The sequence below is a fragment of the Lucilia cuprina genome, chromosome 5 (genome assembly GCF_022045245.1).
Source record: "Lucilia cuprina isolate Lc7/37 chromosome 5, ASM2204524v1, whole genome shotgun sequence".
In the NCBI taxonomy this organism is placed as follows: Eukaryota; Metazoa; Arthropoda; class Insecta; order Diptera; family Calliphoridae; genus Lucilia; species Lucilia cuprina.
Genome location: NC_060953.1, coordinates 55,491,157 through 55,556,532, shown reverse-complemented (window position 1 = coordinate 55,556,532; position 65,376 = coordinate 55,491,157). Strand labels below are relative to the sequence as shown.

The window sequence follows — 65,376 nt, the reverse complement described above, 5'->3', positions numbered from 1 at the left end:
ATATTTGTAAACAAAAATAACTCACCACACCAAAAAAATGTTTATTTTGATAAAACAGCTGTTACGGTTTGTTTTATTTTTCGTCGGGTTGTTTTCTTTATGTGCGTCGAAAAGTCGACTTTTCATAAAATGCAAAAAGTCGACTTTTCGTTTTAACTATAGAGCCCTAGACACCAAGATTAGTGGCACTTTTGGTTGCTACAAGTTTTGTACTTAAAAAAGTACAATTGTAACTACTAGTTCATTCCTGTTGTTTTATTTACATTTTTCAATAAATAAATGTTAGTACAGTAAAATGGATTGCGCACCTTTAAATTTGGTAATTATTTAATTTAAAACAAAAAAAAAAAAAATGATTTTTTATTTATAACAAAATACACAGGCTCATTTTCACGAAAGAAGAGCTGATAAGCTAATCAAAAGACATCGTTACGAGGAGGCTTTTAAGGCAATTGAAACATCATTGCTATATGTAGACGACGCCTATAAAAACGTAAAGATACCCAAATCCTTGGAAGTATTAAATACACAAAAATGGGACTATGAACGTAAATTGAAACAAATACAAATGCGTAAAATACAATATGAAAGAATGAAATCAAAAGAAATTGTTCCATCAGTCCAAATTGAAGTGGCCCCCATTAACAGCAACAATTTGAAAACCGATATTGTGAATGCACAATCGATTGCCAGGTCAATAGATAAAACAATTAAAGAGTTCAATGATAAATATGGCAGTACGTTAATGGAAAATGTACAGCGTATGGAAATGCAAACACTAAAGGATAACAATCATGGCAACATAATGACACAAGAGCAAATAGCAAAAGTTTCCACTGATAATGGCAAAGAAATGTTAGCGGAAAACTTGGAAACAAACTTAAGACGTTTGAGCTTAATGGACAATCATTTGCTAAGCACAGATGATGATTTGCCCTCTCTAGCTCCTCTAGAATTGCCATCTTTTGATTATAGTGCTTTTGATGTAACCTCAACGAGTGGTTTAGTGGAGAATTTTCAAAAGTAATAAGCAATATTTAAATTTCAATTGCATTTTTTTGTTATGATCTCTCTGTTTATTATGTGTTATATGTAAGTAAAAATTTAAAATAAAATCAAAATTAGTTTTAAAAACTATTTTTTAAATAAATCCTGTAATAATTCTTCCATATCAGTTTCAGTTTCCACCTCCTTTAAAAGCAATAAAACTTGCGCCTCCATTTCGCATAATAGTTCAGGTTTTTTATAAGTTATTATTAAAGTATTGTACTGATGATGTACAGATATATTTGCCTGAGTTGGCACTAAGCCACAACGATCTAAATCCTGTAAAGGTATTACTTTGTAATATTTTTTATTAGTGGTTTTCACGATTATGGCTCTTTTTTCCGGGTCTGCTTGGACTTGATAAACCTCTATACTATAGGGCAGATTTCTAATACGCCATTCGATATTTTTCTTTGTTATACGTTTCGTTAATATTGGTTCCGTGTTACTGATTTTAACAGTAAAGCTACCATCTTCGTTGCGTAAATCACTAGTGTCGTTAACTGCGGCCAATTGTCGAGGATCTTCGCCCAATTCAACTTCCCATTCAGGCTCACCCATTAGTTGTTTACTTTTGCGCCAGGCTCTCTTTTGCACAACGCCCGTATCTAAACTGTATTCCTCAGCCATTTGTTGACCATCGGGGAATTTGTAAAAGATCTTACGGCAACGACCGCTTATCATGGAATTCTTTTCGGCACTTTTTAAATAATTCAACCAATTTTCGTAGGACATTGTAGAATATCGATATTTAACTGAGAATGAAATTTGATGTATAAAAAATTATATTTTCCGACTTTGTTTATAAATAAAAAACAAGCATGTTACATTGTTGTTGTTCTGGTAACAGTACGGTCAGTGTTGCCAATTTATTTTTGATTTATCTGCAAAAGATTTTTAAAAATCGACACTCGAACAATCGACTTTTTGTCGAAAAAAGTTGAAGTCGACTATTTTGTTCCAAAAGAGTCGATAACTCGACTATCGTCTATGAAAAAAGTCGACTTTGTAAATAAAAGTCGGAAAAAGTCGATAATGTACGAAAAGTCGGAAAAAGGCTTTTATATTACTTTGTTTCAATAAATAAATAAAAGTGGTATATAGTCGAAAAGTCGAGAAAAATCGGAAAAAGTCGAAAAAAGTAAAATACTAAAAGTTGACTTTTAATTAAAGTCGAAAAATTGACTTTTCATATAATGCAAAAAGTCAACTTTTAACTAAATGCAAAATGTCGACTTTTTGTTTCAACTGTAGGACCCTATGTTGTGGTATAAAGTTAGGTTGGCAACCAATCCAAAACGTTGAAAAGATACCATGTTCGGTATTTAAACATATTACGGTAACGTTATGTTAAAAAGTTTTTATGGCACACTTCAGTTTCTTTATTTTTGATATTTTTCATAAAATAACGGTAGTATATAGGTATTGAATTTCGGCATATTTGGATATGGGTATTTTTGACTTATTTCGGTATTGGTATTTTTGGGAAATGCTAACGATAACTTAACGATACCAGTTACAAACCTTGGTAACTGATGTTTAGTTTTAAAGAAAGTTTACTAATTTTTGGAAATTATCTAATCGTTTACCTATGCACTACCACATAATGTTAGATAATTTGTTGTATTTAAAAACAACAACAACAAAAAAGCTTTAAACAAAATAATGATAACAAACGACTCTATAATTTACCGTTTCAACAAAACACAATACAAAGGTTAAATAATTTAGTTTGTGCGCTTAGCTTAGTACGATTAAATACTTCAACAAGTAAATAATAAATTCAGTGAAAACCTTTTTACCCTAAAAAAAAACATGAGTTTTGTTTGGACTTTAATTGATGCTTTCCTATTTACGGAAATCGTTATTGTCTTGTTATTGGTACTACCTGTAGCTAGTGCAACAAGATGGAATCGTTTCTTCAAATCCAAATTCTTAGCCATGTTGGCACAACAGGCTCAACTATACATTTTCATTTTAATCGGTGTTTTAGTCCTATTCCTATTGGAGGCCATACGTGAAATAACCAAATTCTCCAAACAGGAATTGGGCGAGGAGGCTCAATTGGATATGAAAATGCAACACAGTATGCGTTTGTTTAGAGCACAACGTAATTTCTACATCTCCGGATTTGCTATTTTCCTAGTTTTAGTTATAAAACGTTTAGTAAGTTTGATTTCCCAACAAGCCCAACTGTTAGCACAAAGTGAAGCCTCTTTGAAACAAGCTCAATCAGCTTCGACAGCCGTGCGCAATATTATGAATGAAAATACGAAAGTCGAAAAAGCAAAGGAAGCTGTGGAAGATAAAAATGTGAAAGAGGTAAGTGCAAAATAAAAATCTGAAAATTAATTATTAACCATTTAAATGCCAAAAACAAATCTATATTAAAAATTAATTAGAAAAGAAATAATAACCTGAAATTTTATTTTGAAAACAACAACAAATCTCATGCTGCCAGTATTGCTAATTATTCACACAATTTGAAATCAGCTATTTTGTTGATAATAATTAACTCTTTTATCAGTCAAAAAAATCGCAATTAAACGTCTCCATGACTTTGTGTTGGTAGAGAAAATAAAGTAAATTCGTTTTGTTTTTCTAAATTTTATAATTAATATGTCTTTAAACAACTACATACAAAATTATATAAACCCTTATTAAATTTGACCAGTTTTACGTCAAATCGTTTTTAATAATAAACCGCCTAAATGCTGTTGGCATCACTTGAATGAGAAAGCTTTTTTTGTAATATAAACAATGCTAGAACGAGTCAAATATATGCAAATTTACCGGTTTTCTCTAAATTGTATATCTTTATTTCGTTCACACACGTAGTGACTATATAGAAGAACAAAGGTGAAGTAGCAACAAAAAGTAATTAATTTTTTTCCTAAAAAAAGCTTAAGTACGTGGATCTCAAAAATATTTCATCAGTTCGATGATGAGAAAATAAAAACGCAACGAAAATAAAATCAGCCAAGTTAAAAAGTTAATAACTATATAAAGTAAGAATTACTCATACATTTTTGTAATTTTTTATTAAAATATAAAATAACAAGACGTGTTAAAAATTGCTTAAATTGAAAATAATTTACTTTTAAATTAGTTTTTCTGTGCTTTCTTGGAGGCAGTCAAGTGGAAATAGCCAACGAAAAAAAAAAGAACTCTACACAAAAAAAATCTATTTTAAGATCATAAATACACAATAGAAGTACCATAAACGAACAAAAATGAGTCTTGTCTGGACTTTGATTGCTGGCTTTCTGTATGCCGAAATAGCTTTAGTTCTATTATTGGTTTTACCAATTGCCAGTCCCTATAAATGGAATCGTTTCTTTAAATCAAAATTTCTGGCCATGTTGGCCCAACAGGCTCATCTATACTTTTTCCTTATCATGGGCGTCTTAGTGTTATTCCTTTTGGATGCCATACGTGAAATGCGTAAATACTCTCATCACGATCATTCTTCCGATGTCCATCTAAATGTGGAAATGCAGCACAGTATGCGCCTGTTCCGTGCTCAGCGTAATTTCTATATTTCGGGCTTTGCTATTTTCTTGGTATTGGTTATTCGTCGTCTGGTAACTTTAATCTCGGCACAAGCCAATCTTTTGGCACAGAGTGAAGCCTCATTGAAACAAGCTCAATCGGCTTCGGCTGCCGTAAAATCATTGATGGCAGAAAAGACAACAGAGAAAGCCAAAGAAGCAACTGAAGATAGTACTTTGGGCGAGGTATGTTGTTTGAAAATTTTTAAATTCAGTAAATGCAACAATATGGTTGTGTATACATTTCTTTTTCTTTTACTTGATTGAAAGTTGAATGTGTGAATATATTTTTAAATGTGATTTTTGTTTTTGGCATTTAAATAGGTTAACTAGAATTTTTGAGCCTTCTTTTAATATTAGAAAATAAGAGGATAAATCAATTTTTTATACACACATATTACGTTTAAGATATATATATAGACCTGCAAAGCAGTTAAATGAAATATAGGTATTTCCGGATCACAAAATTAACTTAAAGTGACTAAGAACTTGAACGGACTTGAACAAGAAGTGAATAAAAGCTTCTATTTTGCTTTTGGACTAGAACTAAACACAATTAGCAATAAATTACAACAGAGCTGAACAAGTGCAAAACTAAGATCCATATTCAGAAAGTAGAATTTAAAACAAATTGAAAATTTTATATGAAAAACACTAACAAAAATTTTGTAGTTTTCATACAAAATTTTAAAAATTGTGTTCTTTTATTCTTTCTGAATTCGAGCATAAAATTAATTTTGAGTTTTATAGAAGTATTTTTAAACTTTTATTTCGCAAATACCTATATAGAGAAATATAATAGAACGAAGCTATTAATTAATTTTATTTGAATATTATTAGACAAACAAGTATTCTCTTGAATACTGAACATACATATATGTATTTGAGTAAGTGACCTTGCCTAAAAGAATCCAATAATGGAAAAAAATTAGAACATCAATTTCGAATTGTAAACTGAAAACATAGACAATATTTAACTATTTTTTAAGTTTTCACATTTACACCAACGTATGCGAGTATAGTGAGTATTTTAGAAGAAATTATTTACATACAGTATTGTTCAAAACCTAAGCAACTTTATTTGTCATTGTATACAATGTGGTATATTTTCTATACTACTTTGTTTAAGGCTGTAGCCAAGTTTTTTGAAGAGAAAACTTACTCCTGATGTTGAAACATATACAAAGTTGGATTGTTTTTCTTTTTGGAACGTTTTTCGCCAAGAAAATGAATCATATAATTGAGTACACCGAACAGAACAACTTACTTTATTGTTATTTTCAGCATGATAATGAACCAAAACCTTTGGCAAAGTTGATCTAAGAGTAGTCATCGGGTAATAGGAACCTAAATCTTTGATTGCTCATTAAAATCTCCTGACCTTTTGAAGCTCTGGGTCGGAGTTCGCCGTTTTAGAAAACATTTCAGGGGCGTATATCTCAAAATCCGTTAGGGATTCATTACGAACTACACGTGTAACTAACCTATTCCATTAAAGTTTTTGTTACTTAAAAGGACCAAAGAATTTCATAAGAAGATTAAAAGTTGCTTAAGTTTCGAACAGCTATTTATGGAGTTAATTCAGTTATTTACCTCGATTCTGTATTTCGATAACGTTTACGCATTCAGTTATGCAACAAAAAACTGAATCGTAAAAAAAGAAGAAGCAATTCCATATCGTTTCAATGCTTTACGAATGTATGTATTCTTCGTTACGATCGTACCTACGTTTTTGTAAATTGTTGTTTATGAGGCGGAGAGTCGAATTGAAATGCAGAATACCAACCCAGCAGTTCGACAAAGAGTCAATGCATACGAAAAATACAGTAATTTCCACTAATAGTTAACCACCTGGATGACTGTAATTCGTATGTTTTGGGTCATTCGTCACGAATGTACCCTTTGCAATCGAGAATAAAGACAGTCGTCACTTTAGTTTCCTCTTTGTAAGCGGGAGCGGAGACAGTCGGCTCTTTACTTTAGAAATGATTATTACTTTCTACTAATATGCCACCATCTAGTGGAGTCAAATTTATATCTTTCGGGCCAATCGTCACATTATTGTCCCATAGTATTCTAGAGAGTAGACACTTGAAATTTTTATATTTTAGTTGCATTAATATCTTACCACCTGGTTGACTCTAATTCGTATGTTTTTGGTCTTTCGTCACAAATAAACTCTTTGTAATCGAGAATGAAGACAGTCGTCACTTTAGTGCCCCCTTTGTAAGCGAGAGCGGAGGCAATCGTCTCTTTACTGTCTCTTTGTAGGGTGTAGAGTGACGATTGACTTCCTCGTAGACAGGCCCATGTTAAAATGGTCGGTCACCAGGGTAGTCAGGTGGCTTGGGGCCAACACAAGTGGTAGGTTAAGTGGTCAGTTTGGGACTGTCCCGTCGAACTGCTGGGAAAGTATCCGAACGGAGAATATTTCGATTCGAATTGAAATGCAGAATAGGGGCCATTATGTTCTTGTAACTCACAGCGAAATGGAATTAAACTTTAGTTGTTATTTTAATGTAGACACATAATATTATTATGATCAATTATATAATTTTGAATTAATCAATTAAAATAGAAAATATAGCATTTTGTATATAATGCCAAAAAAAGTTGCATAGGTTTCGAACAATACTGTAAATACACATTTATATATGTGCATATATTTATGTGTTTGACACCGTACTTCTCGCTTTGTGTCATTCACATGAACTAAATATATATATTCACACATTCCCCAACATTTTATAAACATATTTTAATATTCTTCTAATGTTTGTTTTTTTGCTGTTGCTGCCTAAAATAAAACGAGTTCTTGTACATAGTTCGATTTGAAAAGCTGCTATACAAAATACTTTTTTGTTTTTTTGAAGAAAAAAAAAAACTACTTTTATATTTGTTTATATATTGCATGGATGGTTGGTTTGTTGTTTTGAATGTTTATAACAAAAACATAAATAGTTTTCTTAAGTTATTTATCTATAATTTGAAAATTTTTTAATACTCATTTCAACAGCTTTCCAATTTAAGGAGACGTGTACAAGGACTCAATGCAAGTTTATCACAGCCAATGTTAAAACACAAATATACATAAATTTCGAAAAATTAAAAGAAGGAACACGTAAAAAACATTACAAAAGACCCTATCCCCACTACCCCTCAACCAAATTCTTAAAACTCATTTTTTTCCTTTTAAAAAGCATAACTATAAGTTAAAAACATTTTTTTCTTAAGTTTTACTGCAGTATTGTTTACATAAATACACGAAAAACGAATAAACGAACGAATTTGTAAATGAAATTATATAACTAAAACAATTTTTTACTATTATATTGTATACAATAGATTTCACAATTGAAAGAACGCATCCATGAACTAACCTCTGAGCTTAATCGTGAAAAGAAGGATAAAGAAGCCTTAAAATCTCAAGCCGAAAGTTTGAATAAGGAATATGATCGCCTAACTGAAGAGTTCAGCAAATTGCAAAAGAAAATTACCATTAGTGGTGCAACTGAGGGTGGTAAAGGCAATTCTAAGGATGATTAATTTGTTAAATTACATTGTTTACTAATAAAAATAAACAAATATATGTATGTATGTAGTATGTATACACATAGTGTATTTAAAGTATATATGTAATTAAAATCATTAATAAGACTCTTGTAAAATGTATAACTATTAAATGGCTTTAAATACAAATTATTGCCTTGAGGAAAAGCAAAAAAGAAATAAATTCTAAATTACTCTTCTCATTAATTTATATTTAAAAAAATGAAATTAATTTTGTTTATGCCTTTAAATGTTGGGTGCGTTATTGTTTTCATTATTTTTCTTTACTATTTATAAATACATTTAAGAATTACACTTTTTTTATAATTACGAAATTAAAATAAAGGAAATACCTATTCAAAAATATAAATCGTGTTTTTTTTCAAATTTCATTTGTACAATTCACAAACGATGTCGATCGTAATTACGTTTTTGTAAGTTGTTGCTTATGTGGCGGAGAGTCGAATCGAAATGCAGAGTTGCCAAGTGGGCATATCTGGACTGGTGCCACAAGGACAGACCTCTTAATCTTCTCCTCCACTTCAATTTCTCTTCTATGACTTAATCCTAAACTATCTTCAACTACCCCCTACTCTCTTTCTTTTATATTTTACTAACTTTACAGGTATCAGAAAGGGACCAACAGGACCCAAGTGTGCGTCTTTGCAGCCTGATTACCTAACCTAAGTTGCCAAACGGAGAAAAATTTCGATTCAAATCGAAATGCAGAATAGGGGCCAATACTCCTGTAGCAAATAGGCTCAGAATCGCAAGAAACATACAACTTAAATTGTAGATGACAAAATTACAAAAAAACGGTTTTCTGAAAATCTGCCAGGAAAATGTTTCTTATCCGGTAAGCAGGCAAGTCATATTGAAGCAATGTAGAATTATTTACATTTGGGGTGAATAACTAAATATTTTTTTCGACAAGGTTCAAAAAAGTAACTGCTGTGTGCTTAACCAACATTCTCGGGATTAAACCTGGCTCCATAGTTATTTTTTGTATTTATTAGTCTTTTCGCTTACGCAGTCCTCCGTTAACAAGTTATTTTATAGTACTTTTTGGAATAGTTTTTACAAAAAAAAGTATAAATCAACTATGATTCGAACTACAAACGTCGGATAGATGCTTTAGATAATTGGACTGATTCTATTGTTGTTGTTGCTGTGATTGGGAGCTCTTGGCCGAATAATTTGGGTCAATCCGGTACGTAGAACCGGATGCGGGTGAATGCAATGCCCGACCACTCCTTATCACGTAATATATTAAATAACTACATTATCAAGATTACTCATTAGCAAAATTTGAAAATTGTTTGTCGGAGCAACAACGAAGTGAAACATTTTCTTAACGTATTGTTAATGTTTTTTTTCTACAAAGAGTTCAATCATTTAATAATTACTCTTTTATGACATTAAAACCGCACATACGAGAGTTATTTCAAAATCATTTAAAATTTCTTTATTCTACTTAAAAGTCTTCGTTAATATACAATATTAATGTATTGACAACTTAATGTAGATTATTATCATCTTGGTGATGGGTTTGAAAAATAAAATATTATTTATTAAATATTAGCAATTAATATACATATTTTAGTTTGATGTGAACACCTAAGTATGTTTATTAATATCATAGTATTCTTTATATTTAAACACTTGTTACGTTATGTGTATGTATGTATATATGCAAACATCTATAGACATTGTACTTAAAAACTTATGTATAAATATTTCTGATGTGGCTTTTTTAAAATACCACTATAAAATGACGTCTTTATGTGTTAGGTGATGATTCATTAATATGATTAAAAAATACCCTGCAGTACAATGAACTAAGAATCCACACTAGTGAACTTTCAATCCACTAGCAATGTTATTCACTGTTGAATTTAACATGGGGAAATCATTGCGGGTGGACGATAGATACACCTGCATAACATGTTTCCATTATTATCACTAGTTCAAATTCTCCAACAAAAATTAAAAAAATAAAAAGAATAAATGAATTCTCAGGCACTTGGTGTCTTTCAATTTGTAGTTAGAAGCTCTTACCACTGAGCTACTGATCTCTAGTTCAAACAAAGCTCTAATTCTTGTCATGAATAGCATGTAATTTTTGTAACATTTTTTATATTCTCTGCTACTTAAATGCAAACGGACACTTTCAGCATAACATTTCGTCAGAAATGTGCCATGTGGTTATTTTAAGCATTACATGTGACTATCAAAGTGGCATTTTAAATTTATTTGCAATATATTTTTATAAATTTCATGCGAAACTTTATCAAATGTAAACTATTGACTACAATGGTGAAATGTAGTTTACATTTAGGCTAAATATCAACCACTTTATTTACCACAGGTAACTAGTTAGTTGAAAATGCGGTAATAGAACTAGTGCAAATTGGCACTTTTCTGAAGAGTACACAGTGTTTCTTTAAAAAGCTACAAATTATATGCAAAAAACATTCCATTTAACAAACTTAATTTACACTATATACTAACATGTAGACTAGACTGTATAATAGACTAGACGATAAAATAAACTTGTTACTAGATTGTTGACTATAATATAGAATAAACTATAGACTAGACTATAATATAGACTATAGATTAGACAATAGACTCGACTATAGACTAGACAATATATTTGACTATAGACTGTATTATAGACAAGACTATAAACTAGACTATAGACTGGACTATAAACTAGACAAAACGCTGGACTAGACTATCACTTTTACTATCACCCTATTCTGCATTTCAATTACGTTTACGCTTTCAGTTACGCAACGATCGAAAAAAAGGTATTCAGACAAAAAACTGAATCGTAAGAAAAAGAAGCAATTCCATTTCGTTTCAATGCTTTACGAACGTGTGTATTCTGAGTTACGATCGTACCTACGTTTTTGTAAGTTGTTGTTTATGTGGAGAAGAGTCGAATCGAAATGCTGAATACCAAAGTATATATTATACTATAAATTAGATTATAGCCTAGACTATGGACTAGAGTATTAATTAGATATAGACTGGGTTATAGACAAGACTTTGGACTTGACTAAATACTAGACTATTGATTGGACTATACAAAGATACTGGACTAAAGGCAAGACAAGTTTATACCGATTAGACTATGGACAAGACTGTAGACTAGACTACAGACTGGAGTCTAGTCACTATAGAAGAAACTATGTAGGAGAGGAGACTACAAACAGAACAAACGATTAGTTCGTCTTTTATATCAGAATTAACATATTTAAAATAGAATTTTCTATAAAAAATTGTATTGTTTAGAAAAATGTGATAAGAGACGTAATTCAGGTCTGAGTTGGGGACAACTCTCGCGTCATCGCGGTTATTTCTTAAACGCGTGCAGGCTTTTGTTTGTTGCCTGGCTTTCGACAGTTTTACTGGTGAAGTGTATTACTTCACATAACTGTTCAAAGTTATGTGTTGTCTACATTAGCCTCGTGCTTTCATTTTACCTCAAGTGAGGTTATGTTTAATTGCTTTAGACCACAGATTAATAGAATATTTGAAACATTATATTAAAATTATTGAAATTGTAAATCTCCCATCCCTTGATTTTTTAAGGGGGCACGGAGTAATATCAAATTTAACAAAAAAAAGTGATAACAAATTTGAAAACACTTTGAAAGCCGAAAAAATTGCAAAAGGATTAATATTTTTTTTACCATTTTAGTTTCAAATATGTATGATTTATTACCTGTCACACTGTTCAATTAATTACAATTGTAAAGTTAACTTATGAAACATATTAATAAAGGTACTCATCAGTATTAGGATAGTTTTTTCTTCTAATTATTAGTTACAATTAAGCAGTATGTGCGGTGACATTAATTACCAAAGCTCCAACATTATTTATCGAATAACATTACGACCAATACGTTTGTTAATGTTTATGATCGGAGCTCTACCATATGAGTTTAAACATGAGCAAAAATGTTCATGGTTTAAATTAATTTGGCGACTTATACACTTTACACTCCTCGCCATCTTCTTGGTATGGATTTCCGTTTTACGTTTTTTAAGTTTTCACGAAGTTTTGTACAAAGAAAATGATGTGTTTTCAATTAGTATGGATATGATTAGCTATTCCTCGTTAATCATTATACATGTGATAATATATTGGGAGAATACATGGAAAGCCTGGCGATATAAGGAAATTTTTGATAATTTTGAATTATTACGCAGAAAATTTAAATGTGAATTTCAAAGATCTATAGATTTGGGTCGTATACGTTTATATGCTGTTCTGTTGTATGCCCTACTGGCGGTATATATGATTATTGTATTGTTTATTATTTTTATACGTTATATAAAATCATTAAATGGTTTTCGTTTAATACTTCTACAATATGGTGACACCATACTTAAATTGAAATTAATCGAATTCTCTATATTTGGTGCAATAGTTGTGGTTTTTGAAATGGAATTGAATTGTTTTCTTGTACACTATATTAAGGAAATACGAAGATGTCAATTTGCCGATTGGCCTGTTAAGCGAAAACTCGTTGAAAAGCTATATATTTTACAAGATCTACATAATATTCTAATAGTGAATGTTCGTTATATTGAGGAATATTGCTGTTGGAGTTTACCCGGTTTATTTTTGAAAATGTTTTTCGAATTTATTATAACCGCATATTGGATCTATTTCAGTTACGATTTTAATATACCGGCAATATTTCAATCGTGTAAGTTTTTGTCTTTGAATAGTATTTTTCTAATTTTATTTAAATAATTTTAAAATTTTAGATGGTTGTAGTGTAAATACTTTAAATTTGATCATATTATTTGTCATTTGTAGCATTGGTTCTAAATGTGAAATGCTGGTAAGTTAGAATTTAAAAATAAAATCATTAAAATATCGTAATATCTTTTAAAATCGATTTACCCGTTAATGTTATTTTTCAAGGATAAACAGTTGGCTAATACGTTACATATGATAAAATACGATCGCCATGATCCCTTCTTGAATGCTTGTTTAAATGAAATCTCATTGCAAACATTGCATGAAAAACTCTACTTTACAGCTGGTGGTTTTGTTGATGTAAATTATTCATTTTTGGGAAAGGTAAGTGGCAAAATATAAATACATATTAGAGCGGGTTTTTAAGTTGCCAAATGACAATTAATGGCCCCTATTTTTTGGAATCTAAAAGTTTAAATGGCGCCGCATAAAGCAAGCATAGTGCCAGAGTAATAATCCAAGAAGCCTTGTAAAAGAAATACCGAAACGACCTATACCTTTGTATAGGAAACCAGATCGCTTAGACTTAGCAAAGCGATCTACCAAAATCCAATGAGTTTATGTTTCTCAAAGCAAAAGTTAGGTTATAAATCCGAATGCATATGGTTAATATGTAGAACACGAACAGTAACGCAGTACCGTTATCCGACACGAAGGTAGAGCAAAAAGGACGGTCTGATTACCCTTAAGAGATAATGCCAATGACGCACGACTATCTTCCTTCACCCAGAGCAGAATTATGAATGACGACGCCTATTTTACATTTCAATTTGAACCTCACACAATCGTGTGATCATTGCGTTACTGAATGCGTAATCGTAATCGAAATGCAGAATAGAAGTGAATGTTAATCTCTTTTGACCTGGTCGACACAAAGAAACTTTTGTTTCAGAAACTACGTATTAATTACATTGATATGTTGTTGTACGTATGAGAACAATAAGACCTGGTTCACACTAGGAAACTTTTTTTTTGGGAAACTTTTGTTTTTTGTATGTAAAAGAAAGAGAAAGAAATATCAACCATCACTTTCACACACAAAATCAAAAGTTTCTCAACAAAAGTTTCCCAGTGTGAACCAGGTCTAACAAAACAAATTTCCGAGTACGGGATACTCCGTACCTCGAGAGAGATAAATGATATTCGTTCTCAAAGTTTCCCAAAAAAAGTTTCTTAGTTTGAAACGGCAGTTTGATGCTTTTGAGTACAAGAAAAATTTACAGTGTTGTCATACAAAACAACAGAAAACTTCACTGTTTGACCACCTCCATTGGGCGCTTAAACTAGCAAACATGTGGAACAACTCTCGCGTCATCGTTTTTATTTCTTAAGGACGTTCAGGCCTGTGCTTGTTGCTGGGCTTTCGACAGAATTACTTCTCACCCCGCACTGATTTAATGCACTACTTCGTAGAACTGTTATAAGTTATGCGTTGTCTTCATTAAACGCGTGCTTTCGTTTTACCTCAGAGTAAGGTTATGTTTTTAATTGGTGGAGACCATAAAATACTCACGATATAACCTGGTGGAGACCATTAAAACTCTAAAACTTATTTCTGGTGAGACCAATAATACTTTTGATGAAATTAAGTCCGGATGCTCTAACTTCCTATATGAAGGTATAGGCCGTTTGGGGGATTTTCTCTGTGTGATAACCTGGCAATGTGAGTGCTTTAAAAAAATTAAACCATCTCAATTGGGCGCTTAAACTAGAAAACTGAGTTCTCAAACACAACTTTCTAGGGCTAATTTTAGGTTTAGGAAGAACCGATTCTCGTGGGAACGAGTTTAATCGATATCGTGTTTTTATGCACTTTACCCCGAACTCAAAACGTGTAAAAGTGTTGCAGATGTCCTTCGATATTCGTAGAACTAAGTTTTTTAAGATTCCACATATTGTACGGTCATTAAGTAGTATTGATTGATTTATCAGACGAACAACTCGTTCTTAATCATTTCACTAACATATGTTATTCCAATATCTTTTGTTTAACATTTCTTTTCAATTTAGTTAACACACAAAAATCGAAAAAAAAATATCAGAATTTCATTCCGATCAACATCATTAAAACTTAACTTTTCATATTTTTTTCAGTATATATTTTCAGCTATTTGTTATATAGTTATTTTAATACAATTTCACATGTCCGTATAGAGGAGAGAAAACACTTTTAGGTATGTATTTATATATTTTTTTATTACACATAGTACATAAATCATTTAAAATTAAAAGTTAATATTATAAAACTAAAAAGTACATATTCTGCTTTATGTTAATGAATTGGCAGTCATGTGTATGGTTGTATTGGATAATGAAAATTTACATTGAAAAGTTTATTTTTTCTTTTTTTTCAGGAGATGGTTGTTAGATGTTTAATATTAAACTGAAAAGACAGATAGCAAAGAAAGATAAAATATATAATTAATTACATTGTTTTAAGGAAAAAAATCAATAGAAATTTAATAGTTTTTTTTTTTAAAGGAAATCAGCTACGAAATTTATAATCAAAATATATTCATAGTCTAACATATTTTGTAGAACATCATTTTTATTTTTAAAACAATTTTTAATTTAAACATAACTAAACAAATATTTACCTTTTAAGGAATTGCTGCTGGAGTTGTTCAATTTGTTGAAGTAAAATATGTTTAATTTAGTTAACTCCTTTAAATAGAAAAATAATAATATAAAAATTATAAATTAAAATGTGTTTTTATGCTAAGTAAAGTTTCAAATGACTTAAACATTTTAAATATATTATTCAATCAGTTAATTTAATTTTACACAAATCATGGTTTAAAATCATAGGTGTCCCAAGGTAAAATCTCTAATCATCATTAAAACTATATATTTTGTTTAATATTTATAACAAACTTACCTTTTTCTAACAAAAATTCCAAAGTTTAAACAGCCTTCACCAAATCCTTTAAATAAACTGTAAAGAAAACAATAAAATGAAATATTTATTAATATTATAAACTAAGTAAAAACTAATAACATTAGTATTTATGAAAAGTACTAATCAGTTATAAGTTATAATCAAAGTAAATTCTTTAGTCTAACATATTTTATAAAAACATCATGTTAATACATAAAGGGTAAATTAACTCGTTATAACCCCTATTCTACATTTCGATTACGTTATACGCATTCATTTACGCAATGATCGAAAAAGGGTATTCCAAGAAAAAAAAAAACTGAATCGTAAGAAAAAGAAGAAGCAATTCAATCTCGTTTCAACACTTTACGATTTTTAAGCGGCGGAGAGCAGAGCTACAAGTTGAGGCGGCTTAAATCGCCGGCGGCTGGCCACCGGTAATATTTTGCAAGCCGCGCCTCCGCCAACTTTTTTCGGCTCAAAATCTAAGCCGTCTTAAGCGGCTACTATAAAGTTTGGAAGAGCTCATGTTAGACCTGGTTCACACTGGGAAACTTTTGTTGAAAAACGTTTGATTTTGTGTGTGAGAGAAAGTGATGGTTGATATTTCTTTCTCTTTCTCTCACACATAAAAATAAAAAGTTTCCCAAAAAGAGTTTCCTAATGTGAACCAGGTCTTAGGGTTCTATAAATCGACTTTCGAATAATCGACTTTTTGTCAAAAAAAGTCGAAGTCGACTATTTTGTTTCAAGAGTCGATAATTTGACTATCCTCTGTGAAAAAAAGTCGACTTTGTTAATAAAAGTCGATAAAGGTCGATAAGTCGAAGAAAGTCGAAAAAAAGTTGAAAAGTCGTAAAAAGTCGAAAAGTCGTAAAAAGTCGAAAACTCGAAAATTGTAGAAACAAGTCAAAAATAGTCGAAAATTTAAAGAAAGTGGAAAAAAGTCAAAAACTCTAAAATGATCGAAAAACTCGAAAAAAGTCGAAAAGTCGGCTTGTATCTGTGTCGGAGATTCGAATCGAAATGCAAAACCAAAGTTTCCATACGGAGAAAATTTCGATTCAAATTGAAATGCAGAATAGGGGTCCAATAATAAAAATAAAACTCTTAAACTTACCTTAAGCTAAAGTACGATCTATATTTGTTACTTTTCCATTCATTGATTTTAATGCAAGTCTTAGAAATAAGCTGAAAAATAGAAATAAATAAATGTTATTAATTTAAAATATTTAAACGCTAGTTAAAATAGTTTATTTATAAATTTATTATGTTCAGTTTTAATATAGATTTACACTAATCATAAAACAATTCATAGGTGTCCCAAGGTAAAAACTTTAATCATCATGTACATAACAAATTTTCTTTTAAAATATTTTCAATCACAAACATTTTGTTTAGACTAATACTTTAAAATAAAAGAAACTTCTTTTCTTTACTCACCTTATTAATAATAAATAAATTACACCAAATAACGTCAACCAACTTAGAAGGCATAACGCGTTCTAATATCTTCCAATTTTTTGCAAACTTGATTTGGCGTACGGAACATATCCGCCGCTATAGACTTTTGTTTAGCCGGATCTATTGATAAATACTGTTCGCATAGATCACCATCGATAACATTTTTAACTGGATAATAAGCACTACGATAACTGAGATGATCACGACCACACAATGGTGGATTCTCATTGCGCATATGCATTTCGAGATGTTGAAAGAAATCGAAATCTTCACGACTTGTAAAGGGTACAAATGCTCCAACTGTACCACTAAGAGTGGTATAAATCATGGCCTCTGAACCACCCGGTATAAGTGTTGATTTCTGCAGCGACATAAGAATCTCACCTACATGGAAGGTGGAAATGTTTTCAGCTTTTTGTGAAGCACCCGAAAGTAGACCACGATCCCATAAAGATTTTGTGCCTGTAGGATCTTCATCGACATCATCTGTTACGGAATGTGGTAAACGTTGTATGCTCATATTGCCAAATTTATCACCAATTGCTATGGTATCATAATCCAATAATGTAGTAGCTGTTACCCATCTGGGATGTGTGTCATCGGCAAAAATGATCAATTGATTTTCAGCTCTTTTATAGCGTATAAAGAATATAGATTCTTGAACATCTGAGGCATAAACACGATGACCCATGGCTTGTATATTGACTATTTGATAGGGTATATGTTTATTTTCACATTTACGCAAAAGTTTTTTCTTGCCCAAATCATAAATACGCAAAATACGACCACAACCGGCCAATAGACGACCCTGGAAACCGCAAAGAGCGCCCGGCACTTCCTCCAATTCAGTACGATGCAAGAAATCCAATTGAGAACATGTAGGATCAATTTTGTAAATATCTATAAAACCTCCATTTGTAATGCGAGGATTTAACAATAGTTCCTTAGCTATACCCACTGCTAGATAGTAACGTCCATCTTGAGCCACCGAAAACTTCAAAATAGCCATAGACATAATGGCCTCATTTTGTGTTAAGGGAATTTTGAATAGGGTTTGTCCATGTGTGGGATCTAATGCACGTATTTGTGAAGCCCACAGGCCAACACCAGCTTTTGGAGCAGAAAATATATCTTCGGGTAAGACTTCATTTATAAAAGCATTTGCCATTTCATTGGCCAATTCACGTTCCTCCTCACCAGCTGCCATGCGCATTTCTTCGGCCATTTGCTGTTTACGGGCATTCTTAGTCTCTTCCGTATAAGCATTATGATCTGTTTCGGCTATAATCATGCGTCCAGTATCGGGATGTATGACAAACGTTCGAGGGGTATATTCCAAACCAAAGGAAACTTGGTTAAAAACAGCTCCCAGCTTTTCTAAAGCCAAAATACGCAGTGTATTTGTTGAAATGGCCACAATACCTTCACTACATTGTTCACTTGAAAAACCTGAGGCATATTCCAAAGTCTCATAGGATAGAGGTGTTAAATGGAAACGATTTTGATAATAGTAAGATAACCAGGAACGACTAGACATGGCCAATACTGCTTCTGAGCCCTGCATGCGTATGCGGAAAAGTTTTACAGGTCTGGAACCCAAATAACGTGTACGTGTATCAGCCAAATCTCCCGAAACTGGATCCAAAACTGTACGCAATAAAACACCATTGCTAAGACCTATATTGAGATATATGGTGCCTCCCTTTGAAGGTACATTTGAACGTTCATTGGTTTCATCATTGGCACTGGATGAACTTTCAGTGTGTCCCATTTCTACTAAGCATAGAGATTCAGCTGGTGATGGTAAAGCTTGCATAGAGCAGGGAGTTAAACAATCATTAGGATCTAAAGATATAATGCGCACAGTATTGTCAGATAAACCAACAGCTAAGAACCAAGAACGTTGTTCACCTTCCGGTACAGTACCCAAAGCCATGCACATTATTTCGGCGGGCATTTCAGAGCGTTCAGTGTATTCATTTAGTTCACCCGTCTACAAAGAAACATAAAACAAATAAAACTTTAAGAAATTTGATAACAAAAAAGTTATACATTAAAAAAATTTGAAAAAAAGTAAATAAAACTCAGCACTGCAGGACACATAGTGTCTCAACACGATTGTTCTTAATGGTGTTTTTGTCATCAGAGTAACATTTTCTATATTTTATTTATAAACATTTTGAAAAATACTTACAGCATCCATTTCAAAATACACCAATTCACGACCCGACAGTGTTATCACCACCTGCCGTTGATTGACGGCACATTTGGTTATAGATTTTTTGCCGGGAGCACGCCATTCATTAACACGTTTATCCGAACGTATATGACGTATACCATCTGGATATACTTGCACAAGAGCATCTTCACCCAATGAAGCACAACATAAAGTGGGTGTAGTACCCAGAAAACCACTATCTGTTACTTCCTCTACTGTCTCACCAATACTCAATACCAATGTAGCATTTACAAAGGATACTATAATATAGGCATCAAATTCATCTAATTAGAGGGGGAAAAAAGACAAAAAAAAAGAAAATTTACCTTTTAATTAATTAATCTTTTAACTATTTTGTTATTTTAGTTTTAGCATTAAGGCAAAACAATATTGTTTTTGTTTGTAATCAGGTATCAAAGTTGAAATCAAATAAATTCAGCTGAAACACGGTGATAAATCACATCATTTAAAAACAAAAAACAATATGTTAAGCCTACCTTTTAAACAAATTTATTTTAAAGTACATATAGTTAAGTAGTAGTGTAGTATCTGTGCTTATGTAATTGTTCTTATGCACAGCTTTTTATCTGTTTTTTTAAATGTTAATTTATTAAAATTTTATGATAATGTTGCCTTACCTATATTTGAGTAACTGGTTTAAATATATTTTTTTGTTTAAATATTAAAGAAGTAGTAGTAGAGAGGGGTGGAAGTTTTGTGTGCAAATAAACTCTTTTTTTTCAAAAACACTAGACACACTCTTGTGTTGTCTAATGTCTGGTGGGTTGGGGTTTAATTTTGCATTTATTTGCTTTATTTTAATCTCAAAACCACACGGCTTTTTTCAGCACACAAGAGTTCAAGCGCCTGAAATAATAAAAAGAACTGGTGTTTGATTTTCTTTCTTTTTTTTGCACAAAAAAATATGATTCTATTGTTTAGTAGAGAAAAATTATGGATTTTTTATGATAAAATTCAAAATCACCAGCTTTTCTTTTTAAAAAAAATTTACACCAGCAAAGAGTGTGTTTATGATATAGAGTAGAGAGAGGAGAGAGTATTTAACAACACCAAACAAATATAGGCATAAAATGCAAACAAATTAGAAATTAGTTGAATTTACATTTCAAATTGCTTGCATTTTCTTAATATATTTTATGTATATTATATAGATTGCCAGTTCGATAAATGGAAAAAAGTTGAATAAAGAAAAACTTACCATCAACACGTTTTTTAACAGTCCATACGGCATTTGGATTACCAGGTAGTTCAGAAACAGCCATTTCAGATACTTCTAAGCCATGACGTAGCACACGCAAAGAAGATCTAGGACCACGACCACATAAAACATATAATTGTGGTGTATCTTCATTGGCCAAATCAGCAACTTGTGATGATATAATGGGTGAAAATGAGGGCATTTCATCAACCATAACTAAATTCTTTAAAGGTCGAGGAGCAAAGAAAAATGTTTCACCTTCCTCTAAAGGCATGGCTGAACTAAATTCTGGTTCATCGTCATCATCACCCAAATGGGCAATTTGATAAAGATAACTATGAAAAAACAAATAAAGAAACAAATTTTATATACAAAACAAAAACATTTTCTTTCAAAAATCTATACTTACTGGTTGCCAAATTCACATGCAACAAACAAGAAACCCGTCTTTAAAACACACATAGATACAGCTGGAGGTACGGTATCAAAATATTTTAATTTAATTTCTGATACCACATCATCATCAGTTTCTAGTGTTACTTTAAATATATCACCCTGTTCGGTTTGTACCAAAAAGAAATACATGCTTTTTGTACGATGTGTTGCGGAACATATGAAAATCATGCCACGTTCTGGATCATCTAAATCATTACGTCTGCGTGGTATGGGACAACGTATATCATGTTGATCACCTAAATTTTTGTATGTTAAATAGTTTTCAGAACAAATTAATACGCCAGAGGGACCATCATTGCCGCCTGGTACTGATATAAGAAAATTTGCATGTTCTTCTAATGGTTCTGAGTATTTACGTACAACATGATTTAGACCCAAATCCAATTCGTAGAATGTAAGAGTTTGCTGGGTACGTTCAGCAGCATCGCCTAAAATTAAAAGAAAGGGGGATAATAAAGTTAAAATCTGTTTACTTCTGCTCTCAAAAGAATCTATAAAACCTTATCTAAAACTGTCAGTTTGTTTTTATTAAATTTTACTTAAGCTACGTTCATACCTATCAAATATTTGGCGAAAATGACGTGACTTACATTCTAGAAAAGATCATTATTGTAAGCAACATATCAGTGAAGTATTTGCAAAGAAAGCAATACAAATACCAATGGTTCAGAAGCTTTGTTAAACGCATTTATCTAACACTTAGCCAAAGTCAATGATTAAGTAAAGAAATTCCCAAAAACTGACATGTCTAATAAGTGTAATAAAAGATTACCATAAAAATATATTGAAATTTAAACAAAAAATTTTTAATAAAGATGTAAGTGAAACACCCTTTGTAAAGAACTGATTTATAACGAAAAAAGTGGAACATTTTCAAAATCTAACTAATATTTATTTATTTTTTCAATTTCTTAAAACAGAACCTTCCCATTAAAACAAATAATATGTTTCAGCTTAAATTTGTCAAGTAAAAGTTTGTTAAGAAAATGTAAGCAACATATCAGTGAAGTATTTGCAAGGAAATTAATACAAATACCAATGGTTCAGAAGCTTAGTGTTTGCACACTTTTATCTAGCACTTAGCCAAAGTCAATTATCAGGTAGTTTATCCTAAAAACTGACATGTCTAATAAGTGCCACTTTGTACTTTATTAATTAAAGATAACAAAAACAAAAAAATCTCACCTGAAGGATCATTATCGGCCTCTTCATAATCAATTTCCAAACAAGCAAACATAGGATTATCAAAACCTACATCAACTCCCACCATATGATAGGTAAAAGTATTTGATTTATGAGCTTCTAATGGCGAAGAAATGGTTAAACGTGCTTGGGCATCACGATTGAGTATATAGGCTAGTTTTTGTTTTTCTACTGCACCAATCATAACAGCACGTCCTTTGGGATCTATGGCCAAATATTGGCCAGGAACAATGCGACGGCAACCGGATTTACCAAAGGTTTCCTGATGAACCTTATCCAAACAGTTTTTCGTTGGATTATATTCCAAAATAACAATGCGTCCAGAATCAGAGCCCACCACAATATAATCTAAAAGTTGCAAACAAACAAAACCATTAAATTAATCATAAATTACATCATTTGTAACAAATTGTTTGTGTATAGCAAATAATTTGTATCTCGAAGTTTCAGTTCAATATGATATTAAATGAATCACATCAAATGCGACGCCAAGATTTTATATTTTCTCTAGCACTTAGTCGTGTTTACAAAGACTTACTGAAATTCCAGACTTTTCTATGGAATCTCAATAGGGATTTGTGCCTGTACTTAGAAATTAACAGAAAATAATAATAATAATAATAATGGCTGCTTACCTTTAGTGCCACCAGTCAAACGGAATGACATCAAAGATCTAATGCAGCCAAATACCTCAGTGGAGAGTACAGTATGTACTTTGCCAGTATTCGAGTCAGGCCTAACAAGTTCTAGCGACTTGCCACGTGATAATAAAACTTCTTGCTGTTTGCTGCCGGAAAAATTACCATGTACAGCATGCGTAATGCCGGTGGCTTTTTGTAGGGTCAGATTATACAAATACATTTTCAATTCTATTCTGTAATAGACACAAGCCGAATGAAAAGTGAGGTTAGCATTTAAAGAAATTAACATTTATTTTTGAGGTTAGATAATTAGTGAAAATTTGTTCTGTCCTCGTAATTCCAGGGTGATAGTAGGGCAAATGAGCTTCAGTATCACCTAACGATGCTAATGAACAGTAAAATAATCTTGCACGTTAAAAAATTGCGACCAAAGCATAGAAATTTCTATGACCCTGGAGATACATCGTGCCTACTAAATTTTTTCCAAATACTAACAATAACTTCTTTATTATAATGTATATATTACCTTTATCCTATTTCAAGTAACATTAATCTTTCCTAAAACTAGGATGCTTGCGGATTAAAATTTCTCTTTTGTCAGGGGTATACTGTACAAAATTGCTTAGCGCTAGATTTTTTTATGACGCGCTACGCCATTTTGTTAACAATTTTCCCACAAATTCTCTAAAAAAAAATTAATACCAGATGCTCGCACCTCGCCGGTTGAAAGTAAAATGAAGGAAGCCGAAAAATTTTCGTTAAATACGATTAAATGAACTGCGGCCAGAGCCCTACGCCGACAAATATTAACGGCGACGGGGACTGACACTAAATATGTCGGCGGCGGCTTAAAATCGAATGTAAGCCGGCAAAGTTTTTAACTACGTTTAGTTTTTAAATTTTCAACGATCTTAAATGAAAACGGAATCCGACAGATCAGAATGTGGGATTTTAAAAGCAAATATATTGTTTATAATAGGGTTGTATAGTTAAAACGAAACGACATTTCGCTTTTTTGCAATTATTTAAAAGTCGATTTTTGTATTTAATGCGATTTTTTGACTTTCTAACTATTTCGACTTCTTTGGATTTTTTTCGACTATTTTATACTTTTTTCGAGTTTTTTCCGGCTACTTTAGAGTTTTTGACTTTTTTCTACTTTTTTATATTTTCACAATATTTTACTTTTTGATTTTTCCGTTTTTTCACTTTTTCAACTTTTTACATTTTTTTTACTTTTGGACTTTTTTTTTGACTTTTCGACTTTTATTTAACTATGGTCAAGTTTTTAACAAAATAGTCGACTTTGGCTTTTTTCGAGAGAAGTAGATTGTTCGATTATTCGAAAATCGTTTTATAGAACCCTACAAAGAAATGTCAAATTCTATTTAACCTGGCAATGCTATATCAATATGTTTACATATGTTTATGTTTTGTAAACATAACCTCACTTTTAAAATTGACACTGAAACCATTTAGAAAAAATGAGTGAACCACCGGCAAAAAAACAAAAATTTCAATACAAGAAAAAATTCTATCAACCAAATAGGAAGCAATACTTGGAAGTGGGTCACAAAGGTTTCCTAGCTACCTGCAATTTTAATGAAAAAGACTGCGTAAGGGAATGTTATAATATATTGAATCAATATGCCAACGAATTGTATGGACCAGAGGAAGATGAACACACAAAGGTAAGCAATGAACAAATTGCAGATAAAACTGAGGAAGCCAACGAAGAGCAAGCTACAGATGATATTGCCGATGTATTGCAAAAACAAATCGATGCCACACAATTGAAAAATAAAACTCCTGGCAAACGTCGCTTCCAAGCTGTTGATACGGGTGCTTCAAATTGTGTTTTCATTAAAACCACGCTAGATGATCCGGTAGCAATGGCAGGCCATATTGTTAAGGATATAGCAGCGACTAAACAACAAAAAACACGTCATCTCTTACGTTTAGTGCCCATAGATGCTGTGTGCAAAGCTAATGACAAGGATATTGTAAATACCGCCGGACAATTATGTGACAAGTATTTCCTTAAGGAGCCCACTACATTTTCTATAGTTTTTAATAAAAGATTTAATAACGATATAAATCGTGACCAAATGATACGTGAAATTGCCGATTTGATACACGCTAAAAATATAAAAAATAAAGTGGATTTGAAACACGCTAAGAGGTCACTGGTAGTGGAAGTTATTAAGGGTTTATGTTGCCTTTCGGTCGTAGATGATTATATGGCTATGAAAAAGTACAACTTGGTGGAATTAGCTAGAGCTAATCAGGAATACAATAAGGATGACAAGAAACAAGATAAAGATTCGGAGATTACAACTACGAGCGAAGAGAAGACTGACGTTGAAGAATCTTCTACTAAGCAGGAGGAGAAAGAAGAGCAAGCTAAAAATAATGAAACTAGTGCAAACGAAGAACATGTAAATAAAACTTAAGTTTTCTCCAAACTAAAATTAATTTTTATTTTTACCAATAAATAATGTTTTAATTGTTTAATGCTTTCAAATGCGTAATGCTTTAAAAATAGGCCAGCATTAATCGTTTAGTAAAACTATTGGAATGTACAACATTCCCAGCCGCAACCTTAAAAATATGACTAAATTTTATTGAACCAAATATTTTCCTTTTTATTTTTATTACATCACTTTGGCGGGGGTTTTCTTTAGGAGTAGACCAACTGTATTATTAATTTTTTCGTAAGCCATAAACATTAAGGCGGCCGTTAAGACAGTTTGCAGAATTTTCGCTTCCATGCCCCGGAATAGGCCTCTAAATCCTTGATGTTTTACTATATCCAATATCATTTGTATCATGCCAATTTCTTGTGCTTGTTTTGATGTGGAGGGTCCACTGTGGCTGCCAGGCTTTGTACGATGTCTCTGTTTGGTTTGCACCAATTGCAAAGGATAGGTTAAGACGGTGGCAAAGGCTTTAGCGGCAGCACCAATAAGAAAATAACCCAAACTAGAGATTTCTGTTTTACCAGAAATACGTATTAAATTACGCTTCAACAGTTCGTACATCATAAACTGCAATGAAGGATTCGATACTAGGATCAATGACGGTATGGTACCGGACCACAAACCCTTAACGCCTTCTGTTTTAGCTACATACTGTAGACCGGAGAAGAGACTTTTATAATACTTATTTACTTCATCCGAAGTGCCGGCTACATCACGCATACGGCATCTGGTATTAACAACCCAAAATGGTGTTGTTGTAAAGACATTTATTATTCCAGCTATGGCACCCAACATTAAATCCTTTAGAGCGCTCTGTTGTCGTTTATCGCCTCCACTAGCTAGAGCTTTTAAAGTGTGAAATGTATAGAAATAGACAAAGTTAGAAATACATAAACTCTGTAAAACTGGCCCGAGACCACGATATAGTGATTGGAATCCCTCGCCCAAAACAATTTCCTTGATGACTTTCATGGTACTCCGTGCCTCTCCGGTTTTATCAGGATCTTCCACTGAAAAGGGCATTTTGAGAATTAACAAAATTAAGAAATTTTCAATAACTTCGGAATTATTGTCTAGCCTACAGACCAGATTATATATACGCCAAGTCTTGTCTATTGCCTGGACTACAGTGTATTCTATAGTCTGTACTATTGTCTGTTTTGTAATTTTGATTATAGTCTATTCTATAGTTTAAACTATAGTCCAGTTTAGTCTATAGTTTGGACTAAAGACTGGACTATAGCCTAGTCTATAGTATGGACAATATTTAACACTATAGTATGGACTATACCCTATGGAATATAGCCTAGTCTATAATGTGCACTATAGCCTGTTCTATATTCTGGAGTCTAGTATGGACTATATGTATTCTAGGTTATAATCTGGACTATTCTAAAACATCTTGATTTGTTTATCACAAACTTACATTGTAATCTTGAACGTACGGTATCCAAGGGATAAAAAGTAGACATGGCTATGCAACCACCCTAAAAAATAAAATAATTTTTATTTATATGTATATCTTTCCACGTTAAGCTAAGTTCTAATGTAATTTTATCTTCAAATATATATTAGAGTATACATACACATAAAACAATATATACTTACAGCTGCTCCCGACATGGCATGCACCCATGATTCATATGTAAAAACTTGACTTAATTTGGAAGAAGCCACCATTGTTATTTAACGCACAAAATGTCTTGGAAATAATATGTTGTTTAATTCGATTCTATATTTATTATTTCTGTGCAAAGTTCACCTTTGAACTTTTTGTATTAATAATTTATGTGTATTCCCCAATCATTCGTCGCACTTGCTGTTCTATGAATATTTTCTACAAACAAAAGAAAGTTCTTGCAAACACCTTAACGTTAGTTAGACAAATGATTTTTATTTTAATATTAATTCATCAATAATCAAATAGTTTGTGGTATATTTTATGTTGATATAGAAGTTTTTTTTTGTAATCGTTGAGTAGTTTAGTTTGATTATATTTTCATTTTGGAGAGAATAGATTAGATTGATTGGCTAGCTCACTGCCGGTATAGATTATATATATTTTTTTTACTAAATTTAGTATATATTTTATTTAAAGCAGCTATTAATATTGTGCTCTGCAAGATGTTGGGTTTACATTAATGTTAATTAATTAACATTTTTTAAAACAAACTTTTGTATATACATTCAATAATTGTTAGTAAAAAGAAATGTAAATTAGTTTACAGACAGAGTTATTGCCAGAGTGGTAGGCAACATTACAACAATTACAAAAACAACTGTTATTTTGTGTCTTCAACTGTCAAAGTACACATGAACAAAGTAGACAGCTGTGTTTTGATTTTTTTTTATCAAAATACAGTGCGACCTCGATTTATGTTACTATAAATATATAATTTTGCAAAATGTAACTTCAAACAATAATAAATTATTCTGGAAGTTAAGTAACTAGATTGATCAATTCAATTTCTATTCGAGATTAGTTCTAGTTCAATTATAGAGTAGTTCTAGCTTAGTTTTAGTGCAAGAAAAAGCCACTTTTGTATAATTTACGATGTTTTTAATCGCTTTAATTTTTTTAGTTATAAACTCATACATATACATTCTTACAAATTAAACCTATAACTAACTAAGAAATCAAATAATTAAAATTTGATCAAGCACCCGCGATATTCTACAATTTCTAGTAATGCTTTACAATAATTGATCTATAAAACATTTATCGCGACGCGGTTCAATTCTTGGTTTCTTCATAAAGTTTTTACCATTTTCATTACTACTATTCAACAAATCATCGGCTTTACGTTTAAGATTTTCATGTTCCTCCTCTGTGAGAGTAGCAAAGACAAAATTTTTTGGCTTAATACTTTTAATGGAAACAGTTCCAGCTGTATCATCCATATCAGTGGCAACAACGGAAGATCCACCTTTTGTAAGGCCAGCTAATTTATTAAGGGTTTCTTTGTCGCGCACCAAAAATGATCCACGTACACTTTTCTTATTCATGGACGAAATACCTTTGGATATGAGGAAAGGTGAAGCTTTCTTAGAGTCTGAGGTGTGGGATACTGAAGTCTTTTTGGCGGTTATTATTTGTAACTTTTTCGTCGATATTATGCTCGTTGTTGTGCTGTTGTTTAGTGACGGTATAGTGGTATTGGGCAATACGGTCGACATATCTTGAGAGTCCGGTTTAAGGCCCTGTTCTTTAAGAAATTGTTCACGTTCATAGCGAATTTTACGCCACTGATGTTCACTGATCTCATCACCGCTATCACCATTTTGTCCATCAGCATTTTCGTCTAAGGGACGCCCATCATCTAGGCTAAAACCACTTTCGGCATTTTTCCATTTAAAGGTTCTTTGTCTTCCCACCCCATCTTTTTCTTCGTCTTCGAAAAGCATATCTTGGATTTTACGTACTTCGCGTAGGTCCTCGTCTAACATTTTACGCCTGAAAAAAAAATTACAAAAAATTATGTGGTTTTGAGGGTTTTAATCTTTAATTAACTTACGCATGAATTTGTCCCAATTCTGTTTGTAATTTTTCTTTGTCAAATTCATCTTCATCACCCAATTCAATGTCATATTTGTCTAAATTCTTTTCATCTTCATCGGCACTGCCCCATTCGGATTCGGAAAGTTCAGCTTCTTTTTCGAAAAAGTTTTGAGCCTGTTTTACTTTGTCCTTTTTAGTCATTTGTACTATAACTTCATTTTCTTCTGAATCATAGTCCACAAAGGTTTCTGGTTCTTCTGCATCAACTTCCTCGACTTCATCGTCTAATTCCTGTTCTTCCATATCTGCCTCTTCATCATCCTTTTCTTCCTCCTCTTCTTCCTCTTCATCATCAGAAAATCCTAGTTTTGCTTTCTTTTTGCTAAGTTTTTTAGTTAATTTCTTAACTCTTTGCTTATTTTCTTCACTCTTATCGAAGTTATCTTCATCGTTTTCTTCATCACTGGATAAAATTTTATTGCACATTGTCTTAGGATTCTCTGTGATCAAATTGTGTTGTGTTAGCTGCTGCGTCTGTGTAGGTTGATCGAATGTTCCCGAACACAATTCCATTAACTCTTCATCATTGACTGGCTTGCCACTATTTTGTGTTAGTGGTATTTGTGACATTAGGGCGTTGTTAATTGAAGTTTTTTGTGTGGCATCAAATGTGCCGGAACACAAAGCCATCAATTCATTTTCTTCATCTGCCAGTGAGGTTTTTGCAGAACCTTGGGTATCGAAGAGAGGCGGTTGTGTAGTTGTTGGTTGTGTTTTAAGAAAATCTATATCATCATTAGCACCTTCTTCATCAGAATCATCAAATGCTTTGATGATACGATTTTTGCGTTGTGATTTTTCTACCGGTTCAGTATTCAGGTCTTCATTGTCGTCTTCATCATCATCCACCTCGTCCTCCTCGTCGTCGTTTTTATTGTCATCTTCATTTTCTGCCTCTTCTTCATCGCTGTTAATCTCCACTACATTATCTTCTTCCTCGTCTTCGTTTTCATCATCCTCTACAACTAAAGCATTCTCCTCGTCATCAACCTTTATTTGTGTAATAAATTTTATTTAAATTTATTTAATTTATTAAAAATCTGTTATACTTACCATAACAACTTTAGTTTTTGGCTTATTCTCCGGTTCATATTCTTCCACTTCCATATCATCATTTTCATTATTTTCCTCGTCTTCATCATGATCATCATCTGCCAAACACTTACTATATTCCAATTCATCCTCTTGCTTTTTATTCAATTCTTCTAAACGTTTCTTTTTGATTATCTCCTTTAGATTCTTTTTCAACTCGAAATATGCAGCTCCTGGTTTGGGTTCCTTTTGTACATCTTTTGTTTCCGTTAGACTTATATTAACTTTTGATATTTCCAGTTTGCCATTTTCCACCGATAGTATATTACAAGCCTCGGTGGTTTTTGATTTACGTGCTTTAACTGTGGACATTAAACGTTTCATAAGATTTTCAATGCCTGTAGATTTCTTTTCGATTAAATTTCCCGTTTCTAAATCGATTAATTTATTAGGATCACCACTAAGTGAGGGACTGCCGGATAGATTTTTTTCAGCCAACAATTGTTTTATGTTCAAAGAGGGTCGGGGTGTATGTTTCTTAACGGGACTTATGCGTATCGTATTCATATCCAGTTTTGGCAATTCAATTACTTCAGTTATTAGAACTTTCGAACTGGTAGGTCTTTCGGGTTCTTGTTCAGCTTGTTCTTGTTCCTGTTCCGCCAAAAGTTCTGCCAATTCCTCTTCCGTTAGCTGTACACCATCTAGATTGTCTTTAAACTCTTCTGTTTCAACATTCTGTTGCATTTCAAATTCATTTGTCACAGTTAATGTTTCTTTAGTGACGTGATCGTGATTCTGTTGTATGATTTCTGCTGGTGCTGCTTTGTCTAGCACACCGTCGTTGTCTTTAAAAACTTCTTCCTCTTCACTTTCAGATTCGGATTTAAAAAATTCAGTCGCTTCCTTGGCGCGTTCTTCCATTAGTTTACTAAATATCAAGTTTATGTTGTTAAAAGATATAAATACTTTAAAATAACCGATTTTTTTCTTAAAGTCCATATAGATCGAGAAAACTTTATAATATTCCTTCATACTTTAAAATGTGTGATAAAAACTTACGCATATTCCTCTAATTCCTCGGTTGTCATCTTAAGTCTTCTCGATTGTACAGCGTTTGCAACAGGACTAGATGTTTGCGGTTGTATAATAGTACGTCTTTTAAGAAATTCATCTAAGGTATGCTTTTTGGGTTTGTGGTAAGGAATACTATAAAAAATAACAAATTATAATAGATTTTTTTTTTACATATTATTAATTTTCTTATAAATTTCTATACCTTATATTAGCCTCTCGATGTAATCTTTGCTGTTCACTTTGTATGGCTTGCATTTCATCCAAAGCTTTCTTGGCAGAGGCCTGAAATATCATATAAACCATTAACATAACAAAAACTACTACACACTTGTTTACTTACTCTCATAACTTTGGGTTTTTTCTCTTTTCCCTTTGAATTTTCTTCATTATTATTGTTTTCCTCAAAATTTGCTCCTTTAGCTGAAGCTTCCAAATCGGATTCATTAACATCTGTTTGAGATTCAGCATCGGAGGATTCGCTATCTACCAGAGAGGAAATTTTTTTGGATTCCTTTTTTGTTTCTTCTTCCGTTTCAGAATTACTATGCACTTTCGTCTTTTTGCTGTTTTTCTTTAATTTCTTGGATTTAGCTTGTGCATCAGAGTTCTCTGTATCTGTATGGTCTTCCTCAGCAGAATGTTTAGTTTTTTGTTTCGATTTTTTACCCTCTTTGGATTTTTTCTTTTGATCCTGTTTTATTTTCTTACTGTTTAATTTAGCACTGGCATCAGTTTCCTCCCCAGAGTCTATTATGCTAGACACTTTATTGGTTTCTTTGTTTTCCTTAGATTCTTCCCCTTCATGTTCGCTATCAGAATCAATTAAGGTAGATATCTTCTTTTTGTTAGTTACTGATTTTTCTGTCTGTTCACCATTAGGCTCTGTTGCTTTGTTGTTCACACTATCTTCATCATCACTGTCTAAGATGCGTTTTGTCTTCTTGACCAACACTTTCTTTTGTGGACTTTTATTTTTTTTGTTAATACTATCCTCTTTATCTTCCTCTTCTGATTCGGACATTAACAAACTCTGTGCACCCAAAATATCCTCTTCCATGGAAATTTCTTTAACATTTTCATCTTCCTCCATTTTTAATTCTTCCATACTGATATTTTGGTCACTTGTATTTGCTTGCTCCACTTCCATATTGTAAAAATATAATTGTTATTTGTAAATAAAATATTTGTTAATAAAAAAACTGCTTAAATAGGCATAAAATTATTATTTTTTATTTATATTTATGTTATTATGTAGAACACAACACTCATCACGAAAAATTATGGCGCGAAATAAATATAATAAATGTCATTGTGATGTAAACAAAAGTTGAATGCTAGTATTAATGAAAGTTTTCATAGTAAACAGCTTATGTACATGTTAAAGAAAAACACTCAAAACAAAAATACTCAATCATTTGACAGTTTTGTAAAAATAACATGTGCTAGCTGCAAAAGTAAACATAAATAAATAATTTCAACGCTTAAATTAAAGTATTACAGAAATTATTGAAAAATGGCACGAAAAAAGGCACCTAAGAAGAAGCTAGAAATTGTTTTTGATCCTCAGAAAAGAAAGTAAGTAATATAACTTAATATTATAGTAAAAATAATTAAAACATTATTCATTTTACAGGGATTTTCTGACAGGCTTTCGCAAGAGAAAAAATGAAAGACGCAAACGTGCCCAGGAAGAGCTAGAACGTAACCTTAAGGAAGAACGCAAACGTATTCGTCAAGAAATCAAAAATGGTGTTAAACATATGAAGAAATCCTATGAACCTCTCAAAGAGCTTACCGATGCCGATAAGGCCAATGAAGATGAATACGAGGATGACGATGTTAAAGTCAAGATAGTGGAATTGTCTACCGGTGATTTGGCGGCACAACGCAATATGTTAGGAGTCAATACCACTCAGGATTCGGAAGAAAGTGCAGCTGAACAAAATTCTGAAGACGAAGATGAAGAAGAAAGTGCCAACTGTATACCAGGTATGGATTTTGACATAAATTCCAAACGTAAACGCAAAGCAGATGCCGAAGAGGAATCGGAAAATGAGGATGATGATAAGAAATCTAACAAGAAATCCAAATTGGGTTTAGAAGATATTAAATCTAAGAAAGAATTGGATCATTTTAAGAAAGTTAAAACTTTAAAAAAATTAAAAAAGAGTAAAGTTTTTAAGATGAAAGAACGTTTGGACAAAAAGGTCAATCAAAAGAAAGCACGCAAAGATAAAAATAACACTCTAAAGAGTTTGCCTAAACATTTAAGGAAAAAGAAGAAATTCGAAAAGAATCCTTATAGCAAGGGCAGAAAAATGAATAGAAAACAAATTAGAAAGAAATATGAAAATAAATAATTTTTTTTGTAATAAAAAACTTTAAAAACAATTTAGTTTAAGTATTTAAAAAAAAAACGGAAGACAAAAGTGTTTTAACTTTGGGATTCGGTAAGTAAAATATTGAATTAAACAGTAAAAATTAAAAAGAGTAAAACAAATATTTATATAATTTTTGTGTCTTTAAAATATATTTTTTATTAATTATTTAATAATTTTTGTTGTTCATTTTTATTCACATACATTGATTTATTTATTAATAATAATTTGTTATTTATTTTAAATAGCTTATTTTATATTTATATATTTTATTTAATAATTTTGTTCATAATCAAATTATTTATTTTATTATTAATTAATTTTCGTCTCTAATTAATTTGTTTTATAACTCAATCAGCAAATTTGATTTGTTTGCATATGTATATATAGTATATATTATCATTCTTATATGATATTTTATACCTATAAGCTAATTTTATTAGTATTTATATATTAGTATGTATTTTTTTAATTATTAAATTTTTTCAATTATATAATTTACATTTTAATTATGTATTTTAGTTGTTTTATGATATTTTAACATTTTATTTATATGAGAAGTTATAAGAAAATTAGTTATTCAGAGAAGAAAATTCTGGTGTGTTTAAAATTTAATGTAAAAACAAAATCGACCATAGGGAGATAATTTGCAAATCTTGAATATATATATGAAAAAGCATAACATGATCTAAATTACAAAATGTTTTTAAAGAAAATTTTTAATGTACTAAATGAGAAATGCTTTATTTTTAAGCCGCAAGTTTTAAATTTTGTGAAACTGCTACAAATTTGTTTGCTGCTTGACTAGTCTTATCAATAGCTTAGTTTTATATAGTCTAGTCTAAAATTTTTACGGTTTTGAAATTAACAAATCTGTTTTAACAACCGAGCTCACAGAGCCATATATGGTTGAAAATTCTACAACCAATACAACTATAGAATAATAGTCTATATACTAAAGTCTATATTCTACTCAATAGTCTAGTCTATAGACTACCCTACACTATAGACTAGTTTATATTATAATGTCAATAGTCTAGTCTATCCTACACTATAGACTAGACTATAGTCGATGATAGCCTAGTCTATAGTACATTCTAAAGTCTGCCCCTATTCTGTATTTCATATTTACGATCGTAATGGAGCAGAATACACACAATCGTTAAGTATTGAAATAAAAATAAATGCTTCTTCTTTTTCTTTTGCAACTCATATTTTCAACCGTTTCATAACTGAATGCAAAAACTTAAACGAAATGCAAAAAAGGAGTGAATGTTGTCTATAGTCTAGTATAGAGTCAATTCTATTATCTGATCAATAGTGTAGTCTAAAGTCTTGTATATTATCTAGTCTTTAGTTCAGTCTACAGTCTAGTATAGAGTATGGGCCTGTTCGAAAAAGCATCACTGCGCTGCATTTGAAGAGCAGCAGTAATGGGTTCAAAAATGCATCACTGTGATATTAGATGTGCAAACGAATGGCAAACACGCATCAAGAAAATGACTGATGCATCATATATTTATTATTTGATTTAGTTTCCTGCATAATTTAATTCGTTTTTATTATCATCCAAAACAAAATATAAACTTAAAATCAACATAGACCTGGTTCACACTGGGAAACTTTTTTTAAGAAACTTTTGATTTTGTGTGTGAGAGAAAGAGATGGTTGATATTTCTTTCTCTTTCTCTCACACACAAAAATCAAAAGTTTCCTAGAGTGAACCAGATCTTATCCATTTTGCATGATCTTCCGTTCGAAGATACAAAGAAGCGGAATTTTTTTAGTTTACATAAAATACTCATTAGCAACAACTGATTTGCATCGCCATCGCTGACTAATCACAAATGCTCATCAGGCCTATAATCTTTAGACTGCTCTAATTTCTAGACTAGTCTTAAGTGTAGTCTGTAGTCATGGCTGTGGGACAATTGCTACGTGCGTGTAAATAACACAAAGGGAGCTTGTTATCTTCATGTTCTTCCCTATCATGGTAATAATGCAATGCGGAAGAAAAGAAAAACTACCAGTACCTCTAGTCTGCCGGGACTATAAACTGGTGATGTTAAATGTAGCCTCGGCTTTTATATAGCATAGGAGAGGCTATGGGATAATTGCCAATTGCAAAAAGTGTTGTACTTTTTCTAACGGCTCACGTAAAGCAATTCAAATTATCAGGCCTGTAACAGAATTCCATTCCAATCGAAAGTGGATTTTTTTTTCTTCAAAAAGTAAAATGACAACTTTTTCAGAATGAAATCACTTTTTACATTTTTAACATGAAATTAACAATCACCCCTATTCTGCATTTCGATTACGTTTACGCAATGATCGAAAAAAGTTATTTCAACAAAAACCTGATCGTAAAAAAGAAGCAATTCCATTTCGTTTCAATGCTTTACAATTGTGTGTATTCTTCATTTCGATCGTAATTGCGTATTTGTAAGTGCCGGTCCACACTAGGGAACTATTTTTGAGTAACTTTTGATTTTGTGTGAGAGAGAAAATGAAAGAATATCATTCATCTTTCTCGCGGTATGGAGTTTCCTTGTTTTGTTCTTCTTCTAATTCGTACAACAACAAATGCAATGCAATTTACACGTATTTTTTGAAACAAAAGTTTCTATGTGTGGACATTGCGAAACATCAAAAGAGAATTAAGAAAAAGTTTCTAAACAAAAGTTTCTTAGTGTTGACCAGGTCTAAGTTGTTGTTTATGTGGCGGAGAGTTGAAACCCAGCAGTTCGACGGGACAGTCCCGAACTGACCACTTAACCTACCACTTGTGGTGTCCCCTAGCCACCTGACTACCCAGGTGTCCGACTATTTTAACATGGGCTTGTCCTACGAGGAAGTCAATCGTCACTCTACACCCTACAAAGAGACAGTAAAGAGACGATTGCCTCCGACACTAAAGTGACGACTGTCTTCATTTTCGATTACAAAGAGTTTATTTGTGACGAAAGACCAAAGAAATACGAATTGGAGTCAGCCAGGTGGTAAGATATTAATGGAACTAAAATTTAAAAATTTCAAGTGTCTACTCTCTAGAATACTATGGGACAATAATGTGACGATTGACCCGAAAGGTATAAATTTGAGTCAACCAGATGGTGGCATATTAGTAGTAAGTAATAATCATTTCTTCAAAAGATGTGTAAAATAACTACTTTCGGAAGTACAACAAAAAAACTATTTTTAAGAGTATAATCTTTAGGTTAATTGCGGACAGTAAAGAGACGACTGTCTCCGCTCCCGCTTACAAAGAGGACACTAAAGTGACGACTGTCTTTATTCTCGATTACAAAGGGTACATTCGTGACGAAAGAACCAAAACATATTTCACTTTGAATCGAAATTTTCTCTATTTTCTGCATTTCGATTCGACTCTTCGCCCCATAAACAACAACTTACAAAAACGTAATTGATCGATATGCAGAATATACAGACACTCGTAAAGCATTGAAACGAAATGGAATTGCTTCTTTTTTTCTTCCGATTTAGTTTTTTGTTAGAATACCTTTTTTCGATCATTGCGTAAATGAATGTGTAAACGTAATCGAAATGCAGAATAGGATTGATTAATCGGCAGAATAACTTTTGGTTAAACGATAACTGGAGATTGTGTTAACAGGGCCAATTGGGCTAAAAGAGTAATGTGTCGATCAAGAATTATAAAAATATAGATTACGCATTGCGCAGGTTTTTTTTGGTTTAAATCAACAGGTGTTCGATGTGCTACGTCACATCAGCAAATAAAGTGATTGACGTCTAAAAAAAAATTTAAAAAAATTTTAAAAACGTCAAAAAATTTTGTAAAAATTTAAAAAAATAAAATACTTTAAATATGAAATGCGCTGTGAAAAATTGCAAAAGCACCAACAACTCCAAGGCGTGCGAAATTAGTTTTTTTTATTTGTATTATGTATTTTATTTGTATTGAAATATTTTTTTATTTTCCAAAAATGTCACTTTGTTTATGTTTTGCTTTTATATTTCTCAAGTTCTAGGCTGATATGACGTACATGCGCAGAACGAAAATTTTTTTACATACTGAATGCGCAATCTATGTTTCTATAATTCTTGACGGCAACCGAACTTCAGTTGAGTTGCCAATTGCCGAAAACATATTACAGATAGCAACTGACAACTAACAGCTGTCAATTTCAGTTACCAAATAGCAAATATTTAGGCAACCGTATATTTTTGGTTGCCTTATACATTTTTGAAGCTAAAACGCGCCAAAACTTAAGATGTAAGTACGTTTTTTTTTGTTTTCTTTTGGAACTTTTAAAATGTTTTTCTTATTACCGATCATTTCGTTGCAATGCTTTACGATTGTGTGTATATTCTGCATTTCGATCGTAATTAAGTTTTTGTAACTTGTTCTTTATGTGCCGGAGAGTCGAATCGAAATGTAGAATACCAAAGATGGCAAACGGAGACAATTTCGATACAAATTGAAATACAGAATAGGGGCCAAAATAATTTTGTAATCAAATATTAAATATTCTTTATCCTTAGACCCTAGGGCAAATGAAATTATAGTTATCTTTAGAATTTTACAGTTTTATATAGTAATTTTTGATAAAGATTTCACATAAGATTTATTTATTTTGTATTTCTGTTTTAAAACTCTTTTTTTGTTTCTATACTTAAACACATACATATACAAATATAATTTGTAAACTATAATAAGGAGGGAAGGAGAGGTTGTGAGAAAAAGAAAAGGAAGGTATTTTTTAATTTAAACTAAAGAATTTTATATGAGGTTATGTTTTCTTTTTTTTCACTATTTAGAATTTATTTTCTTTTATTATTATTTTTATAATATTTAAGTTTTAATTGTTGTGTGTTTGTGTGTATATGTTCTGCTATTTATTAATAATATATATATGTACAAAAACTTATAAACTAAACTTATAAATATATTTAAAAAAAATGGTTTAAGCGCATTTGACGCATTTTGTTTAACTTTTTATTAAAGAAAAAAAGTTGTATTTTTTTTTTAATAGGAAAATTCACATTTAAATGTGTTTAAATGAAATTTTCAAATTGGTTGGTTTTTATTTTCATTCTCATGCTGTTTTTTTTTTAGTTTCATTATTATTAAATTTCTATATTTATTTATATAGATATATATTTTTAAGGTTTTTTGTTGTTGTTATAACTATATAGTGTTTTTATTCCTTCGATTTGAATTTTTTTTGTTTATTTTTCTTTTTTTTTTTTGTTATAAAAATGTTTAACATGATAAAAGTAAAATATAATAAAATTAATTTAAGCAAAAAAAAAACATAATGCATATCTATTATTACTATTATTAAATAAAAATATAACAAAAAGTCAATTTTTAGCAAAAAATTATAAAAAAAAGAAAAAAATCTTAATTTTAAATAATATTCATATCATTAAATCTTTAAAATTAGTTTTTTAGTATAAATACACAAAATTTCGGTTTATTTATTATATTTTGCAGTTATTTGTTTTATTGAAAAAAAATCCACTTTTATTAATTCTTTTTCTTTTAATGAAAAGTTAAATTTTTATATTTTTAAAATTTTCATTTACAACTTTTCATTTCATTAAATATTATTTTGTTGTTGCTGTGCTATACAATAAAATATTGAAGATAACTTAAAAGTAACATTAATTAATAGTTGTTTTTGTTTTTGTTGTTGTAAAGTTAGTAATAATAATAATATTAAAATTAATATAAAAAAACCTATAATTTCATCTTTTATATTTCATTATTAAACTGTTGTTATTGTTGTAGGGGATTATATTAATTTTCATCTTTCTTTCTTGGGCTGGTTAAGAATCATTACGTCTATTCATATTTACCAGACTACCGCCGCCGTTATTCATATTTTTCTTGGGAAATTTATGTTGAAAACGTTGAAATTTAAATTTATTACGTTGGAAATTGTGACGATAGCCGCCTCCGACACCGCCACTGCCCACATGATGATAACGTTTCCAACGTTTTTGATTTTCTTGCTCTTGGAATGGATTGTAACCGGGTGTACGTGTTGTTGCATATGGATCCTTTGGCACTTTAACCTTTTTCTGTCTGCCACGATCCATTTCATTTTCTTCTTCATCTTCCCAGTCACGTTGTCGCTGTTCGCGTGCCTCACTTATGATCTGTAATTAAATACAAAAAAATACCACAATTTTGTTGAAGACAATTTCGTTTTGTTGTTGTTGTTAATGTTTGTCGGTTTGGATTTAATTCAAATTAAATTATTTAAAAAAAAAAAAACTTTTATTGCAAAAATGTGTAATCAAAGTCACACTTTAAAATCTATTGTTTTTCTCTTACACTCCGTTCTCTGGCGTAAAATTTGTTCGTTAGTGTAGTATATTTTTATAAAAAAAAATTTTGTTAAAATTGGTACAATTTTTCTTTTTAGAAAAAAAGGGTGATTTATGTTTTTCGTACTTTTTTCAATACATTTTTGTAAAAATTTTAATTTGTGTAAAAAATCCAAATTGTTGGGCTTTTTTGCCAATTTCTCTAAAGAATTCATAATTTTTTGTTAATTTTTTTTTTGTAAAAAATCAAATTTTGAAATTTTTGTTAAATTGTTATTAAAAATTTTGAAAAAAATTAAATTTTTTTAAATTTCAAAATTTTATGAAATTTTCAATATTTTTCAAAAGAATTCCAAAATTTAAATTTTGGTTAAAAATTTATTTCTTTTGGGAACGAATCCAAATGTTTCTAAATTTATGAGAAATTTTCAAAAAGTAAAATTTTCAAAATTTTTTTTGTGAAAATTTCAAATTTATAGTTTGATACAATTTGTCTGTTTGTAATTTAATATTTTTGGAAAAAATAACAAAATTTTGTAAAATTTTCAAAATATTTGTAAAATTTTCAAAATATTTGTAAAAATTTCAAATTGTTTGTAAAATTTCAAAATTTAAATTTTTTTGATAAAATCCAAATTTAGAATTTTTTTAATTGTGTAAATTTAAAAAATTTTAATTTTTTACAAATTTCAATATTTTATGACAATTTCAAGTTTTTAAAAAATTTTATGAAATCAAAATCTAAATTTTGAATTTTGTTAAGAATAAGAAATTTTGGCAAAAATTTAAAAAATTTATAGAAAATTTTCAAAATTTTTGTGAAAATTAAAATGTTAAAAAAAATCAAAATTTTATGACAATTTTTAATTTTGATTTTTTTTTTGTTTAGAATTTTGTGAATATTTCCAAATATTCAAATTTTAAACATTTTTTAGATTTTTAGGAAAATGCAATTTGTGCTTAAGATTTTTTAATTACAATATTTTATGAAAATTGAAATATTTTTTCAAAAGAAATCTAAATTTTGAATTTTTCTTTTTTGTTTAGAATTTTGTGAATATTTTGTAGTAAAATATTCAAATTAAAAAAATTTTCAATATTTTTTAGATTTTTGAGAAATTTTCTAATTTAAAAAATCTTCATTTTGTTTAAATTTGTCTGTTTGTTTTCAATTCAGCTTTTGAAAACATTATTTTTGAAAATTTAAAATTTTTGTGAAAATTCAAAAAGTTTGAATTATCGATAATCACTTCTATCGCCAATAGAAGTGAAAATTTTGTTCCTTGCTATTGCGAACTTGTTGTGAAAAATTCATTCACAATAGTTGATTTTATATGGAACAGCTGTTTAATTTATGAAAAATGTTCAACATTATTTTTGAAAATTTCAAATTTTTGTGAAAATTCAAAAAGTTTGAACTTTTGATAATCGCCCCTATCACCAATAGAAGTGGAAATTTTGTTCCCTCGAAAATTTATTCACAATAGTTGATTTTGTATGGAACAGCTGTTCAATGTTTACAAAATTCCATCAACAAAATTTCACAAAAGGGGAATTTTTTTCACAACAAAAAAGTGTGTAAACAAAAAAAGTGAAAAGGGAACATATTTCACATGAAATGATGATTGGCGATAGAGGTGAATAATATTTTTATTAATACATATTTTAAAATTTTAATAAAATATAAAAATTTATGAGAAATTTAAGTTCTTCTTAAAGGAAAACATTTTCACCCCTATCGCAAATAGAAGTGAAATTTTTCATTCCCCTCGAATGGAATATTGCTAGCGTGAACTTACTGTAAACAATTCATTCACAATAGTTGATGTTGTTTGTTGCAAACAGCTGTTGCAACATTAGAATCACAGTGGAATTTTAGTGGAATTTATTTCGCGTAAAATGAGATTAAGCGATAGGGGAGTTAAAGTCGCGTATGTTAGTCCTAAAACTCTATGAAATAGCGGAATTTGAAAATCCAGGCTAAAGCAAAAATTTTTTATAAAAATTCAATTTATTCGAAATGCAGTGAATCTTCAAATTTTTAAAATATGATTTTTTTAAAACTACATAACGTAATTAATATAAAAAATTATAAAGAAATAAATAATAAATATAAACAAAAAAAATGAAATTACCTATAATAGATAAGCCATTTTTATTTGAACTTGAAACGACTACTAAGAAAGTATCAAACAATCACAATCACCATATCACACATCATTTTTGTTGTAGCAGAGAAATAAAAAAAATATAAATGCAAATCAAACAAACAATATTTCAAAATTCTCTAAAGAAATTCTTTTGAAAATTGTAGTTTTTTTTGGGGGGAAAATGGAATTCATTTATCTCCTTCCTTTTAAAACTGTTTAGGTCGTTCTTTTAAATTAAATTAAAAAAACACAATAAGGCCTTTTAAAGCGTAGACTTTTAAAACTCTTTTACTAATTGGCAGTAAAAGTTGTTATTTGCTGGTTTGTTGTAGTTGTTCGAACTTGATGTTTTATAATAAGATAAGCTAATTGTTGTAGTTGTGTAGCTAAAGTTAATACCACACATCAGTAGCAGTATCATAAAATCATAAGAAAATGCACATATTTAAAATATTCCTGTTATAGATTATCCTCCAAAGTATCTTCTTCGTTGTATATAAAAGCTGAAATTTCTTCATCGACTTCTTCGTTTGTTGACAGTAGTGAAGTCGTACAGTTGGTGTTTCTATTTATTATTGTTCGAGAGTTTGATGTTGTTGTGGGTGTGGCAGGCGGAGAAATTGTTGTTAATAATGAAGAATTAGGCGATGATAAACTGTAGGTATTGATAACTGTAGTGGCGGTTGTGCCAGAACTGCAAGAATCTAAATTTTCCATTTCTTCATCCATCATTTGTTGTACAATATGTTCATTATGTTTTAGAATATCTTGAGCGGTTAGTTTATGTTCTATATCATCCATACCAAAGGATATTGGTGTTGTATTAGAGTTTTTGTTGTTATTAGTTTGTTCTTGATTTTGTTTAGAATTTTCAATTGTTGCATACATTTCAATATCCTGCTCTGTTGCTACAAAATTGCTGATATTGTTGTCAGAGTTTTGTTCATTTTGTTGATGATGTTGTTGTGTGTTGTTTTGTTTAAAATTTGATATTTCTTTGACGTTATTATAAAGTTCATCATCATCATCATCACCATCATTATCATCATGTTTTAGATCATGTTTATTTTGATTGTTGATGTTTTGTTGTTGTTCTTGTTGCTTATTATTGTTAATGTTGCTGTCGTCGTTGTCGTCGTCGTCGTCGTCTTCTATCCGTTTCTCATCAAACAAATAAAAATTCTAAATTAAAGGGAAGTGGAAAATAGGATAATGACGCAGTTTTTTTCTTGTTTATTTTCGGTTTCAAATAATTTATTATTTTTTTACTTGGTATTTTACTTTTGTACAAAAATTATGTAAATAAATAACTGATAGTGTAATAGTGTATTAACACAATAAGAACGGTTTGTTGGTTAAAAATTTAGAAATTTGTAAAAATTTGAAAAAAATCTAAAGATATTTTTGGAAATATGGAAAAATTTTGAATGTAAAGGAACTTCATCCAAAAGTTTTAAAAAGAGATTCTTAACAATAGTTTTATGTTGTTATTGAATTATATTATACAATTATATACCGTTCCTATTGTATTAACACATTTTCTGTTTATAAAAGAAATAACTGGATTTTTTTTTATACCAAATAATATAAAAATAATAAATAAAATAATTGACCTAAAAAAAAACAAAATATTGCATAAATTCCAATAAAACCACATTTAATTTAATAATAAACTTTTGGGAAAATAAATCAAAAACATTAATTAACGTAGACAAAAGTAGAATGGCTATTATTCAGTCGTAAATCAAAAAGAACATTTCATTAGTTTGATAGTTTAGTGGTCCATAAAAAGAAATATTTGTTCAATTCACAAACGATGTCGTATCGTTGTATCGTTGTAAGTCATAAAAATTTTTCAAATAATTTTTTTTTTTAACAAAAACAACCGTACAACACCGATTTTGAATTGGACAATTATAGTTTTATTGCAATTTTTTTATAATATATAATTATAAAATACCAACGATTTTGTAAAAAAATATAATTATTTTTTTATTTGTGTTTTATTTCAAATAAAAGTGCTCAAGCTTTAGGTTTATTTTAACCTTTTGTTTGTGAGTTTTTTTTTAAATGATTTTTTTTATTTATTTTGAGTTTTGAAAAAACAACGATAGAAGACGACTCTATATACAACTTATATTTATTTGTAATTTGAATATTTTAGGGAATTTGTTTAATCATAAACCAATAATGTTTATTTTGTTAATTATTTTTAATAAATATTTGTAGTAATTTAGCAAAATTGTTTTGAAATCTTGGATCACATGTTCGTCTATAGTTTGGAATATAATCTTATCTACAATGTTGACTATAGTCAGGTCTACAGCCGAAAGTTTGGACTATAATCTAGACAATATTCTTATGTGACAATTGTCGGGACTATTACCGTTTCCATAGTTTATAGTCTGGATTATAGTCTTGTCCATAGTTTGGACGATAGTCTTGTCCATACTTTGGACTTCAGTCTACTTAAAATTCTCAACTATAATATAGTTTATAGCCTGGACTATAGTCTCGCCTATTGTCAGGACTAGACTTGTCTATAATATAGACTATAATCTCGTCTAAGTCTGAACTATAATCTAGACAGTATTCTTGACTATAGAATGATGTCTTATGGAACCACTCTCTTGCTATAATCCCGTCTACAGTCTGTATAATAGTCCCGTCTAAAGTCTGTACTATAGTTCCGTCTATACTCTGGACAATAGCCTGGACAGTAGTCCTTAAAGCAGAGTCTCGACTATAATCTCGTTTATACTCTCGTTTATAGTTTGTACTATAGTCTATATAGTCGTCTATAGTTCCCCCCGGGGGCATGTTACCTTGGTGAAGCCTCCACACCTTGGTGTTATTGCAATCCCGGGGAATAAAGAGTTGGCCAATACCTCTAGTTTGGCCGGGACTAAAAAATTGATTTCAGTCTACTGCCTGGCTTTGTCCTTGCATGACCAGAGCACCGCATAATCTGGTATTACGAGTGGCCCGCAGGACTAAGTCCTTGCTGGTTAATTGGTTGAGGTTCCTTAAGGATCAACGTAGTAACTGTGGTTTAAACCCAAATTCGCGGGGAGAGTAAGTAGCGGTTAAAAGACTGATGCAAGATAAAGTCAATATTTCGGGATAAGTTCGGTGTTGTTGCCGAAACAACAGATATCCCACAGAGGAGTGACTGTGGAGTTGGTATTAATTGTATATGGTACGGAATGAATGTGGGGAACGGCGGTCCTCATCCACCCGTCTGCCTATAATAAATGTGTGGTATGTTTTTCTCCGGTTACCGGTTACGTCTCTAGGTGCTGTTTCCGAATCAACAGAGGACATCCAATCGTCAGAGATTAGATAGCTCGAGTACAAAAATTGTCACCTGAGTTCTTCATTGAAGGATTCAGGGGCGATGGTTGACCGTTGTCATGTCTACCCAGTTGATGAAAAAGACCACCAAGGGGTAGGGCATCATGCCAGGTACTCACGTTAAGCACTCGACATTCATACTCGTCTATAGTAGTCTATAGTATTATCTATAGTCCGGACTATATTCTTTTCTATAGCCTATAAAATATAGACCATAGTTACCTACTTAGTCCGTAATATAATCACCAATACAACGCTATTAAATAAGTTACTATCATATCATTTCAAAACAATTTTGCTTTAATTTAAAGTTAATTGATAACAATTTTAAATTGATTATAATAAATTAAAAACATACCTACATACTTTATATGAATATGTATATATTTGCCAAAATAAAACATAAAGAAAATACAAGAAAAAAACAAAATAATAAATTTAACTTACCTCTTTATCAATTTCACTCTGTTGACCATTCCAGTTTAATGTTGGTGCGCCATAGCCGCGATGTGATTGTTTTAAAAGTTCTGAAACCGCTGCTTCATTGGCTGCTGTATTACGTTGATAGCCGTTGCCATTGAAAGTTTTATTGGTGGCATCTTTCTTTAAGCGTTTGGCATTATCTGTCGCCACCGGGAGAGGTTTTGTGGCAAAGGGATTTTTATGATTTTTGGGTGATTTGATTTCTGTTGAGGCGGCAGGTAATGATAAGCCTGAAGATGAAGGCATTGTTGCAGTAGGACTTATGCAGGCGGTAACTGGTTGTAAAGAGGTAACTTGCCAAATGCCAGAGTTTGTTTTAACAACTGGAGGTGAAGGTGGTGTAGAGTGTGATCTTTTAAATGTTGGTTTTGTTTTATTATTACTGCCACTGCAGTCATCGGACTCTGATGAGGAGGAATCTGTTGTGGTAGTGGTTGAGGTAACGGTAAATTGCTGATTTTGTGATTTTTTCTTTAGAGTTGCATTGCCCCCCGAGGATGTGGTCGAATTGTTTGTGTTATTTGTATTATTGGAACGTTTAATGCTATTGAAGATTTCATCGATGGTATCTGATGATTTCTTAGCCACTTCGTTGGCAGATTTAGCAGGTGATTTTGAAATAGTTGCTGTAGATGATGCAGCCTTTTTAATTTTTATGCCATTCGAGGGTTTTACATCGTTATCATTGGCATCATCATCATTATCCGATGAACTACTGCTTGACCATGATGAAGAGCTCTGTCTACGCTTCAAAGGATTGGGTAATAAACGTTTTTGCTGTTCATTCGATGCAGTAGTTGCAGCAGCACTTGTAGCTGTAGTCGCCGACATACAGACATCAGCTTCTTCGTCTGTCTCCGAGCCGTATGGCACAAGACTTTTTATGGGGGCAGGTGATTTTTTAGCATAACCATTTGTTAGACTTGTTGTATTTGTGGATTCGACACCCAATTTAGGCATACTTGGCAGTGTGGCTTGTGTAGCGTTGTGTGTTTGTTGTGATGATGTTGAAGAGCTTACAATCTCATTTTCGTCATCGTCATCGGAGGAACTTTCGTTACTGTTTTTAAGATTATTAACTTGTCTTTTAGTTGTTGAGACACCCAGTGGATACTTCGTATTCGTAGTAGATTCCTGAAATTTCCCGGTCCCCACTAAGTGAAGACCGTTAGAATTGTTGTTGTTGTTGCTGCTATTTTTAAGATTATCAAATGTGGAACTGCTTGTAGATGAGGTTGCCGAGGCACAAGTTACTGAAGATGTTGCAGCACTGGTTTTAACTGTACTGCTAGTGTTGTTGTTATTTTTGAAATGTATCATTATTTTACTACTGCCACCATTTGATGATGAGGTTGATGTTGTAGTTGCGGATGGTATAGAGGCAGAACGATTCAGCAATAATTTACTGCCTCCATTGGTTAAAGGCGTAGAAGAGGAGGTCACTGAACCGGTGCCATTTGTGTTATAGCCAGGCGGCAGCTGTGGCCCAATTATACGCGGTGAACCACCCAAGGCATGACCATTCATTTTAATTGTCTCCTTTTGATTGGCACTGGAAGCTACCGATGTGCTCTGGGCCCCGCTTACCTGTGTACTCGTGACATTTCTAGGTGGCTGTGTATCCATTTCATAGAATATTATATAGGCATTTGTATTGCAGACATTTTGCATTGATATGGGACGCACATAACTGTCATCGTAGTTATAGTAGGTGCCCGATTCGGTTAAACCAATGGCTGTGTAATGACCACAGTGTTGGGAAGCACCCAAATGTGTAACCATGGCCACTAGGCGGTAGGTCAGTTGTTCACCAGGATTTTTACGTGAGGCATATTTCGTTAGATCCAGTCTAGGTTTTATAGTTATTTGTTTATTTAGTTTAGTGCCTAACATTGAGAAACGTTTCAATTGTATACACAAGGCAATGGGTGCACGTTCCAGAGAAAATTGTTTTGTAGCTGAAACCTAATACAACGGAATGTTAAGAAAGTATTAGATAAGTTTTAAATTCTATATTTTTTTGCTATATATTCTATAGACTAGTGAGTAGATAAGATAAACTACTAGTTCATAAACTAGTTAATCAATTTATCCATAGTTTAGTCCATATATTTTATAGGCTAGCCTAGATAAACTGGTTCTTAGACTAATTAAAAGTCCATAGACTTGTCAACAAATTAGCTCATAGACTGTTCAATAGATTTGTACATATTCCAGTCAGTATTGTATAGTTAATAAAGATAAGTACTTAGTACAATTAGTTCATAGATTATACTTTTTTTTGGAAAAAATAGTTTTATTTAAAGAGGTTACAATTCCATGACTTTATCAATCTTACCTTTTTCTTACAAGCTTCACATTTGTAGCCCATATCCTCGAGACGTTCACGTGAAAAATAACCCTCTAAAGCTTCATCCACTGTATCGGCTTTACGTATATCCAAGAGTAAATCTTGAAAATGTTGAAATGTCACTGAGACATGATTACAGGATAAACAGCGTACAGAAGATTTTAGATAGCCACCCAAAATTTGATTTAACGGTGTTGTTTCCTTACTGTATTGATCTAATTCCTTGTAGTTACGAAAACGTGAGAGGTAGGACTTTTCCATAGCCTCTACCAAGTAGCGTAAGAACTCATGAGCATCTTCTTGGCGACCCATAACTAAATGTTTACATATAGATTTTAACTTTGAATAAACATAGTAGGGTCGTATAGCCGATTGACTTTTTTGTGATTCATGCAGAGTTTTGGCCATGGCACAAATAATGCAACCAGCATCTGTTGATTCACAACGTTCCATATGGGCACTATCTGACATAAGCCAATTCGCCATAGAGGGTACATGGAATATGGCTTGTAGTGTGGAATTTAAATAACAAGTATTTCCCACATTCATCATACCAACACCAACATCCCATTTGCGACCAGTAGCCTTCCAGCCTACACGCACATTTTCTCTGGGATAGAGTATTCGCTTGGGGGCAGGTAATTCATTTGGATTAGGAGCTTTTTTATTAGGTGTTCCTGCGCCACCACCATTTGCATTACCATTGGCATCTGTTGTTTTTGTTCGTTCATCATTATCAGGGCATAAACAGTCGTTTAAAGAGGAAGAACAAGAATAACATAATTCATAATTATTATTAATATAATTACATTGCAATTTGTAGCAAATAAAATTATAAAACCTCTTGATTTTAAAGTAAAGAGGTTTCAATATGAAACGATATAAAAGCCATAACATTAAGTAATCCAACACGAGGCCACGTAAGGTCTCTAGTAAAAATAAACTCCAAATTTTCATTTTGTCCAAATGAAAAAAAGCGGACAAAAATATTATTTTTTTTAACACATTTCCTTTTTTTTAATTTTTTTTAGCTATTTTTATCCTTGGATTTTCTTGTAGCCATATTTTTCAAGGGAAAATTCAAGAATTTTCCTTATTTGCTTTACGCGCACTCAAAAATATTTAATTTTCCTAGTTAACACAAAATATGCTGCTTGCTATTTATGACATTTCTTTTGTTTTTCTTTCTACTTTTGACATATACTTCAAAAAAATCTCTTGTCATTTATTTTTGTTGTTGTTTTTTCTTTTTTTTTCTTATTTCGCGTGATAAGCACATTTTGCAATTGTATGTTTGTGTGTGTGTATGGAAATTATAAAAATAAAATCAAAAGCAAAGCAACTGTATAGTGTGTACGTGATAAAAAATAAAAGAAAAACAAGAAAATGACACAACAAAGAAAACAAAAATAATAGAAATTTTAATGTTGCCAACATGGGTTGTGGGTTGGCGCTTAAAAAGGTGAAATTTTACACGTGAATGAAAATATAACGATATAGGTATGAAATAAAAAATTGTAAAGGAAATTGGCAGAAGTATAGGTTCAAGAATCCTGGGTATTTAAAAATCTACACAATAAATAAAAATTTATTATTAAACCTAAATGCTTTTATATCAATTTTTTTGATAAAAGTTTTATCATATTTTGAAATATGAGAAACTGTATAAATAAACTATATACACTTGGGTGGGCCCAAAAAGTCAAGTCAAAATTTGCAGCTAAGTATGTATATCCAAGGACAAATGTTTTTTTTTAGGTTTTTATGATTTTTCTATATTTCTAAAAAGATAGTCAAGCGTAGAATGGATAGGTAACCATTCTAGGCTAGACTATCAGCAGCTACTTATTGATTATAACGGAAAAAGAAATAAAGAAAAAATTCTTTGTTGTCTCTTAAAAAAAAACTTAAACAACAAGCAACTTAAACAATAACAATGATTCATTACTATTAATAATAAATAATGTTTAAAGTATAAAGAAATTTAGATATTGGGGGGTTAAAAAACTAAAATTTAACTTTTAACAAAAAAATGTAAAAAGCACGTGATTTAGTTTTCCTAAACAAAATTAAAAATAAACGTGTTTTTTTAATTTAAATTTTTCTTCTATAAAAAAACAACAAAATTTTACTAACTTTTTTTTAACCTGGCAATACTCTAACCAAAACAATGTAACTGCATTTTATCATTATTGACAACAAATGAAAAAAAAAATGAAAAATAAAAGAAAAAACGTCTTTCTTTTCATTCACTCTTTTACTAAACCAAAAGCAAACAACAAGCTATCTCTTTCTTTAGTTTTAGGCAACAAACGTTGACGTTTACTTAAGAAGATGAGAGAAAAAAATGTCTGCACAAATATTTACACAAAATAAAAGGAAGTATTTATTGTTTTTGTAAAAAAAAACTATATTGAAAAAAACACACACAAAATATAAAATGAAAACAAAATAAAAAAGAAAAAAAAAATACACGTACACTTACCGGCAGCGCTGTCACCATTTGCGCCATTATTATTGCAGGTTGCTGGTGAATTACGACCATTTTCCATGGAATTATTATTTGCCGATGAGGGCTTTAAAACAATATATTTCGATTTTAAACTATCCAAAACAGATTGACCATAATTGGTAACTTCTTCATAGTCGATTTTCGACAATAATACCCGTTTAGCGGAGGCCACTAGTTTGCCATGCAATGTATCGATATCATCGACATTGGAGCCACCATTCATTTTATCATCTTGTTGTTGGGACGATGCTGATGATGATGATGATGTCGTTGACTGTTGTTGTTTGGCCGCGGCCGAACAACTAACACCTGAACCTAAAGATTCCCTTAGGGCGGCATTAACACTGGCCGCAGTCTCACAAACCACGGACACGGGCATGGAGTTGGTTGTAGTGGGCGTTTGTGGTGGAATTTTGACAAGATTTCTATTTTTATAATAAAATTAAAATTTTATTATTATGAAATTATTAATTGGCGGGTGCGGTCGGCCTTAGTGAAACTTTGTTTTGTAGTTATGCTGTACAATTTGTCTGGCACCCGCTCTCACACTGTCCTGTGTGTGTTTGGCTTTTTTATTCCTTTTTTCCTTGTTCCCTTTTCTTTAATTTCTACAACAACACGTAACCGTAATAAAAACAATTCTTTTCTTTTACTTTTTCTCTTAATCCACTCGTTACTTTTGTTGTTTTCCTTCTATTTCTTGCTTGTTGTTGTTCTTAACCTCCTCAATTCTCCTTGAATGTCCTTTACGTTTGTTTTTTTTTTTTATTTTAGGATATTATTAAATTCTTTTATCATTATTTTAATTTTTTAAACTTTTTCTTTTTACTTGTTGTCTTCATTTAACTCGTTTTTCTATATTATTTATTTTGCAACTCTTTTACACGTTTTTTTCTTTTGATTTTTCTATATGTATTTTCCCATCTTTTTTTACACCATATTCTTTTAGAAATTTTCGCGTTCAATGATTTTTTTCTTCTTTTTTATGGGTAGCCGTCAACTTTTGAAATTGAATTTTTTTCACTTTTTTACGTTTACTTTTAATTATTTTAGTATTTGGTTGTTGATTACACTTTTCTTTATATTTTTTACATATTTTAGCATTTTTTTTATTAATATGAACTGTATAAAAATACGAAAATTATTATGGAAAGATATTTTGCTGCTGTAATTCGGTCCGTAGCAAAAAATTTTTTTCTTCCGACTAAAATTGACGAGTAACTAGTACAAGTTGGAAACAAAAACTCGTTTAAAATGTGAGGGACCACGCGTTTTTTTTTCGTTACTACAGAGTTGTATTTTTTCGACAAAAAGTCGATTGTACGATTATTCGAAAGTCGATTTATAGAATTTTAGGTAGGTTTGTAGAAAATGTACGAAAACGTTATTTTAGGAAAAACCGTTTCTTTATTTAATATTGCTAAGCTGAGTATAGCTAAAATAGTAATAAATACGCAATTTTAATATAAGAAAAAGTCAGGTTATTCCAACATTACAATTTATTGTTTAGATTTACTGACAAAATTCTTACCCCCTTCTACACAAACAAAATTTTTATTATTTAGGTAAAAAAAATTAAAACATTATTCTGCTATAACGGTAGTTTTACCTGTGTTTCACAAAAACACGTTTGAAATGTGAGGGATTAACGAGTAGCTCGTTTCTTTATTAGCACAGAGTTGTATTTTTGTACTAATTTTTTTTAACACAGGGTTGTGTTTTGCTGAGGCTCAGCATTTTGCGTTGGAAATTTGCTGAGTTCAGCAAAAATTCTAAAACCGATTATGAGAGGAGGGGTATCTCAGAAAAATTGTCCGGTAAGTTTTTATATAATAATAAAAACGATGTCATCATCAAAATGAAAATGACGCTACGCTGGCGTGGAATTGATGCAATTTTCTCATTCAAAATTTAGACGTTTTTGAACTACTAGAAGCGCATTATTGAAATTTATCTTTTTAAAAGTGGTGAATGATAATAACAATAATAATATATAAAGGAAATAAAACTAACAACTGTCAGGATAAAACCTTTCTGAGTAAAAAATTGCGTGCAGAAAATGTTGTATAAATTTTAAAATACTAGAAAATTTTACGATCTTTCAAAATTTAAATTTGACATGGGAGTGGATAAAAAGTAGAAATCTTCCATTTCCCTGTTTCTCTCCCTATAAATACAACTCTGTAAAAGAAAAAAAACCTCCCTTGATATAGTTTTTATAGCTCGCAGTATTCATATATGTTTACGTGAAAAAAATGTCAGTTAATTTTAAATAGTCTACAAAAATACTTTTATGCTATATTGAATAAATTAAGTTAACTTAAAATTTCAACGATTTAGCTTTAGCGGAATGGTATTCCAGTGAAATATAAATCCATCGTTTTAATCGTAAATTTTTTTTTAATTTAACAATAATATAAAAACAAAAACATTTAACTTAAGTTGCGTGTTGGTCCCGATGAATATATCATTTATGATTAGAAAATTAGCGCATATGTGATCATTTAAATTTTGCAAAAGAGTCATAAATGACTCGAATGTGATCTAGTATTTATCATTTGTAGTCTAGTCTACAGTCAAGTTATTAGTTTAGTTTTTTGTTAAATATGTAGCATAATCTGTAGTCTAGTTTTAAGTGTGATCTGTAGTCTAGTTTTAGGTCTAATCTTTAGTCTAATCTATAGTCAAATCTAGTATTAAAGCAACAATTTTGCAGAAAAATACTATAAATTGAAATACTCAATTGTTCAACCACACTTGCAACCCACTAAACTAGTGGAAGTAGTAAACACACACACATTTATATGTATGTATGTACGTACACACTTCATTGTAATGTTGCCACAGTCTCAAGCACATACTCTCCTGGTACAATTCATTACACTATTGCCTCAAGGATATAAATTGAAAGGATTTATTGTTTCGACTGTGAAAGTGTATGTGTATATTTCCGTGTAACTTTATACAAATGTAAAATGGCTTGAAAAAAACTCAAAAATTACATTTAAAATTATATTGTCTTTAAGTAAACAAAATGAAAGATTAATATTTTAAATGTAAACCATTTCAAATGAAAGAATTTAAATTAATCCTGTGAGAGTTTTTTCTTTTTATATGAAATAAAAAGGCGTTTTAAATGTCTTTACGTCATGTAATGCGTCAATCTTAACTAAATATATAAAAATCATAAGTAAAATTAATTAAAATTCTTAATTAGAACAGGATTTCAAAAACTATCAGATATTTTATAGGAGAAAAACAATGTCTGTCTAACTTTTAATAAAATACAGAAGTAAACGGTTATCTTGGCATTTGTATAAAACAGTTTTGTTTAATCATTTAAAGGTGAATTATTTAAAGTCGAGAGTATTGGTAAGGTAATGATGGAATTGTGCTAGTTTTAGGAGGAAAGAAAAGAAATATAAAAACTTGAAGTGTTGATTTGACTTTTAAATATATAAATCACTGCAATATTTTCCGATTTCTTAATAAAAATTTATCTATTTTTAAATCAGGTATTGTATAAATAATTTTTTACATTTAAAGCTTAAAATCAAGCTAATGCGGCAAAGGACACGTTTAAACAATTTGAAATCAATTAATTTATTTTAAATGTACGAATTGTAAATTTTGTTAAGGACATTGTCCTAGGAAGTAAATAGTAAATTCTTGTGTTGTCTTAAGCTTGGTCATATTACCTTTGGGGCAACTTAATGTTTTCGAAACAGCAATATACTGCTGATGGTATCCTGTTGAAAACTGCCATAGAAATAATTGTCACTATCGAGATCGTTCTTTGTTTATTTTAAAAGGTTTTTGAAGTTGAGGACAGAGTATTAAATGAATAGACTAAAGACTACATAATAGAATAAACTATAGACTATATCATAAACTATAGACTAAACTATAAACAAGACTATAGACTAGACTATAGACTAGACTATAGACTAGACTATAGACTAGACTATAGACTAGACTATAGACTAGACTATAGACTAGACTATAGACTAGACTATAGACTAGACTATAGACTAGACTATAGACTAGACTATAGACTAGACTATAGACTAGACTATAGACTAGACTATAGACTAGACTATAGACTAGACTATAGACTAGACTATAGACTAGACTATAGACTAGACTATAGACTAGACTATAGACTAGACTATAGACTAGACTATAGACTAGACTATATATGTACAGAATAAACTATAGTCTAGAATTCAGAACGTATAGATTTCCGAAACGAAATATTTCCTTTATTACTCTGTGCTTAAAGAAACGTTCTTCCTTAGTTTTACTTTTTAGTAACTGATGGAGTATTGGGTTACCTTTAACAACATTTTCCATTAACCAGATTCTTTTCACTTCAGCATGTCTGTGTGTGCTAATTTAAAATAAAGCAAAAAAAAAACCAAAACAGAACAGAAGGGAAACTTTCAATGTTTAAATCGACAAGATATTATTTTTCATTATAAACAAAGCTGTTGTTTTTTGTTGCTTTTATTATCTTGTTGTTTTATTTTCTAAACTCTATACTTTACTATTTTAATATTGTTGTTATTGTTGTTTTTATTACTGTGCCTAGTCACCCCCATTATCATTAAAAACAACAACTCCTCGCTTCTTATTTGCCCTTTTCACTCATTTTTCTTTTTTTTTGTTGATTTTCTTTTCGTGTCGCGATAAGATTTCTCACTTGAACTTGAAACAAATTAAGGAATAATTAGAGAAAGTGATTTGTGTTGTGCTGACATTTTCTATAGTTTGTGTGTTTTATTTTAATTGTGTATGTTTCCAGGTGTGATTGTATATGTGTGTTTGCGTATTTGTTCAAATACAATTTTCAATGTTACTTCCTGTTACTACATTTGCTATGGTTTACCTTTTGTTTTGCTTTTTACAGGGAAAAGGTAAAAACTTTTCTTTTTTGGCAAGGTTGGTTTTGGTGGCCTGATATATTTTTTTAATGAAAGTTTATTTGATAAAAAGTTTACTTTTGTTTACCTTATTTTTTCTTTTTCTGATTCATTTCCTTTTTTAAATTTTAAGGAATTTTGGAGAATACATATGTAGGTATATAGTAAAGTTTATAATCTAGTCTATTATCTGGTCTATAGTCTAGTTTATAGTCTAGTCTATAGTCTAGTCTATATTCTAGTCTATAGTCTAGTCTATAGTCTAGTCTATAGTCTAGTCTATAGTCTAGTCTATAGTCTAGTCTATAGTCTAGTCTATAGTCTAGTCTAGTCTATAGTCTAGTCTATAGTCTAGTCTATAGTCTAGTCTATAGTCTAGTCTATAGTCTAGTCTATAGTCTAGTCTATAGTCTAGTCTATAGTCTAGTCTATTGTCTAGTCTATTGTCTAGTCTATAGTCTAGTCTATTGTCTAGTCTATTGTCTAGTCTATAGTCTAGTCTATAGTCTAGTCTATAGTCTAGTCTATAGTCTAGTCTATAGTCTAGTCTATAGTCTAGTCTATAGTCTAGTCTATAGTCTAGTCTATAGTCTAGTCTAAAGTCTATATTGTAGTCTATAGTCTAGTCTATAGTCTAGTCTAGTCTATAGTCTAGTCTATGGTCTTGTATATAGTCTATTCTATGATTCATTGTGTATAGTCTATGGTTATAAAGTCCTGACTAAAGCCTTAAAGTACAAAAATTCTAATAACGATTTTGTTTTTGCAACGGATAACTGCAGTTTACACTTTATTATCTGTGACAAACAGAAAAACCCAATATTAACTGTCAACTGGCCTGCAGCTCTTTGACAAAGTTAATTTCATAAAGTTTGTGTTGCACATTTTCGCAGTGATAGTAATGATGTTGTTTTCGAATTGCATAAGGCCTTGAAGCTTTGACATTTACGCAGCTAAACTTTAATTCAAGTTCAATGTTCATGGAAAATTAAAAACAAAGAAATACTTCGTTAAATGATGAATAATAGTGAATACATTGTCATAATGCTGGAAGGGATTTTATGGTAATGATGGAAGTAAGCTGGAATAATTTTGATGTAAAAGGTGTGTGTTACGTTTGATAAAACTTTAAAATAACCAAATATGCTGTAAATGTCTTTTAAAATATTGGAGAATATTTCCAAAGATATTTTCGTTAACTGTAACTTTTGACTGAACACATTTAATTATACTTAATTAATTTCCAGAAAAAAATCAATTTAAAATAAACATTTCGTGAATATAATCAAATTATTGAATCATATCAATCAAATCTTTAAATAGCTATGTATATACCTTCACATGTGTGTTTACATAAATATCCTTGCGTCTCTCTGTGTGTATGAACATAACAAGAACAATCAAGTAAACGTATCAATCATTTAAATTAATTTTTATTCATCCTTATCAATGTTTAACATGTTTATTTTAACTGTGGCGGTTTTAAGTATTTAGAAGGTAAATGCTAGACTATAGACTAGACTATAGACTAGACTATAAACTAGACTATAGACTAGACTATAGACTAGACTATAGACTAGACTATAGACTAGACTATAGACTAGACTATAGACTAGACTATAGACTAGACTATAGACTAGACTATAGACTAGACTATAGACTAGACTATAGACTAGACTATAGACTAGACTATAGACTAGACTATAGACTAGACTATAGACTAGACTATAGACTAGACTATAGTCTAGTCTATTATATATTAGAATATAAACTTGACTATATACTATACTATAGACTAGATTATAGGCTTATTGATTAGGCTATGGATTAGAATATAAACTAAACTATAGACCGAACTATAGACCAGACTATCGACTAGATTATAGACCAGACCATAAACCAGACTTAACTATAGACAAAAAGTACTTTTGCAATTTTCCCCCTTTGTAACCCTGATAACTTTTTTGTGTGCTTACATTCCTTGTTGTTTTTCTTTCTATTTTAACATTGAACGGAGTTGTTGTCTGAGTATATGTACATTGATATGTATGGGTGAGTATGGTCTACATACAAACATTTCTCCTGTCTATGTGACCTAATTTTTTATGCTCCATGAATGAATGAATGTGGGCTTAATTTTCTTGTGTTTTATCCTTGGAAACAAAAATACTTGAAATATTAACGATTAGAGATTTTTGTTTTCTTAACAGTAAAAAAAGAAACAACAAAAATGTTACTCTTGAGATGTATTGCTATTTATGTCTTTACTTTGCCTGTTTCTTTTTTTTGCCTAAATGATTTAGATTTTTATTTGTATTTGTTTGTCGTTGTCCTTTTTTACCTTTAAGGAAAATAAGTGAGAATTCAAAATCGAATTAATCTTTTTTGTTGTAATATAAATATCAGGGATAATATTATTTTGGCTCTTACAAAATGGCAGTGGGAAAATAAAACTTTATTTATAACTTTAAAACACGGCTGTAAATGATTAGCTGTCTAAGGTTAAGTTAATAATACTAAATCTTAATATAGAATTTAGCCATAGAAAAACATGACCTGTTTTGCTTGAAGCTTTTTTTAGATTAAGGAAAATTACTGCAATATTTTAAAATTTTATATGAGCATTAGGTGATACTTCCTGTAATTTGAATTTAATTTTTTTCTTAGCTTCTTAAATTCGATATTGGAACATTTGTATTTTCTAACCTTGGACTAGTTTTATTTTAAATTCTTCTTAAATATGTTCTTTTTCTGTACACAAATCGAACAAATTTCAATTAAATGTTAATTAAAAAACATTATTTATACCATTTGTTTTCATTCTCATTCATGGCTTCTATATAAATACTTGCTAGGTGTCTGTTCAGATAGTTTGTTAGTGCTAATAAGTTACTTTGTAATCCATAAAACAGGATCATTGCATTTGTATGAATGTGTCATAATTATTTGACAATGATGAATGTTTGCTGTGCAGTCGAATTTTGTTGGTGTGCTACTTACGAAAATAATACAATAGAAAGTAAAATATAGATATATTTGGCTAGGTTAATATATAGATCGATTTTTACCCTGGATATATTTCTATACACGAGTAATTCGTAATCCAACTATATCCAAGTCTATAGACCTAATGTCTAGTCTATAAAATAGTCTGCAGTCTAGTATATAGCCTAGTCTATAGTCATGTCTATAGACCTAATGTCTAGTCTATAGACCTAATGTCAAGTCTATAGACCTAATGTCTCGTCTATAGACCTATAGACTAGTGCATATTCTAATCTATAGTCTAGTCTACAGTCTAGTCTATAGTCTAGTCTATAGTCTAGTCTATAGTCTAGTCTATAGTCTAGTCTATAGTCTAGTCTATAGTCTAGTCTATAGTCTAGTCTATAGTCTAGTCTATAGTCTAGTCTGTAGTCTAGTCTATAGTCTAGTCTATAGTCTAGTCTATAGTCTAGTCTATAGTCTAGTCTATAGTCTAGTCTATAGTCTAGTCTATAGTCTAGTCTAGTTAAGACATTTTTTGACTAGCCGAATGGTGTAGAAATTTACCATCAAAAGGTACCTTTTTGGCCTAGTTTCCATCTCCAACAAACAATTACAAGCCAATACATAGCAAGTGACTATGTGTTTGTAACATAAAATTGCCTTAAAATAGCAACAACTTCGACGTTATGTTGTTTTTTGTTGTCGCTCCTTTACGTTTTAAGCGCATAGAATAAAAAACTATAAAAAACAAAACAGTTTTATAATCTACATAAGCACATGAGAGACCAATATTCCATTGAGTTTTTTTGCTACTTTTTTGCTGCTGTTGTTATATTTTTTAGGGGAAAAGGGCAATTTAAGAGCTCTAAGAGTATAATGTACATTTTAGCTGGGAGCAATTTTCATGTTTACTACATAAAAAATGGCTAAACAATGAATGGCCGAATCCCTCAACAAGGACTCTCAAAACACATGGAAATGTGTCACTGCAAGTAAAAGAAAATAAATAAATAAATAAATAAAACAACAATCATTCAACAGCTGTTTTAGAAATTTGAGTAGAGATAATTGTGAAAACCTTTTGCAGTCAATAAGACAAAGCTCCAGAGTTCGGTAGAGAGAGAGCGAAAACTCTTTATTTTACCATTAGGTAGTTGGAATTTTCTTAGAAAAAGCTTTTTTTACACACACAAATAACCTTCATCTTGAACTTCTTTAATGTTTTTGTGTTGGTATTTGTTGTTTTTTTTTTTTTAGAAAAAAATTTTACACATGTGTATGTAAAGGTATCAAGTTTACACTTATTTTGAGTCAAAAACAAATTTTGTATAGAAAACATTTTACATGCAACAGGAGGATGTTTATTTTAGGAAACTTTACAAGAGAGCAAAAGCTGTTGTGCGATGTTTTTTAATCGTTTATTTTGAAGCTAACAAGTGTCTGTAGACATTTATAAGGATTTATGTATAGTATTAACTTTAGTCCAGACATTAGTTTGTTTTATAGTCCACATTATATTGTTGTCCATTTTCGAGACTGTAGCTCGGTTTTAGCCCAGACTATAGTTTAGTCGATAAACCATTCTATAGTCTAGTCTATAGTCCAGACTACGTCCTAGTCTAAAGTCCAGTTTATATTCTTATCTATAGTTTAAACTATAGACTAGATAGTTCTGTATACTATAGTCCAAGATATAGCTCTGACTTTATTCTAGTCTATATTTCTGAGAATAAAATCTGAACTATATAATATAGTATATTATATAGTTCAGATTTTATTCTTGTCTATATTTCAGATTATAGTCTAGTCTGCAGTCCGGTGTCTAGTGTTTGTAGCGACTTAATATGTTCTATAGTCCACACTATGATGTTGTCTATTATAGCCTATAGTCTAGTCTATATTCCAGACTATAGTCTAGTCTACAGCCTAATCTATAGTACAGAATATAGACTTTAGTCTAGACTATAGCATTAAGTCTACTTTTGAATCTAGTATATAGTCAATATTATTGTCTAGTCCATAGTTCAGACTATAGTCAAGATTTTTGTTTAGTCTATAGACCATACCATACTCTAGTCTATAGTCGAAAATATTGTCTGGTCTATAATCTAGTCTTTAGTCAATATAGACCTTACCAAAGTCTAGTATAAAGTCAATATTATTGGCTAGTCTATAGTTCAAACTATAGTCAAAGCTATAGTCTACTTTATAGTCCAAACTATAGTCAAGCTTATAGTCCAGACTGTAGTCTAGACTATAGTCGAGACTGTAGTCTAGTCTATAGTCCAGAATGTACTCTAGTCTCTAGTCAGACTGTAGTCTAGTTTAGTGTTTAGACTATAGTATAGTCTATAGTCCCAACTGTTGTCTAGTCTATAGTCCAAACTATTGTCTGGTCTATAGTCCAGATTATAGTCTAGTCTATAGTAGAGACTACAGTCTAGTCTATAGTCCAAACTGTAGTCCAGTCTTTAGTCCAGACTATAATCCGGTCTATAGTCAAGAATAATTCTACTCTATAGTCCATACTATAGTCTAGGCTATTGTCCAGACTATAGTTTAGTTTATAGTGCAGACTATAGTCTAGTCTATAGTCCAGAATATAGACTAGTCTATGGTCCAGATTATAGTCAAGAATATAGTCCAGACTATAGTCTAGTCTATAGTCCAGATTGTAGTCTAGTCTTTTGTGCAGGCTATAATCCAGTCTATAGTCATGAACAATTGTACTCTATAGTCCAGACTATGGTCTAGTCTATGATCCTGGCTATAGTATAGTCTTTTGTCCAGACTGTAGTCTTTACAAACTATAGTCTTGTCTATAGTCTAGTCTATACTCCAGACTATAGTCCACACTATAGTCGAATACAGACAATGTCTATGTCTATCTGTCTATAGTCCGGTCCAGACTATATAGTCTAATCTATAGCCTAATCTATAGTCTAATCTAAGTGTAACGAAATAGGTTTTTATTAGTGGAAAAACTCAAACAAAAAACATAGAAACTTCATAGAGAAACTCGAAAAGCTTTTACTATATCGAACACTCTCAATATCCTCAATACATTCTCTCTAAAAGTCGATGTGAGAGAAAGTTTTAAAAAAGTAATGAATGGGAAGCAACAATACACAAACAAGAATGTAAGAAAAACACAAACAACTACTATCAACAAGAGGAACAAAACAAAAAAAAAACGGGAACTTTACTAAGGATAAACACACAAACTCTCCCGAACATGGCAACAACAAAAACATATTAACTGTTATGCGATTTTGTTGCTTTAACGGGAATTCAACAACTTGTGTATTGTAAAAGTTTATAAAATATTCGAATTGTACTAAAATAAGCTCAGTTAGCAGTTGGCAATCAGAGTAAATGGTAAACGAACCAAAAAATAAATACGGAATAAAGTTAAATACAAAAAAAATATATAAATAATTTTAATAATCAAACGGTATACCTACACATACAAACATAGATAACTAACGGTAGTATTTGTTGTAACAAATCAAATATATATAAAAAAATATTAGCTTTTTTTGTGACGGGATAAAATCAAACAAAAAGTTTGTGAATGAAAAAATTAATTGTTTTAAAAATAAATAAAAAAAATAAATAGTAAAAAAAGAGTTATAATATTGATGGCATAAAAAATTAAATTAAATAAAGTGATTTAACTAATTTGAATAAAGCTAAAGGGAATATATGTGCAAAGAATTGCTGAAATCAAAAACAACAACAGTTAGGAATTTTATTATATGAAAATTAACTTTAAAGTGAAAGTGTAAGGTGAAGAAGAAATTACGCAAAAGAAAAATTTTCAAATTATTAAACAGGGAAAATTGAGAATTCAAGAAAAATTCTATAAAAATCAAACAAGTTGTGAAAATTTAAAGTGTTTTTAAATTTTCCGGATTAGTGAAAAAATATTTGAATAAAATTGAAATTTTCTAGAAATTCTGCTGCAAAATAGAAAATAATTTTAATTATTAAAAACAAGTAAGAAATAATAAAATTTTATATCCATTTTTATTTCTTATTTTTAATTTAGTTTTTAAAAGAGCTATTTATTTTAGAGATCTATTGCTTGATCTTTTCAAGATATCAGAACGAAAATTTCAATTATTCACTGACCCTTTAATGTTGCTTGACTCCTTAATTAAAAAAAAAAAAAATATCAAACGAGTAAGAAATTATAGTCGGGCGAGGCCGTCGGGTCCATTTGCATGGGGACTAGGTGAAATAATGGACCGATGTTAACCATTTTCAATAGGCTTCGTTTACGGTACCATAGAAGATCATGTAGCAAGTTCCATTGAATTATCTACAAAATTGCGACTTGTAGTTTGATTTCATAGTTTACATGCCCTATCGGGGGTACAGTGCCAAGGGGTCTGTGTGAAATAATGAACCGATCATAACTATTTTCAATAGGTTTCGTATAAAAATTCATTTCTGGGATAAATATAGCAATATCTTTAAAATATTAGAAAAAATTAGTTTTACTTGTCGTTAACCCGAAGTTATCTTCACGTATCTCCAAACATTATTGTATACCTACTGAATATCTCGAATAAGCGTAAGATTGACTAAATCGACAAATCTTCAAATTTTACCCAAAAAAATTAACCTAACTATTATTTTAGATTTTGTGATATACGATGGGACAATGATGTTTTAAAGAAGTACTAAACAATTTATCTAAATTTGATCCCATAGTGGTCTTAAAACTCGAATTCTAAAATAATATTTCAATAGCTTATTTTGTGTAAGTAAACTATTTTTTAAATTTTATAAAAATTGGCTTAATAAGTTTGAATAAAATTAAATATCCCGTTTTGTTCCCCTATTTTTGGTACTTTTTTTCTCCCCCCAAAGAAATAGCAACAGTAATTTCCATACCTGTTCTTAGTCCGTAACTCAAAATAACTTTTAACTAGTTTTCTTTTCGAATCAAAGAATTTGCATCGATTTGTAGTTGCATATTTTGTTTTAAATACATAAATTGCATATTTTGATTTAAATTGCATATTATTTGCATATTTTCAAAAATTTTATAACATATTTTGCAAATTTTTTAATTTTTCTAAAAAGGAATTGTTTTGTTTTTTTTTCAGTCTTTCATATTTTTAAAACAAATTTTGTATTTACATAAAGTTAGTCCAATGGAGTTAAAGCGCGCAATAGAAGTTTCTTTTATAAGTTTGTTTTCTATATGTAATCAAAATTGATTTTTCTACAATTTTCAAAATATATTGGAGATTATGTTCTACATAAATACATACATAAGAAATATGTATATCGACAGAAAGCTATTCGAAAGACTTCTCATTTAATAAGTATAATGTGTAGGTAAAGCACAATGAATTCTAGATATAAATATACATAGACAATACATACATGAAAGTAAAATGTATTTCAAGATCATAATATCGAGACGAAATACAATGTGTTAGAGATGTATTTGAAAATTTATTAAAAAATAAGGAATTAGGGATTTTACTCATTTCTAAAAAAATACAAATAATAAATAATACATGACATTGCAAATCACAAACGCAGATTCGATCTACAACTGGCGGCGGCTAACAACGAAAATTTTGAAAATTGTTTTAAATTTATATTAATTTATTTATATGCGATATCTTTTCAGAGTGAAAACGATGTGTTATCAAAGTGACAATGCTATGTTGTCAAACTGAATGTTGTGTTGTTAAAATGACAACGATGCGCTATCGAAATCCTAATGATGTATGGTGAAAATAACAAAAAGCGTAATCAAAATGAAAACATTGTATTGTTGCAATGACAAAACAATGCGTTGTCAAAATTACAACGAAAGTTGTACAAATGATAACTATCTGTTATATAAATTATGCACACAATCGTTGTCTAAATGTCAATAAACGTTCGAATCTATCTTTTGAGAACAAATTTTATCAATTCCGCTACCTTTAACTCTGCTCTTTTCCTCGTATGTACAGAGAGGAAAAAAAATCTAGATAATAGTCTTGTATGTAGTCCAGAGTATAAACGAGTATATAGTACGGATTATAGTCTTGTCTATAGTTGAGACAATAGCCGAGTATATAGTCCAGACAATAGTCATGTCTATAGTCCAGACAATTGTCTATAGTCCAGATCGTATTCCACACTGTAGTCTATAGTATAGAATATAGTCTGCTATCAAATTGATACCAAAGTATTTATAACTATTCAATAACATTCGTTGTCAATATCCAGCAAAAAAGAACTTCCAAAAAAAAGCGAAGAAGAAGTAGAATTTACTTCATGGAAGTACTAAAAAACAGACCTGAAGAAGTTATAATTTTAACACAGGCTTGTCATAGGAGGGATGTCCTTTTTATTTGACTCCTAAATTCATTATTCGTACGTTTAGCATGCAAAATGTGTAACACATTTGACCCTTAATGCTTAAATGTTTCCATATATGCTAGAAAATAAAATTCTATTGCCTACTTTTAAGAGACAATTTAATTTTTATTTATAACAAAAAAATTTAACTTAAAAAACAAGTAGGAAAGTATAGTCGGGCATGGCCGACCATATGATACCCTACACCATGAGTATATTTTTACAATTTTTACTTTTATAAAATTACCATAATTCCAAAATATTTAAGCCATTTATTGATAAACAAATAAAATTTCTAAATGAGGCTTTATATAGGTCAAATATGGGCCGATCCTCGGTAAATTTGGGAAAAGGATATATTTTTAAATAACAGTTAGTTTTGTTGAGTTTCA

General features: G+C 30.6%; 10 protein-coding genes across 14 annotated transcripts; 5 read left to right on the top strand and 5 right to left on the bottom strand.

Annotated features, from left to right (window-relative positions):
• The first annotated feature begins 226 nt into the window (after positions 1 to 226).
• On the top strand, positions 227 to 1,150 carry LOC111678505 (nuclear receptor-binding factor 2). Its single transcript, XM_023439880.2, has 2 exons — positions 227 to 319; positions 383 to 1,150. Exons 1-2 carry the CDS (start codon positions 296 to 298, stop codon positions 1,025 to 1,027), a joined length of 669 nt encoding a protein of 222 aa, XP_023295648.1. The 5' UTR covers positions 227 to 295; the 3' UTR covers positions 1,028 to 1,150.
• Positions 1,052 to 1,893, bottom strand: LOC111678506 (protein DPCD). The gene is made up of 2 exons (XM_046951580.1): positions 1,876 to 1,893; positions 1,052 to 1,802 (listed from the first exon to the last, which is right to left on the bottom strand). Exon 2 carries the CDS (start codon positions 1,780 to 1,782, stop codon positions 1,135 to 1,137), a length of 648 nt encoding a protein of 215 aa, XP_046807536.1. The 5' UTR covers positions 1,783 to 1,802; positions 1,876 to 1,893; the 3' UTR covers positions 1,052 to 1,134.
• An 888-nt stretch (positions 1,894 to 2,781) lies between these two features.
• Positions 2,782 to 8,513, top strand: LOC111678522 (B-cell receptor-associated protein 31). 2 transcript variants are annotated; one of them, XM_023439899.2, is made up of 3 exons: positions 3,902 to 4,055; positions 4,157 to 4,784; positions 7,944 to 8,513. In XM_023439899.2, exons 2-3 carry the CDS (start codon positions 4,281 to 4,283, stop codon positions 8,142 to 8,144), a joined length of 705 nt encoding a protein of 234 aa, XP_023295667.1. In that variant the 5' UTR covers positions 3,902 to 4,055; positions 4,157 to 4,280; the 3' UTR covers positions 8,145 to 8,513. The 2 variants fall into 2 exon arrangements, with proteins under 2 accessions (XP_023295666.2, XP_023295667.1); XM_023439898.2 differs by lacking the exons at positions 3,902 to 4,055; positions 4,157 to 4,784 and adding an exon at positions 2,782 to 3,369.
• Positions 8,514 to 11,997: 3,484 nt separating this feature from the next.
• On the top strand, positions 11,998 to 15,206 carry LOC111678513 (putative gustatory receptor 98a). The gene is made up of 4 exons (XM_023439889.2): positions 11,998 to 12,871; positions 12,933 to 13,009; positions 13,093 to 13,251; positions 15,022 to 15,206. Exons 1-4 carry the CDS (start codon positions 11,998 to 12,000, stop codon positions 15,079 to 15,081), a joined length of 1,170 nt encoding a protein of 389 aa, XP_023295657.2. The 3' UTR covers positions 15,082 to 15,206.
• A 599-nt stretch (positions 15,207 to 15,805) lies between these two features.
• On the bottom strand, positions 15,806 to 23,749 carry LOC111678494 (splicing factor 3B subunit 3). Of its 2 annotated transcripts, XM_023439865.2 has the most exons (9): positions 23,533 to 23,747; positions 23,001 to 23,239; positions 22,348 to 22,713; positions 21,116 to 21,590; positions 20,707 to 21,041; positions 19,464 to 19,771; positions 17,249 to 19,262; positions 16,926 to 16,996; positions 15,806 to 15,862 (listed from the first exon to the last, which is right to left on the bottom strand). In XM_023439865.2, the coding sequence occupies exons 2-7, from the start codon at positions 23,224 to 23,226 to the stop codon at positions 17,292 to 17,294; spliced, it is 3,681 nt and encodes a 1,226-aa protein (XP_023295633.2). In that variant the 5' UTR covers positions 23,227 to 23,239; positions 23,533 to 23,747; the 3' UTR covers positions 15,806 to 15,862; positions 16,926 to 16,996; positions 17,249 to 17,291. The 2 variants fall into 2 exon arrangements, with proteins under 2 accessions (XP_023295633.2, XP_023295634.1); XM_023439866.2 differs by lacking the exons at positions 15,806 to 15,862; positions 16,926 to 16,996; positions 17,249 to 19,262 and adding an exon at positions 20,126 to 20,354 and having other exon boundaries at positions 19,637 to 19,771; positions 23,533 to 23,749.
• A 704-nt stretch (positions 23,750 to 24,453) lies between these two features.
• LOC111678499 (THUMP domain-containing protein 1 homolog) lies at positions 24,454 to 25,520 on the top strand. Its single transcript, XM_023439872.2, has one exon. It carries the CDS (start codon positions 24,491 to 24,493, stop codon positions 25,457 to 25,459), a length of 969 nt encoding a protein of 322 aa, XP_023295640.2. The 5' UTR covers positions 24,454 to 24,490; the 3' UTR covers positions 25,460 to 25,520.
• Positions 25,466 to 27,707, bottom strand: LOC111678498 (peroxisomal membrane protein PMP34). The gene is made up of 3 exons (XM_023439869.2): positions 27,095 to 27,707; positions 26,913 to 26,973; positions 25,466 to 26,496 (listed from the first exon to the last, which is right to left on the bottom strand). The coding sequence occupies exons 1-3, from the start codon at positions 27,164 to 27,166 to the stop codon at positions 25,661 to 25,663; spliced, it is 969 nt and encodes a 322-aa protein (XP_023295637.1). The 5' UTR covers positions 27,167 to 27,707; the 3' UTR covers positions 25,466 to 25,660.
• Positions 27,708 to 28,029: 322 nt separating this feature from the next.
• On the bottom strand, positions 28,030 to 32,464 carry LOC111678493 (claspin). The gene is made up of 6 exons (XM_023439864.2): positions 31,495 to 32,464; positions 31,357 to 31,436; positions 31,140 to 31,286; positions 30,099 to 31,008; positions 29,002 to 30,035; positions 28,030 to 28,940 (listed from the first exon to the last, which is right to left on the bottom strand). Exons 1-6 carry the CDS (start codon positions 32,299 to 32,301, stop codon positions 28,181 to 28,183), a joined length of 3,738 nt encoding a protein of 1,245 aa, XP_023295632.2. The 5' UTR covers positions 32,302 to 32,464; the 3' UTR covers positions 28,030 to 28,180.
• A 110-nt stretch (positions 32,465 to 32,574) lies between these two features.
• On the top strand, positions 32,575 to 33,533 carry LOC111678510 (nucleolar protein 12). The gene is made up of 2 exons (XM_023439886.2): positions 32,575 to 32,729; positions 32,788 to 33,533. Exons 1-2 carry the CDS (start codon positions 32,668 to 32,670, stop codon positions 33,512 to 33,514), a joined length of 789 nt encoding a protein of 262 aa, XP_023295654.2. The 5' UTR covers positions 32,575 to 32,667; the 3' UTR covers positions 33,515 to 33,533.
• Positions 33,534 to 39,197: 5,664 nt separating this feature from the next.
• LOC111678501 (ubiquitin carboxyl-terminal hydrolase 36) lies at positions 39,198 to 51,600 on the bottom strand. Of its 3 annotated transcripts, none has more exons than XM_046951253.1 (5): positions 50,667 to 51,600; positions 48,176 to 48,897; positions 45,802 to 47,802; positions 41,986 to 43,182; positions 39,632 to 39,679 (listed from the first exon to the last, which is right to left on the bottom strand). In XM_046951253.1, the coding sequence occupies exons 1-4, from the start codon at positions 51,076 to 51,078 to the stop codon at positions 42,460 to 42,462; spliced, it is 3,858 nt and encodes a 1,285-aa protein (XP_046807209.1). In that variant the 5' UTR covers positions 51,079 to 51,600; the 3' UTR covers positions 39,632 to 39,679; positions 41,986 to 42,459. The 3 variants fall into 3 exon arrangements, with proteins under 3 accessions (XP_023295644.2, XP_046807209.1, XP_046807210.1); XM_046951254.1 differs by having other exon boundaries at positions 50,673 to 51,600; XM_023439876.2 differs by lacking the exon at positions 41,986 to 43,182 and having other exon boundaries at positions 39,198 to 39,679.
• Positions 51,601 to 65,376: the final 13,776 nt, after the last annotated feature.

What these genes read in the sequence shown, in the direction of transcription:
- LOC111678505 (XM_023439880.2), top strand. Translation starts at nt 296, where the DNA reads ATGGATTGCGCACCTTTAAATTTG. An exon ending in ATTGCGCACCTTTAAATTTG is followed by an intron (nt 320 to 382) that starts GTAATTATTTAA and finishes CAAAATACACAG; the next exon opens with GCTCATTTTCACGAAAGAAG.
- LOC111678506 (XM_046951580.1), bottom strand. Translation starts at nt 1,782, where the DNA reads ATGTCCTACGAAAATTGGTTGAATTATTTAAAAAGTGCCGAAAAGAAT.
- LOC111678522 (XM_023439898.2), top strand. Translation starts at nt 2,863, where the DNA reads ATGAGTTTTGTTTGGACTTTAATTGATGCTTTCCTATTTACGGAAATC. An exon ending in AAGATAAAAATGTGAAAGAG is followed by an intron (nt 3,370 to 7,943) that starts GTAAGTGCAAAA and finishes TGTATACAATAG; the next exon opens with ATTTCACAATTGAAAGAACG.
- LOC111678513 (XM_023439889.2), top strand. Translation starts at nt 11,998, where the DNA reads ATGTGCGGTGACATTAATTACCAAAGCTCCAACATTATTTATCGAATA. An exon ending in ACCGGCAATATTTCAATCGT is followed by an intron (nt 12,872 to 12,932) that starts GTAAGTTTTTGT and finishes TTAAAATTTTAG; the next exon opens with ATGGTTGTAGTGTAAATACT. An exon ending in ATTATTCATTTTTGGGAAAG is followed by an intron (nt 13,252 to 15,021) that starts GTAAGTGGCAAA and finishes TATTTTTTTCAG; the next exon opens with TATATATTTTCAGCTATTTG.
- LOC111678494 (XM_023439865.2), bottom strand. Translation starts at nt 23,226, where the DNA reads ATGTATTTGTATAATCTGACCCTACAAAAAGCCACCGGCATTACGCAT. An exon ending in TTTGACTGGTGGCACTAAAG is followed by an intron (nt 22,714 to 23,000) that starts GTAAGCAGCCAT and finishes TGCAACTTTTAG; the next exon opens with ATTATATTGTGGTGGGCTCT. An exon ending in GGCCGATAATGATCCTTCAG is followed by an intron (nt 21,591 to 22,347) that starts GTGAGATTTTTT and finishes TTTTAATTTTAG; the next exon opens with GCGATGCTGCTGAACGTACC.
- LOC111678499 (XM_023439872.2), top strand. Translation starts at nt 24,491, where the DNA reads ATGAGTGAACCACCGGCAAAAAAACAAAAATTTCAATACAAGAAAAAA.
- LOC111678498 (XM_023439869.2), bottom strand. Translation starts at nt 27,166, where the DNA reads ATGGTGGCTTCTTCCAAATTAAGTCAAGTTTTTACATATGAATCATGG. An exon ending in ATGCCATGTCGGGAGCAGCT is followed by an intron (nt 26,974 to 27,094) that starts GTAAGTATATAT and finishes TTTATTTTTTAG; the next exon opens with GGTGGTTGCATAGCCATGTC. An exon ending in CGTACGTTCAAGATTACAAT is followed by an intron (nt 26,497 to 26,912) that starts GTAAGTTTGTGA and finishes TGCCCTTTTCAG; the next exon opens with TGGAAGATCCTGATAAAACC.
- LOC111678493 (XM_023439864.2), bottom strand. Translation starts at nt 32,301, where the DNA reads ATGGAAGTGGAGCAAGCAAATACAAGTGACCAAAATATCAGTATGGAA. An exon ending in AAAAACCCAAAGTTATGAGA is followed by an intron (nt 31,437 to 31,494) that starts GTAAGTAAACAA and finishes ATGATATTTCAG; the next exon opens with GCCTCTGCCAAGAAAGCTTT. An exon ending in CATCGAGAGGCTAATATAAG is followed by an intron (nt 31,287 to 31,356) that starts GTATAGAAATTT and finishes TATTTTTTATAG; the next exon opens with TATTCCTTACCACAAACCCA.
- LOC111678510 (XM_023439886.2), top strand. Translation starts at nt 32,668, where the DNA reads ATGGCACGAAAAAAGGCACCTAAGAAGAAGCTAGAAATTGTTTTTGAT. An exon ending in TTTGATCCTCAGAAAAGAAA is followed by an intron (nt 32,730 to 32,787) that starts GTAAGTAATATA and finishes TTCATTTTACAG; the next exon opens with GGATTTTCTGACAGGCTTTC.
- LOC111678501 (XM_046951253.1), bottom strand. Translation starts at nt 51,078, where the DNA reads ATGCCCGTGTCCGTGGTTTGTGAGACTGCGGCCAGTGTTAATGCCGCC. An exon ending in TGACAGCGCTGCCGGTAAGT is followed by an intron (nt 48,898 to 50,666) that starts GTACGTGTATTT and finishes CAAAAACAACAG; the next exon opens with ATGCCAATGGTAATGCAAAT. An exon ending in GTGAAGCTTGTAAGAAAAAG is followed by an intron (nt 47,803 to 48,175) that starts GTAAGATTGATA and finishes CCGTTGTATTAG; the next exon opens with GTTTCAGCTACAAAACAATT.